The sequence below is a fragment of the Hyperolius riggenbachi genome, chromosome 1 (genome assembly GCF_040937935.1).
Source record: "Hyperolius riggenbachi isolate aHypRig1 chromosome 1, aHypRig1.pri, whole genome shotgun sequence".
Lineage (NCBI taxonomy): Eukaryota > Metazoa > Chordata > Amphibia > Anura > Hyperoliidae > Hyperolius > Hyperolius riggenbachi.
In genome coordinates this window covers 229,121,229-229,182,176 of record NC_090646.1, presented here as the reverse complement: position 1 = coordinate 229,182,176, position 60,948 = coordinate 229,121,229, and the positions used below count along the sequence as shown (strand labels likewise).

The following is a 60,948-nucleotide window of genomic DNA, read 5'->3' as shown; positions in this document are numbered from 1 at the left end:
TGTCTCTTATTATGTGCATTTACTGGTGAAAAGCGGTCTCTTATTATGTGCATTTACTGGTAAAAAGCGGTCTCTTATTATGTGCATTTACTGGTGAAAAGCGGTCTCTTATTATGTGCATTTACTGGTGAAAAGCTGTCTCTTATTATGTGCATTTACTGGTGAAACGCTGTGTCTCTTATGTGCATTTAGTGGGGAAACGCTGTCTCTCATTTCATGCATTTACTGGGGAAACGCTGTCTGTCATGTGCATTAACTTCATATTTTATTTATGTAACTACATTAGCTGGTATAACTACATTACAGTTAGCCCCACCCACAGGCAGGGTATATGAGGGATATATTTATTAAAAAATATAAGGGCATCAATATTAAAAAAAAAAAAAAACTTTATGGTAGGTGTGACTTGGGGGTGTGACTAGGGGTGTGGCCTGTGTCCCGATTTCTAATTTTAAAATGTTGGGAGGTATGATATAGGTGAAATATATATAAAGCATATGATTGCAACATGTGGGTAATGTGTGCAAAAAACATTTCTGCTCTCTGCTCACCCCTCTTCGTCCACCTCCTCCCTTCTCTGTCCACTACCTGCCCTTCTCTGTCCACCAGATTTTCTGTCTGTCCACTGCAGGGAAAGTCGTGACCTGCTAGTCATTTCACCCCCGAATGCTTCCCTAGTAAAATGATTCGAGATTCGGATCAAAGATCCGGATCTTTTCAATAATCCGATTCGAATCATCCGAATCATTGAAAAGATCCGGACTTCCCATAATGGGCTCTATTCTCAAAGACTTCCCGCATGCGGTAAAGTACATGCGGGAAGTTTGAACCCAAAATACCGTCAAGTTGGAATTCTCAAAATGTTCCGCATGTTTTTTCCGCATGCGGAAAAAGTGTGATAAAAGTGCGGGATTCATGCGAAAAAATTTCCGCAAAAGTCGGTATTTTCCGCAATAAAAGATCAATTCTCAAAAATGTTCAGGCGCATCATTTCGTCGTTAATTAACGATTTTTTTATCACCTACAAGTAGTAGGTGATATATTCCGCATCCCATTGACTTTAATGAAGTGTGGAGGCTTAAAGGGGTTCTGTGGGGGTTGTGCAAGAGAAAAACGGACACTTACCTTGGGCTTCTATCAGCCCCGTGCAGCGGTAGGTAACCCATAGGGCTCTATTCATAAAAAAGTTGTGGCGAAAAAACTCCTGGAGGGAAAATACCGCAGCGGTATTTTACACTTCTGGGTGGTCATTCAAAAAAATCTTGCCAGCTGCGATGCAAGAGCGGAGATCTCCCGCTGAAAGCTGGCGGTAAGCTGTCGGAAGGCATGCGGAAACACTTCAGCCGGCAGAGTACCTCCGTGCACTGCTCTCTCTGGGAGGTCTGTCCCATTCACTTGTATGTAATCCGCAAAATCAGAGGAAGCGGTATTTCCCGTCCACATACCGCTTCCTCTAAACTTCATGAATGGCCATTTTGTTACTTTTTTCTAGATAAATCTAGAAAAACACTGGAGAGGGCGGAAATTTCTCGCTCTGCTGGGGGATCGTAGATTTTCATGCGGGAACAGCTTTTATGAATGCCCACTTTGCTAAATAGACGGGAAAATCCGCTGTTTTGAGCGGAAAACTTGCGGTAAGGTTTTATGAATAGAGCCCCCAGAAGTCTAAAATACCGCTGCGGTATTTTCCCTCCAGGAGTTTTTTCGCCAAACATTTTTTATGAATAGAGCCCAAAGCAGGGAACTCTCCTAGCCATAGAGGGCTCTATTCATAAAACCTTACCGCAAGTTTTCGGCTCAAAACAGCGGATTTTCCCGTCCATTTAGCAAAGTGGGCATTCATAAAAGCTGTTCCCGCATGAAAATCTACAATCCCCCAGCAGAGCGAGAAATTTCCGCCTTCTCCAGTGTTTTTCTAGATTTATCTAGAAAAAAGTAACAAAATGGCCATTCATAAAGATTAGAGGAAGCGGTATGTGGACGGGAAATACCGCTTCCTCTGATTTTGCGGATTACATACAAGTGAATGGGACAGACCTCCCAGACAGAGCAGTGCACGGAGGGACTCTGCCGGCTGAAGGGTTTCCGCATGCCTTCCGACAGCTTTCAGCGGGAGATCTCCGCTCTTGCATCGCAGCTTTCAAGATTTCTTTGAATGACCACCCAGAAGTGTAAAATACCGCTGCGGTATTTTCCCTCCAGGAGTTTTCTCGCAACAACTTTTTTATGAATAGAGCCCAGAGGGCTCTATTCATAAAAAAGTTGTTGCGAGAAAACTCCTGGAGGGAAAATACCGCAGCGGTATTTTACACTTCTGGGGGCTCTATTCATAAAACCTTCCCGCAAGTTTTCCGCTCAAAACAGCGGATTTTCCCGTCCATTTAGCAAAGTGGGCATTCAAAAAAGCTGTTCCCGCATGAAAATCTACAATCCCCCAGCAGAGCGAGACATTTCCGCCTTCTCCAGTGTTTTTCTAGATTTATCTAGAAAAAAGTAACAAAATGGCCATTCATAAAGATTAGAGGAAGCGGTATGTGGACGGGAAATACCGCTTCCTCTGATTTTGCGGATTACATACAAGTGAATGGGACAGACCTCCCAGAGAGAGCAGTGCACGGAGGGACTCTGCCGGCTGAAGTGTTTCCGCATGCCTTCCGACAGCTTACCGCCAGCTTTCAGCGGGAGATCTCCGCTCTTGCATCGCAGCTTTCAAGATTTCTTTGAATGACCACCCAGAAGTGTAAAATACCGCTGCGGTATTTTCCCTCCAGGAGTTTTTTCGCCACATCTTTTTTATGAATAGAGCCCTCGGTGGTCATTCAAAGAAATCTTGAAAGCTGCGATGCAAGAGCGGAGATCTCCCGCTGAAAGCTGTCGGAAGGCATGCGGAAACACTTCAGCCGGCAGAGTCCCTCCGTGCACTGCTCTGTCTGGGAGGTCTGTCCCATTCACTTGTATGTAATCCGCAAAATCAGAGGAAGCGGTATTTCCCGTCCACATACCGCTTCCTCTAATCTTTATGAATGGCCATTTTGTTACTTTTTTCTAGATAAATCTAGAAAAACACTGGAGAAGGCGGAAATTTCTCGCTCTGCTGGGGGATTGTAGATTTTCATGCGGGAACAGCTTTTATGAATGCCCACTTTGCTAAATGGACGGGAAAATCCGCTGTTTTGAGCCGAAAACTTGCGGTAAGGTTTTATGAATAGAGCCCTCAGGGCTCTATTCATAAAACCTTCCCGCAAGTTTTCCGCTCAAAACAGTGGATTTTCCCGTCCATTTAGCAAAGTCGGCATTCATAAAAGCTGTTCCCGCATGAAAATCTACAATCCCCCAGCAGAGCGAAAAATTTCCGCCTTCTCCAGTGTTTTTCTAGATTTATCTAGAAAAAAGTAACAAAATGGCCATTCATAAAGATTAGAGGAAGCGGTATGTGGACGGAAAATACCGCTTCCTCTGATTTTGCGGATTACATACAAGTGAATGGGACAGACCTCCCAGAGAGAGCAGTGCACGGAGGGACTCTGCCGGCTGAAATGTTTCCGCATGCCTTCCGACAGCTTACCGCCAGCCTTCAGCGGGAGATCTCCGCACTTGCATCGCAGCTTTCAAGATTTCTTTGAATGACCACCCAAAAGTGTGAAATACCGCTGCGGTATTTTCCCTCCAGGAGTTTTCTCGCAACAACTTTTTTATGAATAGAGCCCCTAGTGTCCTAGAGTCAAACTCAGCTCTTGAGCTCTAGTCGATTAACTCGCGTTCCATTTAATGATGGACTCCGCCCTGCATGGCCTGCTCCTGGGCGCAGCCTGGTGACGTCACTCGCTGTCATCCTTACTCGTGTGCCCTTCAGGTTTGAGCGTCCACAGCCATGGCCTCTGCTAGTCGGCAGCTCCTTGCACGGTGCATGTCCAGCAGTGCTGCAGCCGCCGCCAAGAAACTCGCCATCAAGCATGTGACTGTGATCGGCGGCGGCCTGATGGGCTCCGGGATAGCTCAGGTGAGGAGGAGGGAGACTGGCTGCGCTGCTCACATCTGACTGACAGCCTGCAGAGATCCTGGAGGGCTGCAAGCACTGCTATCTACTGTCTATACTCTATAACAAATGATCAGCAGATGTGGCAATTGTATTGTCATTTTGTAGGTGTAAAGGTAAAAATCAAGCTTGTGCATGGTGGTGCAGGAGATGTGATTGATGTAATTGATTTACAAAGTTAGGTGCAGCAGAAAACTGGAGCAGATGCTTTAATGCTTATCTCTGGCGTAATCGTCAGCATGGAAAAAGTACTCACTCTTTAGGAGGGCTCCCAGAGGGTTCCCTGTTGAACATTAGTATTAAACCCACGATAAATGTACGTGACCCAGAAGCCTGTAGCACTCACTGCAGCTATAGGAGGTCTGGCTGAGGCTCCAGCACAGATCTGCTCAAAGAAGTCAGTGGGGTGGTGGTAGTGCCATCCTGATAATTTTGACCTTAGTAGTTTGATCCACACTCCTGCAGCAAATCAGGAGCCAATGCAGTTTCTGGATTTGAGAGGGGAAAATAATCAGAATCAGCACCACAGCTAGTCCTATACAACTCACACTGCCCCACCCAGCACTTTGTGTGAGTGACTGTGATGCATTGATGCATATTGTTTTTCAAAGAGCTAGATTAGTTTCTTTCCATAATTCTAATGTATGTGAAGCCCCTCTTAGTCACAGACACTGGTAGAACATGCAACTCCTTGCAGATGTTCACCTAGCTGGTATTTGAACCAGGGACCCAGCGCTGCAAGGCGAGATCGCTAACCATTACGCCACCATGCTGCCCAACTTATAAATAAGTTTTAAGAAGGACCATGCCATTTTTTTTCTTAAACGGAACTGTAAATTCACCCTACACAAACTGTTTCACTTACCTTGGGCTTTCCTAAGCCCCGAGCAGCTGTCCTGTCCCATGTGGGTCCTGCTCAATCCTCTGTTCTCCCGCCGTAGCAACGTTTCGTTACGGCAACTGTGTGCACTGGTGCTACGCGTAGCTCTGTTTGCGGCCCTGCCCGCTATAGCGTCCTGCACTATTGCAGGCTGGAATGCGAACAAAGCTTTGCGTAGCCTGCGGCGTTCAGGCACAGTTGCCGTCGACTTAGAAGTCGACGGCAACGAAACTTAGCCATGGCAGGAGAACGGAGGATTGAGCAGGAACCGCATGGGACAGGACAGCTGCTGGGGGCTTGGGGAAGCCCCAGGTAAGTGAAACAGTTTGTTTAGGGCGAATTTACAGTTCAGCTTTAAGTGCCCCCCTCTTTTCCAAAACTTGCATTAACTCCATGTCATCCATGCAGGATGATATAACCTGGACGGCCGAGTTAACCTGCGTGGGGCTCGGCTATACTAGTTATACCAGTCCACATGGTACATGTTATGGAGGGGCTCTGTAAGAGAGGCGCGACAAAGCCTCCCCCTCTTGTAAGGGGCCTTGGCCGTATCATGGACAACTTCATTTAGATTTGCAGCTCTCTTGTGCACTTTTACAGTCCCAGCAAGCATGCACCCTCACATAGTTCAGTGGAAGAGTATTCTATGTGTATTTAACAGTTTAGCAGTTTGAGTTACTGTTGAGGTAGTGAACAGCATTGAATAACTTACAGCTAAATCTAATTCTCCTGCAACCGTGTGTGTGTGTGTGTGTGTGGTGTTTTATTTTTTTATTCTGTTTGTGTATTATGTAATAAAGGTAAAATAGGACTGGTATAAGCTCAAATAAATGAGCCCTTAGGCCTTTAGCAAAGACAGGTCACCAGGCCAGCAAGAAGTTAATGTTTAGTTTAATCTGTGCTAACTTGCAGATTTTTTGGCCATGCAGATCACCTTTGGACAGCATTAATTGCTGTTTAGGCTAAAGTTGTTAAATATGTTTTATTATTTTTGTAGAATAAACTGTTTGCAAATATTCTTTTATGCAGCACTGAGGCATGGAGAGGACTTGCCGTTGAAGTGTGTGCCTGTATATGGGACAATTAATATAGCTTACTTACAGCATAAGTAACTGTGGATACTGGCCAGCCAATTTATGCAGGAAACTATTTTTACAGCCGGATGAGACTAGTTTAGATACCATATATGCCTGAGTGTAAGTTGACTCAAGTAAAATCCAAGGGTAAATATTTTTTTGTGCAACAGGAGAAAATGGCAGCGCTGTCAAATGCAGGCTGCACCTGAGTTGACTAGCTGCATAGATGTACAGAGCCCAAAACACGGGCAAATTACACAACTTGCAATCAAAACAGATGCAGCAAATGGATGACATTAGCTTCCAAAACAGTTTGTGTGCAGATTGTTCAGTGCTAGACTCTTCCACGACGATGATGTGCCCTCACGGAAGTGACCTAACCACTAGCTAACCATGAGGCTGCTAGCCATAAGTGGTCTACGCATTTTCTAAAGAACAGCAAAAAATTGACAATTGTTTAAAGAATACAGCTGACTTGGAGGTGGTGGAGGGACATATGCAGTCGTTCTTTTGTTGCCTGCAGGAAATTTCAAATGCAATTCCTGCATGGTGTAGCTGCTCAGCGTACATGGCTTTCTGAAGCCCAGGGTGAGCCTTGTGACTGCTCACTCTGCTGCCGCACAAATTCGGAGGGTTGTTAAATACTATTCCCCCTCCGAGTCATCGCAACTCGGAAGGAGAAGTAATTCAGGGTCTGGCAATCACCGGATCCCTAAATTACCTTTTGCGCGGACTATAGCACTCAGCTATAGCCACCAGGGCTGTGGAGTCGGGACAATTTTGGGCACCCGGAGTTGGAGTCGTGGATTTTATAAACTGAGGAGTTGGAGTCGGAGGATTTTTGTACAAAATCCACAGCCCTGTTAACTATTAGACTAAGGAGTCAGAGTCGGGCCAATTTGGGGTACCTGGAGTCGGAGTTGGAGTCAGAGTCGTGGTTTCATAAACCTAGGAGTTGGAATCGGAGTATTTTTGTACCGACTCCACAGCCCTGATAGCCACACCAAGCTTTGGCGCTTCACGGCAGTGCCTGAAAAAGCCCTGCTTTGGCTGCTTATGCCCTTCCCCTACAGCATGCATGCTGCTTCACCAGAAGCAGAACATTCTGTACAGTGATCATTCCAAAACTGCTGTCCAGCGCAATCTGTAACAAGCTGCAGAATTGGACAAATTTCCTTGATACTGTATGGGGAGAAGTCAGGATTTCCCTGTCCTGCAAACCTGCTTGAATAACCCAGTGAAAACCTCCACTTCTTCATGTAAACTGTTCTATTTATGATTGTTCCTATTCTTTCAAAGGTGTGCTGCAGGTCCATTGTGGGGGCTGTGCTAACCTCCGCCTGTCAGAGCATTTGTGGCAGACTTCTGTTCCGCCTCCTACTAGTGCCCAAGTGTCCCTCGGCATATGCAGTGTCCCACAGAGTGCAATTTGTTGCAGACTTATGTGTCCTGTCCGTGCATATGCAGCATTGGTGCTAGTCTCACTCACTGGTCGTAGCCTGCAGTGGTGTACAGCAGTGTTTCTCAACTTTTTTGACTCAGGTACCCCCTATTGCAATTCAGTTCCAGCCGAGTACCCCTGGTAACTTACGCTCCCTCCTCTCCTTGTAACTAACAGCCACTCCACTCGTCCCGCACTGAGTCCCTTTGAGTCCAGTGGCTGTATGTATAGGAGGTGATCTTCGCACGTTGATTGGCCCAATCTGCTGCCTATCAAGTGAAAGTGTATTGCGCCAATCAAAACGCCGGGATCACGTACTAGAAAGCCACTGGATCTGCCGGGGCTCAGGGTGGGAGGAGTGGAGCAGCCGTTGATTACAAGGAGAGGAGGCAGTGTAAGTAACCAGCGCACACTAAGCTGCACTACCGCAGCACAGCGTGCTGAGCTTGTGCTCCTCTGTGGAGGGGGTAAAAAACCCCAAAACTGACACCTGGGGCTCTATCAGCCGACTGCAGCTGAAATGTCCCACGCTGTCCTCCTACCATCCTCCGTTCCCCGCCGACGGTCTCGGTCTAATTATGCGTTTAACTAGGCTGCGGCTGTGTGGGTGCTCGCTCCCTCACGTGTTGTCGAGAGCTTACTGCGCAGGCGCAGTACAAGAAAACTTTGTACTGCACCTGAGCAGTAAGGTCCCGATGACGTGCGTGGGAGCGAGCACTATTCGTCTGGTTAGACGAATGGTAGACCGGGACCAGCGGCGGGGAATCGAGGATTGTAGGACAGAGCGGGACATGACAGCTGCAGGGGGCCGATAGAAGCCGTAGGTAAGTGCTGGTTTGTGTTTATTTAACCCCACCACAGAACCCCTTTAAGCTTCCCCCTAATACTGTGCATGCTGCAGCCATTTCCTATACAGTGCTTAGAGCGCAGGTGCTGCAGTAATGAATGAAACTGTGCGTGGTGAGATACATGCTCTGCCCAGTGGCTGAATCCTGGGCTTGTTCCTCCTTCACACGGAGTTCACCCCCAGCATGAATCCTTCCTCTTATCTCTTAAGGTGGCCATACACTGGCCCGATTCGCGGCCGTTTCGACAGTAGATTCGATCCTGGGATCGAATCTGCTGCCAATCGTTCGCGGTAAACGCACCCGCCGATCCGATTTCCTCCCGAAATCGGACCGGTCCGTCAATCGCGCCGTGCGGGAAATTACCCTCGATCGCCCGCGGCTAGGGAGCGCGTCGCTAGCGGCGGCCGATCCGATCAGGTATACATTACCTGATGCTGGCTCCCGGGCATCTTTGCCGCGCTGCACGGCTCTGTTCCAGCTCCATCCCGGCGCTTCCTGTGTCACTGGCGCTCTATTTGAACTTCCTGGTCACGGAGTGACAAAGGAAGCGCCGGGATGGAGCCGGAACAGAGCCGTGCAGCGCGGAGAAGATGCTCGGGAGCCAGCGTCAGGTAATGTATGCGCGGGGGGAGGGGGGGGGGGCAGGCGGCAGGAGTAGCTCAACAGATTGTGATCGGTTTCAGGCTGAAATCGATTCACAATCTGTTTGCAGTAAAGGCAGCCATACGATCCCTCTCTGATCAGATTCGATCAGATAGGGATCTGTCAGCTGGTCGATCTAATGGCAAATCGACCAGTGTATGGCTACCTCTATTGTAGAGACAGATCTGTGGGCTGTGACATGCCTCTCTGCCTCCCCCTCTCAGGCTGCTCGCTCCTCGGCTCTTCGCATTCCAATGAGAAAGTCTATAGCTAGGATGGCTGCAGTAGCCCAGCTACGACACAAAAAGAAACTCCTTGTGCAGCAACATGCTGGAGACTGATTCACAGAACTCCGTTACTACTGCGGAACGACCTGAACTTACTCTGTGCTGGGGGAGCAGCTCCACAGAAGCACAGTCTGACTGAGCTGTGCTGTCTGATTGTGCTGCCGCTTGAGGAAGTGATAATTTATACGCATGTCTGCTACGGAGGGCAGCATTGAGACAACACATTACATCAGCGTGGTTTGCATGCCGAGTGCGGCTGGCAGACCACACAAGTGGATATTAGTAAGCCAGCGCATCTATGCTGCGTACCCCTGACTGTGGTCTCGCGTACCTCCTGGGGTACGCGAACCACACGTTGAGAGCCCCTGGTGTACAGGATAGAGGCGCCGCCAGAGGGCCCCATACCAATGAGACTGCAGCTGTCAGGCAGAGTGAATTTGGGCAGCACAGATTGATGTGAGAGAAGCCCCATCGCTGTATATGTTGGGACACTCAGGCACTTAGGGGACGGGGGAACATGGCACAGAAGTCTGCAACAAATTCCGCTCTCGCGGATGCTGCATATGCCAGGGGCACTCATGGGGGAAGGGGGGTTAACACAGCCACACCACAATGACCCTGTAACAAACTGCACATGGCAAGGAGGGGGACACAGGAGTGTGCCTTCATTTTATTATTGTGGGTGGGCACTCTGTGCTTATGACTTTAGTATAAGCCTAGACCCCCATCTTTGGGTCTCTTTTTTTTTTTTTTTTTTTTTTTTTTTTTTTTTTTTGCTGCCTCAAAGTCTCAGCTTATACTCTATTATATGTGGTTTGTATAAATTCTTATAACAAGCATATGATGCCAGCTTTATGCAGATTGTAAACATTTTGGTGACACCCCTGTCTGTCTAACTTCCTGTTGTGCCTTTGGGGCAGGAAGTTGGTGAACCTTTCCAAGACAGAAAATGACAGTCAAAACATTCTGATAGCCATAAACCCCCTTGCCCACCCCAAGCAAAAATAATTGTAGAAATGTCTGGAGCTTATTTTTAAAGCTCTTGAGATGTCTGCTTGACTTTGTGAAACTGTGCATTTCTAGGATACTTGGCAATTTCTTTGATACAGCTCTGTACATGTATAATTTGGTTTCTGTCTGGATTTCTACATGCATTTCATTCAGTGCTGCTTTTTTCTAGGTGGCTGCATCTACAGGACACACAGTTGTATTGGTAGATCAGACGGAAGACATCTTGAAAAAATCTACCAAAAATATACAAGAGAGCTTGAAAAGGCTCTCCAAGAAGATGTTTGCAGACAAGCCAGAGGTGACATTTCGCTACACCAATTTTATGCCATTTAGAGTATTCATAATGCATTTTTGGATAGTCCTATACACTAGTTGGCACAACGGGTACAATATGTAATTGCATTGAAAGTGATATCTGTGCAACTTTAAAGAGGAACTTTAGCCTAAACAAACATACTGTCATTAAGTTACATTAGTTATGTTAATTAGATAGGTAATATAATCTCTCACCCACCCTGTTTTAAAAGAACAGGCAAATGTTTGATTTCATGGGGGCAGCCATCTTTTTGGTTGAAAGGAGGTGACAGGGAGCATGTTCCAACTGTCCTGTGTGCTGATCACCCCTCCCAGTTGCTAGGCAACGTGAATAACATAGGAAATCCCATCATGCTTTGCACAGCATCAGGGAAAGAAAGCCCGGGCAGTTTTCTTTGATGGGTGGAGCTTAGCTAAAAATGCAGCTAAAAATTATGCTTTGGTAAGAAAAACAAAGTTCTGATGCCGTGAAACTGTTAAAGAAACACTGAGCCTTTTCAGTTCTGCTGAGTAGATTTTTAGTCCGGAGGTTCACTTTAACATTAAGTGTCCACGTATGTTGTATCGCTGCTTCATTGTTCTTTACTTGTAACCTTATCCCCATTCAAATTTTCCGCCTCCGGGACTCCTCAGAATGCTTTGGAAGCACTCGTGCTTCGGAAGATAATTAGCTCCCTACTGTGTGCTCGTGCATGCGCAGTACAGAGCCGCCTGTTTTTGGAAGCACATGGTGACATGAGTACTTCCAATGATCCCCAAAGGCATTATTAACCAGTTGGTCAAATAGCTGAGTGGCAGTTGGGTTAAAGAGAACCCGAGGCGGGTATTTGAAATCTTAAGAGACCACAGAGGCATGTCCTGCGTAATGACATGACTCTGGGTCTCGCTATTGCTGCCTCTAGTCTCTTCCCCCCCCCCCCCCCTCGGGGTCTCCTGTGCCCCCCTGTAAAAAGCAACCTGCTAGTGACAGTCTCCTTGTTGCTAGCTGTCTATTTACCTTCTGTATGTCATTCAATGCGTGCCGGTGCCCACCTCCTGTGAGCTTCCTCCAATCGGAAGCTAAGCCGTGACCTGGGAAGTACTTCCTGGGTCGCGACTCAGCTTCCGATCGGAGTAAGCTCACAGGAGGTGGGCACCGGCGGGGGAGCACGCATTGAATGACATACAGAAGGTAAATAGACAGCTAGCAACAAGGAGACTATCGCTAGCCGGGTGCTTTTTACAGGTGGGCACAGGAGACCCCGAGGGGGGGGGGGGGACTAAGTGCCGCAATAGCGAGTCCCAGAGGCATGTCATTATGCAAAGGACATGCCTCTGTGGTCTCTTAAGATTTCAAATACCCACCTCGGGTTCTCTTTAAGGGTCAGCTGTGGATGCCCTGAGGACATGGAAGAGAGGACCAGGAAGGAACTATGAGAATTGGATCCTTTCCATAGGTGAGAGAGTAACTTTTTGTTTTTTTTCAGAATGCTTCAGTTTAACCACTCAACCACCCAAATTAAAAATTACAAGATTTTTAGAAATGAAATCTATTTTCTAACTTCTAATAAATAGCAGCCTTTTTTTCAGCTGCATGATGACAAACATAAAATATTTTACATTTATTGGAGGAAGGCCCCCTTTCCCTTCCTTTCATATTGCAGGGACAGATTATGGCAAACTGGTGGAGTAGGTGGTGTCCGGCAATGGAGTAATTGCTAATGACTGCCACCTGTATAACCCTAGTTATGCAAAGAGAAGGGTGAAAAGCCTTTACTGAAATGCTTATAGGCTTGAAGGAGGGTTTATTTATCTTTGTACGTGTCAGAGTGGTGCAACTAAATATTTTGAATTAAAAAAAAAAAAAAAGTTTGGTTTGGGTCTGCTTTAAAGAGACACTGAAGCGGAAAAAAAAAATGATATAATGAATTGGTTGTGTACTATGAATAATTACTAGAAGATTAGCAGCAAAGAAAATATTCTCATATTTTTATTATCAGGTATATAGTGTTTTTTTCTAACATTGAACAATTCTATAATCTGTGCAGATTACACAACACTCAGCATTCAAAATGATTCTTTCAGAGCAGTCTGTGAACTAATGACCTCTCCTCTGGCAGAAGAAAAGTAATTAGTTCAATAACACTTGAGATAATAAAAGTCAGATAACAGCCCTCTCCAGGAAGTAGAGCTTAAAGAGAACCCGAGGTGGGTTTGAAGAATATTATCTGCATACAGAGGCTGGATCTGCCTATACAACCCAGCCTCTGTTGCTATCCCAAACCCCCCTAAGGTCCCCCTGCACTCTGCAATCCCTCATAAATCACAGCCACGCTGCTGACAAACAGCTTGTCAGAGCTGGATGTGTTTATCTCTGTAGTGTCAGTCTGCTGCTCTCCCCGCCTCCTGCAGAACTCCAGTCCCCGCCTGCATCCCTTCCCTCCTTGCTGATTGGAGGGAAGGGACGGGGGCAGGGACCAGAGCTATGCAGGAGGCGGGGGAGCAGCTGAGACTGACACTACAGATGTAAACAGAGCCTCACAGCACGACTGTGATTTATGAGGGATTGCAGAGTGCAGGGGGACCTTAGTGGGGTTTGGGATAGCAACAGAGGCTGGGCTGTATAGGCAGATCCAGCCACTGTATGCAGATAACATTCTTTAAACACACCTCGGGTTCTCTTTAATTGCTTTTTTGCATAGAGATAACAACTGGAGTTTCTTAACTCTTCCTGTACTGGAAACAATTAGACTGATGTATCTGATCTTAATGTTTTATTTCTTAGCTTTACTACACAAACAAATTATAATATCATTATTTTTTTTTTTCGCTTCAGTGTCTCTTTAAGGACCACAGGCTTTACATCCCCCCCCAATTGAAATGCCAATAAATATAATCTGTGACTCTAAATGATGGTAAAATGCCCCTTCCTTTGAATAAAAAGTATTATCCCTGAAGGCCGATGAATAATGGAGTAAAGGCTGTTTTCCACTACAAAATGCAGTCTTGATTTTGTTGCAGTTTTACAATGCTATTTTTCACTGGATGTTGGGAACACAAGGAGAAAACGCTAAAGCATGCTGGACATTAGTGATAGGCAAATTGCATTGCACTAGTATTAAAGGGTTCCTATGACTTACATTGTTTTGCTGATGTCGTTGCGATTTGTATGTGATTGAAAAAGGCAGCAAAATCGGGTGTAGGGGAAAAAAAGCCCTCAGGTTGCTTGGCCTGCTTGTGTGTAACCAGTTGTCCTTTCTGGCTTCGTTTTGCAGGCAGCTTCTCAGTACATTGACAAAACACTATCAAACTTGAGCACAAGCACAGACCCTGCAGCGGTGGTACACAGCACAGACCTGGTTGTGGAAGCCATTGTAGAGAACTTGGAAGTGAAACATGAACTCTTCAAGAGACTGGATAAATTTGCCCCAGAGTAAGTAAGTTGTTACAACAAAACATAAAATTGAGTTTTAAAAGGAATCCATGCACCAAGGTTGTTGTACATCCCCACACCTCCTAGATTAACCTCTTCCATACTCATATATTGTAGTAGAGGTTCTAGAATGTAAAGTACAGCATAGCTCAAGGAAGCAATGTTGAATACCTATCAGTGTAATTGTACATGAAGGGACATTTCTGTGATCCATATGTTAATTGTTTTGTCTAAGAGGTACCGCTAAATGTATTTAATGCAATTCATCCTCTGTTAAAAACTTGGTAGAAATTTTGAAAATAAGACAAAGTACAGCATCTTTAGTGTTCACTGTCAGATTTTGGAGAATGTGATATTAATAAAAGAACATTTCTGCTTATTTTCATGTTAGTATTTCTGTGATCCCAAAAGTGACATCAGGTCTGCTTTTTTTATTTATTTATTTTTTCCCAACCCAGCTCAGTGTTTTCCTTCCCTACTGCAACAGCTTAGGCCCCATTCACACTTGCGTTTTGGCAAGTAAACGGACCGGATCCTGATCGGATCCTGACCTGATCAGAACCGTACGGTTCCGATCCGGATCCGGTCCGTTTGTATCAGGCATGTATCAGGCTGCCATCCAGATCTGTGGGCAAAAAATAGTTAAATATAAATAAAAAAATGTTCGGGTCAGCAGAAGGTGCACCTGGTGCCCATGTACAATCAGGTTCCTCCGCTGTAGGCCTCACCTCCACCTCCGACATTCTGCCAAACAGCTCCAGCATGTCTGTCACTGCTGCTCCGCTCCAGACATGCTTGGCCCATGTGTCCCCATCCGAAATGGCCGCTTGCATACGCATAGGAAGTGGGGTAGAACGTCAGGTTTTTGTAGGCAGTGTGTTCTGTGCCTTCCGTTCCCCATTGGTTTCTGTGTTCCTGATGGTGCTGTCAGGCTCAGGTCAGGATGCGTGGGCCGGAGATCCGGACACAAAAAATAGCGCATGTTGAAAAAAGAGTCCGGATCCGGTCCGGCTCCGTACTGTACGGAACGTACGTATGTGAATGTCCGCATAGCCTTTGCATTGCTATGCGGAACGTACGTTCCGTTTGTACAGTATGCGGTCCGGATCAGATCCGGAAAATCCGGATAGCGAATGCTAATGTGAACCGGGCCTTACTGTCCCTCCAACAGCAAGCATCACCTAGATGACAGGCTTGCATTACTGTGTAAACTATTTAGAGGGAGGCTGTGATTCAATTACCTTCTGGGTATAGTGTCCTTATCTTACCTGAAGTGGGAAGCTTTGTTATTTACATGGTGAGATGGCAAGTCATTCTGGACAAGCGTCAAGAAACCGAGTCAAACTGGTATTATGCCATCAGGTTCATAACCTGGAATGTAGAGTTTGCCTATCACAAAACAAATTGTACTTTTGTCATTTGTACACTTTATTAACATTGTCTTATCCTTGTCCAAGAACGCTGTTGTAAGCGCTCTCTGCCTACCAACCGGTCTCTCTCTTTTTTTCCTTCCAAACTGATTGATGTTTGTACTCAAACTTGTAAAGGAAAACTCTGGGCATAAACAAAGACAGCATTCCTGTTTGTAAAATAAAGCATACATATGTTTTAATTGAGAAGTAAAACAATTTGTTTTCCCAGTGAAATTGTCCTTGCTAAAACAACCAGTGATTTATTAGTTATTGCTGAATCTAAAGCCTCTAATTCTGTACTTGTTTGCATTTGAAGCCATCCCTATTGGAGTACCACAAGGCTCAGCCCTCTGACCTCTTTTTTTCAATCTACACCTATTTCCTTGGCAAGGTTATTCCCTCATTTGGCCACTCAAATGTTCTATGTATTCAATGTTTTTGTATCCCTGGCTATTTAATTGTCCTCTTACTTTGTTCAACTTGGTATGTACAAAGCATTTTTTTTTTTTTTATACACCTTGTGATTCAGCTTTGTATTTGACATAAGAAATAAAGCCCTAGTTCGGGCTCATGTTTTTCTCCATATTGCATGAAATACATCTTAATTGGCACACTTTTTTTTTTTTTGCATTTCACACACAGAATTTTTTGCATATACCACTAAATTACTAGTGCATGCTTTCATCATATGGAGACTGGACTGGCAGTGATTCAGCGGACTCCTCTCCAGCCCTTCCCTAATTCTGCTGCTCAACGCCTCCATCTCGCTAGTCCCTCCTGAAATTCTGCTCCTCTATCAGTTTTTTTTCTACCGCTTGCCCATGAAATGAAGGATCCAGTTAAAGCTTCTAACTCTTACCTAAAAGCTCATATTGGAAATGTACCGTAATCCTCCTCTCACCTGACATTTGAAAGTAAAGAACCAAAAAAATCTTTTTTCCTTTGGGTAATTGATACAGAAAAAGGCATAAAAAGATAACTAAGAATTGATCTAAATGATCTAGAATCAATGTGAAATTCTCATTTTGGTGGGGAGGAGGAGCATTGCATGTAGTAATTTGTTGGTGCACCCAGCAATCTATGATTTTACTCTTTTGTCGTTTTTTTTTTTTTTTTTTTCTCCCGGTGTTGACATGCTCACATTGATTATAGTCTTTTCACTGAAAATATGCAAAGCTGATACTATAATCTTGGTAGTTGTTCTTAAAAGGTGTCCTTACTGTCTGACCATACATACACAAAATGTTGATGACATAAAATGTGCAGCTAAACTGCACTCACAGCACTGAAATATGTAACCGTTAAAGATTTAATGTAGTTTCCCTCTGACCTTTTTTCCTGAAATCTTTCAACAGACATACCATATTTGCCAGCAACACCTCTTCCTTGCCAATAACAGATATTGCCAACTCCACAACTAGGCAGGACCGGTTTGGAGGCTTGCACTTCTTCAATCCTGTTCCTATGATGAAGCTTGTAGAGGTAAGTTGAAACATTTGGCACCTTGAAACGCTTGTATGATTTGTAGCTCCGTATAGAATGAGGTGCATAAAGGTGTGGCTGCCTTCGGATTTCTGAAGAATTTGGATGTGATATTTGAACGCTCTTCATATTTGTATAGACTCCTTGTGCTGCCAAGTCTTGCATATCACACCCATATATAGGGGAAAAAAAACACTTGGCATCAGCACAGAAGCTGATGTGGGCCAATCAATCCAGGTTTTATCATATGCAAATAATTTACTGTACACATCCACAGTATTTTATTTGCGTGTGATAAAATCTGGATTTTTTTTTTTCTCTACCCGACCAATCCATGGGACAGCTGGAAAAAGAATGGCTTTGCCTTCCTAAATACACAATCGAGAAACTTTTCCCACCTACCCTACCTACTAAGACATGCACCCATTTGTTAATTTCTTTGTTCCCGCTAGGATGCAGATTGTTTCTCTGTATTGCTAAAGCCTGGCCTGGACTTAGGTGGTCCTCCCTGCTGTTTTCCTATCTACATACAGTAAGCTCAAAGGACACTTGTACACTCCTCAACAAATTCTTATTAACAAATTCTTGGCTGAGGCGGCCATGATAATCCGTGTGGCCAAGTTCCATCCAGTATGCATACCTGTCTTGCATGCTCCTGCCCTGGATACTTTGTTGATCTTTTACCTGTAAAACCTGTATCCGAAAGCTGGTAGCAGCAGATGCATTGCTTTTCAAAAATGATTGAAGATGCTCATGCAAAACTTTTTTTATTTTTGTTTTTTTTGGTTTGAAAGAAAATGTGAAAAGGCAAAGTATTGCATAAAGTCCTGTCTGTCTTGTCATTGCGGTCTGTATCCCTTATGACCTTTCCCCCTCTGGGATTTACCTGGATTTACCTAAAGAGAGGAGAAAACTTTCTAATGGAGACACAAACCAAACAAAAAGGCTCCATTGTTCCTCCTGTCCAAAGCTAGAAAAATGTTTGTTGCTTTATCAATTCCTTGACATTTCTGAATGAAGCAGTTTTGTGGGTTACAGGTCTTGTTTCTTCATTAAGGTTGTTAAGCACCTATGACAAGCCAAACAACGTTTGACTCTCTGATGGATTTCAGCAGAGCGCTTGGGAAGACTGCAGTGGTGTGTAAGGTAAGAATCAGAGTGACTGAGAGAGCACCACCTCACTGATGATGAGAGCACCACCTCACTGGCGATTAATGTTTCAGAGTCTAGTAACCTGACATGAAAAACTGCAGCTGCAGTGTGGGGAGCACACATGTATAAAGGACGCAGGCGTGCCAGTGCCCAGAGTCACTGTACCAAGTGACTATTCCATGCAATAGTCCAGTCAGGCAGGCACTACCTTGTAAAATGTAGCTCTTAGAAAATCATTAAAATAACATTCTGTTAATAAAGGAGTGGCGACAGCCCGCTGGTTTAAGCCTCTTGGCTCTTTTACCTTTTAAGGCTTTTACACACGCCATACTTCCGCAAACGACGGGTCCGCCAGACCCTTCGCTGAGCGGATCGTTTGGAAACAGCCTTATCAGTCTGCCGACAGCACGTACACACGTGCTACTGTCTGCAGAACGTCCGCGCAGCAGAGGGTCTGGGGGACCCGTCGTTTGCGGAAGTATGGCGTGTGTACGCACCTTTAGGCCATGTTTCAAGATGTAGGGTAAACAGCCCCTCCTTAACCAGCTGAGCGGTCTGGACGAGCTCAGCTCGTCCAACACCGCCAGCGGCTGCCGCTCAGGCCCTGCTGGGCCGATTTTAATGAAATAAAAAGCAGCACACGCAGCCGGCACTTTGCCAGCCGCGTGTGCTGCCTGATCGCCGCTGCAGCGCGGCGATCCGCCGCGTGCAGCGGCGAAAGAGGGTCCCCCCAGCCGCCCGAGCCCAGCGTAGCCGGAACAAACAGTTCCGGCCAGCGCTAAGGGCTGGATCGGAGGCGGCTGACGTCAGGACGTCGGCTGACGTCCATGACGTCACTCCGCTCGTCGCTATGGCGACGATATAAGCAAAACAAGGAAGGCCGCTCATTGCGGCCTTCCTTGTTTATTATGGGCGCCGGAGGCGATCGGAAGAACGCCTCCGGAGCGCCCTCTAGTGGGCTTTCATGCAGCCAACTTTCAGTTGGCTGCATGAAATAGTTTTTTTTTTATTTAAAAAAAACCCTCCCGCAGCCACCCTGGCGATTTAATCAGAACGCCAGGGTGGTTAAAGGACAACTGAAGTGTGAAAAATATGGAGGCTGCCATATTTATTTATTTTCTTTTAAACAATACCAGTTGCCTGGCAGCCCTGTTGATCTATTTGTCTACAATTGTGTGAATTACACACCAGAAACAAGCATGCAGCCAATCCCGTCAGATCTGACAATGTCATAAACACCTGATCTGCTGCATGCTTGTTCAGGGTCTATGGCTAAAAGTATTAGAGGCAAAGGATCAGCAAAACTGCCAGGCAGCTGGTATTGCGTAAAAGGAAATAAATATGGCAGCCTCCATATTCCTCTCACTTCAGTTGCCCTTTAAGTAGTCATATACATCATGATTAGCCATTCAATGCAAAAGTATCTTTGGCTCATACCAGTGCAATAGCAACAATGCAGACCTGATGGGGGAACTAGATCAGGTTCTCTATTTTGTTATAGAGGCTTGAGACGGTGGGCTGTTGCTGGGGTCACTCTTTTATTGAAGAAATGTCATTTTTAAAGGGATACTGTAGGGGGGTCGGGGGAAAATGAGCTGAACTTACCCACGGCTTCTAATGGTCCCCCACATCCAATCAGGCAGTCACCACCTTGTAAAAATTTAGCCCTTTACTAGAAAATCCTTAAAGGGATACTGTAGGGGGGTCAGGTGAAAATGAGTTGAACTTACCCGGGGCTTCTAACGGTCCCCCGCAGACATCCTGTGTTGGCGCAGCCACTCACCGATGCTCCGGCCCCGCCTCCAGTTCACTTCTGGAATTTCTGACTTTAAAGTCAGAAAACCACTGCGCCTGCACGCCCGTGTCCTCGCTCCCACTGATGTCACCAGGAGTGTACTGCGCAGACACAGACCATACTGGGCCTGCGCTGTGCGCGCTTGATGACATCAGCGGGATCGAGGACACGGCAATGCAGGCACAGTGGTTTTCAGACTTTAAAGTCTGAAATTCCAGAAGTGAACCGGAGGAGGGGCCGGAGCATCGGTGAGTGGCTGCGCCAACACAGGATGTCTGCGGGGGACCGTTAGAAGCCCCGGGTAAGTTCAACTCATTTTCACCTGACCCCCCTACAGTATCCCTTTAAGGATTTTCTAGTAAAGGGCTAAATTTTTACAAGGTGGTGACTGCCTGATTGGATTATAGCTTGAGAAACTGCATGACCTAATGCTGTTGCCCCCTTTCTTATGTGCAAATCCCAAGAGTGACTGAATAGACTTGTATACTTGTATTTCATCTGTGTACTATATTAACCTGTTTAACTGGAGTACATTCTTACAGTGGTATGAAACTAAAATTTTATCTCTGGCCTAAAATACTGTTTTAAAGTTACTGAAGGGTTAATAATCAAACTTCTACTTCACTCAAAAGCTAAATAAAAGTGCCATAGACAAAATGTATCGAATGTGGAAGAAAGGCTGGTAGCACACTTGCATCGGCACATTTCACGGGTGTTCCCGTGGCTCTGAGTTCGTTCTGCTTTTCACAATTGCGGTCTCATTTTTTACGCACACAATTTTCATTATTGTTTGCATTTTTCTGATTGTCCCAAAATTAATTTCAAATGGGGCCGTGTGTGTCATGGGGGGGGGGGGAGCAAAATGCTGCCCAATTATTTATTTTTTCTTTTGCTCTGGCTTGAAGTTGGTCGGATTTATCGATCGGACATGCTGCAAGATGTCAGGCCCAACATGCTCAGTCAGGTGCACAGCAGTAGCAGGCGTGTGTCATTGAAGAACAACGCCTATAGGAAACCCCCTGGTTACCGCCCCCACCATTGCACCTGCATTAATACTTCATCACTCCACTGCCCGCTATAGCCGGACTCCCCTTCTGGGTTCGTACCCCACATGGTGTGCTGGTTCCCTGGAAGAGGAGTTTGGACACAGTGGTGGAAAGGTAAAGTATTGATGCAGGAGGGTACATGTACACTAGGGAGACGGGATGGGGAGGAGGCGGATATGGCATGGCAAGGCTGATTCCTGAGAGATTTAATGCTGGGATCTCTTGGGATTTGACCTGTGGTGTATGGGCAGGCAACAGATCTCTCTCCAGTCAGACTCTAACAGAGAGAGATCTGCCTCTTGGTCAGTCTGCCCTGATGTATGGGCACTTGGTCAATTGTCTGTAGGGGCAGCTTAACTATTGCACAGTGAGGAGGATGACAGACTTGAGCACTCTTGTATCAGCTGAATGTGCATGCTTGTGCTCTGATCGCTTTTAATCTCCTCTTGCAGGAAAAACCGTGCATGTCCAGGCAAACTTGCTACGTGCCAGACTATTGTTTAGTCCCATTCCATTGCCCAACTTACGGTACTTTCTTTTTGCCCCCTGATCTTTAACAGGACACACCTGGGTTTGTTGTTAACCGGCTTCTGGTGCCATATTTGATGGAAGCAGTGCGGCTTTATGAACGAGGTACTTGTCTACTTTTTTTGTAATTATAAAAGTAGGTCAAAATTCTTACCAGTTTTAAGCTCCTTGGCAAAGAGGATCCATTTAAAAAAAAAATGCAACCTTCCTGGTCCAGTATTAACTTCTGGAATGTTATTGTACTTATGACTACCTCAAACTCTTATATGGTAGTCTTTGAACCATATGTAATTGTGCTATGTGTTTGACGTAGCTCTGGGTATAAGGAATCGCCTCATATAAGCTGTAAAGTGCTGCAGAAGATGTCGGCGCTAGATAAATACTAAATACATTTTAAACTTTAAGGGCTTGTTCACGTTAGGGGCTCGTTTTTTTGACTGGCGATTAAAAAAAAAAAAAAGCCTCAAAAGCGCTTGTGCAATGTTAGCTTATGTGAGTGTTCTCACATAAGCGATGAGCTTTCTATCCAATCGCAAAAGCAGCTCCTGCATCGTTTTCAGAGTGTTTGCGATTCAATAGAAAGGATAGGGAAATCGCTAAGCGCATTGAAATGCGATTTCCCGAGAGCTTTTAATGAATACATTGTAGGCAAAGAGTTCACTCTCTGGCTAACGTCATGAAGTTAAAAAAAAAAAAAATCCCTCTACACAAGCGTTTAAAAAAGCGATTTGTCTAAGCGAAAATGGCTCTGAAAGCTTTCAAAGTCTCTCCATAAATCGATCCGCACTTGCAATTCAGCTGGTGATTGTGAACAAGGCCATAAAGCTTGTATTCTCAATAAATTACTTGTTTCATTTGTAAATCTATGCTGCCATCTTCTGGTGATCTTACAGAGCATTTTTTTTATTTTATTTCTATTTTCTGTTGCGTTGTGATGTTTCAGGGCTTGTTTAACCCAGAAATGTATGCATTCAGTTGAATTATGTTGAAGACATTGACTGAAAATAGGCTGGTTAATGTACCAAAATCAGTAGTGCAGATGTGGCAGCACTCTTACAGTGCTGGTTCCCCAGTTCGTATTCCAACCCCAGAACCATCTGCACAGAGTTTGTGTATATACTCCCCCCGGTGGCGGGAGCGTGAGCGAGGACCCGTGTGGCCAGGGCTGCGCAGGCGCAGTGGCCATCGACTGACCCAGTCACTGAAATTGAAACTGAGCAGCTGTGGGGAACTGGAGGATCGTTCCAGGACGGCGCGGGGAAAGGGCGGCTGCATCAGAGATTTGGGCACAGCTAGCGCCGCCATAGACTGTAATAGGAATTACAGCTAGAGCAGCGATCAGTGACTGATTTGGGTGCCATCAGTAGACAGAGCACAAATCGCTCCAAGAACACTGTAATTCGTCCGCCATCAATAACTGGAAGCCGAATTACGTCTTTCCCCTACTATCCATGGCGGCCTGGAGGGGGAATAGTAATGAACGCTGCCGGGACTTGTGTAGAAGTAGGGTAAGCCGTTTATTGACTTTCCCCTGTGCCAAAATCTTCTGGCGGCTATGTTATAGGCATGCAGTAGAAGTCACATGTAAGTGAAACTTTTTTTTTTTTTTTTTTTTTTAATCTTTGGTTTAGGTTCTCTTTAACCATTATTTACATATTTTTTGTTTATATTGTTGGCTGTATTTGCAATAGTCTTCCTGATCCCGTGGCAGTTCTGCTTGGTTAGACTGAACAGCGGACTGTCAGCTGTCCAAACCCCTCCCCATCTCATTATCATATGGAGGAGGTGAGAGGGACCAAACATACTTTCAGCTGATCACCTCACTCTGTCCACCACCTCCCTTTGCTGCTGACAGATTAACCTCCCTTGTGGTAGCCCCAAGCGTGACTCTGGGTAGCCGCTGGGAGCTTAATGCAGAGTATAGCTCGCAGTGGGCTTTTTAACTCTCCTCCCAGGGGATCCAGACGCCTGCAGCCATTCTCCTTCCTGACCTTGGAGGCTCTGAATCCCCCTGGTGAGATCTTCACTACAGGGTTACAGCCACCCGGAGGAAGGAGGGAAAATTGCAACGCTAGATCCCAGGGAGGTGAGTAAGTTGAGGGGCTGCTGCTGGCTTTCTGGCAGCACGATTATTTCCTGTTTTTTCGGGTCTGAAACGTGTTGAAAAGACCCTAAAATCCAGAAATGATCATACCGCCAGGGAAGTTAAAGTGAAATTCCACCGTTGGGAAATATGCCATCCCATAAATTCAGCTGTACATGTTGTTAGGGCTAATGGCACACAAGTGCTTACCTTGTGTCAGAGCTTCCTGCCAGTCACTCACTTTGTGCAGGTGTGGAAAACTGACGCTGGTTGTTCCTGATCTGTACAGCTAATTACTGTTGCATAAAGGGGTAGCCATACGGAGCCATCTGTAGTAACAGTACAGGCTTTGTATAAGAAAATGAATTCATCTTGGTCGTCAGTGCTGGCTGCAGACTGAAATGAAAGGATGATTTTTAATAATAGTGCTTAAATTTCAAAATGCTTGTACAGCTTTGATTCATGTATATCCTCCGATGGTGCTACAGCCCAATTTGAACCTTGGCCTCCTTCTGAAGTATTCTTAACAATTTTTTACGGGAACAGGTTGGTATCCCATTGCCAAACCCCAGACTTGGAGGAGCAGGGTATCCAATTTAGTCTGGAATATCATCTTAGACCTGTCCAGCTAAGGAGGCCCTACCAGTAGCTAAGCTACCACCAGCATAGCTCTCAGGATCACTTATTCACGCAAGCCAACCACTACGACAAAGTAAGGATGCCTTCGGTGGGGGATACATGTATATAGCCAGGTTTTTGCCAAGTGGAATTTCTGTTTAACTTTGTGACCAGCACTGCAACTACATATTTGTACAGTTTCATTAGGCACTAATTTCTGTGGATGTTAGAAAAAAAAAACAGGGCCAGTTTACACTGGCATCCTGCTCCAGTGTTTTTGCATTTGGCACCCTTCGGCAATGCTTCCCGCCTTTTGCCGTTTTTGAGATGGGGAAAATTGGGATCCGGCAAGATGTTTGTGCAAATGACAGTACATGATGGTACCAGCAATGTCAATTTATTTGAATGGACACCACTAAAGTCACAAGCCCTTGTATAAAGGTGCACAGAAGCCTGGGTGATCCTGCCCTTACTCTTCTAACACCCTCCACAGTTTGTTTATCTAAAAAAAAAAAAGCAGTGTTACGGTGCATACACACATGCAATATGGTTTGGCCAGTTACCATTTTTACTACCTCCATGTAGCGTGAAGGCCAACAGATATTTAATACTATGAACAGATTGTTTTGGTAAGCTCTCATACATCATGTAAATGGTAAAATTGGCCAATCAGAATTGGATGTGTGCGCTAGGCTTTATTGTAGGCAGGTTGAAGTAGTGAGAGGTACACATGGCTTTTATAAACCTACTGGGGAAGATGTGGGGATGGTTAAATGCTTCACTACGCACCCAGCAGGCAACAAATCCAGTCAAACATCTCATCTGCATGCTTGTTCAGGGTCTATTGATAAAAGTATTAGAGGCAGAGGATCAGTAGGGCTGCCAGGCAACTGGTATTGCATAAAAGGAAATAAATATGGCATCCTCTGTATACCTCTCACTTCAGGTTTCCTTTTTAATTCATATTTACTATCATATGCATAAATCAGCAGCCGAACTAGGGCTTCAATAAAGGTATTTGTGACTTATTGTAGTATTGCTCCTACATTTCAATAAAACATATATAGTGCTAATTTTGTACACACGAATGCATGTAAACTTACTGGGTGCAGAAGTAACCATTCAAGAAATATGTACTGTATATTCCTGCGTATAAGACTACTTTTTAACCCTTGAAAATCTTCTGAAAAGTTGGGGGTCGTCTTATACGCTGGGTGTCATTGATGCCGGGTGATACGCCCTATCCTGTTACCGCCTCTCAGATCTCCATGCTGAGGGAGCGCAATCTATTCTTCCATACCGCTCTGAACAGGTAGACAAGGAGACAAGGAGAGCTGACCAGTCTACTTAAGGAGAGTTGACCAATGCAACAAGTCAACTGACAACTGACTATATACTATATACTGTTATATACTGGGTAACACATACAGTACAGCACCAGTATCTGTTCATACATAGCACCAGTATATGATGTTTTTTATTTTAATTTGGTGTGCGTTGGAAGAGGGGTAGTCTTATAGAGTATATCCCAAACTCTATATTTTAACTGGAAAAGTTGGGGGGTCGTCTTATACGCCGGAATATAAGGTAATACAATCATTATGAAGACAGCCCACATCACTGTGGTTTTCATATGCTTTCTTGTTGGCAATATAATGTCATATATTACATTCCATGCGAGACCATGTAACCTATATGTGGCCTCTATTTTAGGAGATGCATCTAAAGAAGATATCGACGTTGCAATGAAGTTAGGGGCTGGGTACCCAATGGGTCCAATGGAGCTCTTGGATTATGTCGGTCTGGACACTTCTAAATTCATCATGGATGGTATGTAGAATAGCTGGCTGTAAATCTCATTTTAGTTATAATAAATACTTTTAAAGTAATCCTATCTACACTGAATATATTTGCTTTTTACTACATGCAAACTCTCCTAATTTAGTCCTGAACTTGGGGTGTACAATGTCTCCTTTGTTAGAGTGGCCACCCAAAAAACTCAGCCAATTGGGCTCCAGTTGCCTGGTCCCAATTCCACCTTCTCCTATAATCCCCAACTCTACATGTAAACACCCACCCTGACCTGCTATAACTGTATCCAAACCCCCTACTGTGCTTTACACTTGGCCATGCCATCCACCATACTAGGAGAAGTTGGGGACTGTTGCAGCCACCCTTACTCCTTCGGTGGGAAGTGAAGGGAGGTGGTTGGTGCTATGAGTATTCCCTCCCTGAAGTGGACCATATGATGCTCTGCAGCTGCAATGTGGCAGGCTTCCACCATATGCCAATGAAAACCTGAATGAAAGCTTCAAGCCTCAGATGGTCATGTGCTTACAATGGTGGGATTTAGGGAAGGAGAAGGTCTTCTATAATGTTATGGGGGCAGAGGGGAGCAGGTAAAAAGTATAAATGGACTATAAGGCACAAAAATGAAGCTCAAAAGTAACCTTACAGCGAGTCTCATTTATGTGGTGGGAGGATGCCTCTTCCTTTTTGTGTAGCAACTTTAGGGATGTGCACATTGCTATAGGACTGCTGAGTAAATGTGCTGAGAACCGTCTTATGGGTAGAGGGAGGGGAGGCCATTAGGAAGTCCAGTAGTCTACTACACTAGCTGTCACTTTTTTCACAGGTTGCTCATTAGAAGGTTAGATCGAAAACCATTTATCCTGCTAGTCATCCCTTGTGTGGCATTTTGACATGTGAATTGTTATATTTTCTGGCCAGTTATGAAGGAAATGTATAGTGTATTTAGGATATAAATATTTCACATTTTTAGTGTGCGTTTTGTCAAAAGCAGCAAATACAGTATAATCTCATTATAACAAACTCTGGTATAGTAAACATTTGGGTATAGTAAACTACCTCTCCAGGTCCCGGCCAATCTCCATTATAAGTCTATGGGAGCAACGCCTGGTATAGTAAACCCAGATATAATAAAACTTCTGTTATAGTAAACATTTTACATCTTTTGGCCCCTACGTGATGCTGACTCTGGAAATAGTAAACGGTGGGCGGTGCATGCACTATATGTCAGTGTGAAACCCATGGTCGGCTCCTCTCTTCAGACTGGTTGCAAGTGAGTTGATGCCTGATAACACTTGTATACACACCAACCCAGAGAAAGTATGTACTAGGGAATAATAAATATGCACACTAAAAGTCCACAAGGACAAGCCCTATGCATACTATATGTCTAGTGGACAACAATTTACAATAGCAAAGTGTATTCAGTGGGTGCTCGTAGTTGCGAGCATTCCCCAGTGTGGGCCTGTGTACATACACAGCTTGTAGACGAACCCTAGGGGGTCTTTGCTGATCCCCCTCGGCCCCTTAGTATGGTAGGGGGCGAGGTGTAGCTATCCCCGGGTCAGGTCTCACAGTCCCCACGACACAGTTTAGGAGGAACCAGATACGCTGTGTGGCAGTTGAGGGCCAATGCACAGAGCCATTCACAGTGTTCACGGTAGTTGCCTCCAAAAACTTGTCAACAATCAAAGGAAGGACATATAGGGTGCTCCTATCTATGTACAGTGCTATCACCTAAACATGTTTCACCAAACTGCTTCCTCAGTAAGTGCTTTACATATATACTATACAAATATACACAGTCCCACCACCCTAGTGTAGCATGTCCCCCACAGATTAGCCCCTGTCAGAGCTGGAGATGCCGCATCTGGCGTGGGTTTAAATAAATGAAGAGATTACCGTGTGCCGCCCCCTGGGTGTGGTGGGTGTATGTTTATAATATGATTTATGCTCGGTCCTGTCACCACTGTAAAGGTAGGTGTATCAATGCAAACACTGCAATCAGCAAATTCATGCTGTTCGTTTCCTCCATTGCGCAGTGTCAAAGGTGTGCGTGGAGGGGGCGTGTTAAGACGATGTGGGTGGCCAACCAATGTCCAAAGGCCGCAGCATCTCCAGAGTCACGGAGAGGGAGGGCGTGGCTGAGTGAAGGGGCGGGTCGTATGCGCGTCATATGCGCGAACGTCGCCCCTCCTGCTCTCCCTTCTCCAATTGCGTCCTGGATGGCGGCGGGGAATTAGGAGCCGGCTCATAGACGTCACATCCGCCGGGGTTAGGGGGAGTGACTACAGTTGCGTGCAGGTTGTCCTAGCAACCACTATGTACACATCAATGCGTATCCGCTCTTATTGCCAGCCCCTTATATTTACACACTGTGACCATGGCAACAGTGCCATCCCTGCCTCAATTTAAAAGTGCCCACACCGCCGCCGCTAGTTGCTGTGGGGCTCATTGCCCTATAAATTGCACGTGCCGCAATACACCTGCCTAGAACATGAAAAACTATCAGTGACACAAAGCTAACCAGCTAAAAGAGAAATGCAGATGAAAAATCACCGGCAGTGTTGTGCATGGATCTATAAAGCGCAATGTCTCTAGAGGTCACTAGAGATAGGGGATAGCTACACCTCACCCCCTACCATACTTAAGGGGTCGAGGGGGATCAGCAAAGACCCCCTAGGGTTCGTCTACAAGCTGTGTATGGACACAGGCTCCCAGTGGGGAATGCTCACAACTACGAGCACCCACTGAATACCCTTTGCTATTGTAAATTGTTGTCAACTAGACATATAGTACTCATAGGGCTTGTCCTTGTGGACTTTTAGTGTGCCTGATAACACTTGTAAGACGAGAAGAATGGCCCGTCACTGGATATACTGTACTCTACAAATAAGGAGCATGGGGAAAATGAGAATAATGTAAATGTAAACAAGTGGATGCAGTGTTACTACTTCTACTTTGCAATTACTGATAAAAGTAATGTCACATTCCTTCCACGGGATTGTATGCACTCCTGGTATTTCTTCCCTGGTCAATCCTGGTAGCATGTGGAGCACAGTACAGGTTACTTTTACTTGTAGTGCAGAGCGGGCCTACTGGCTGCAAAATTTAGGAGAGTAGAGTGCTAAGTCCCATCCGTGGAGGTATCAGAGCCGCTCACATTAAAGATGCGAGTGGCTTATCATGATTGGCTGCATTTTGAACAGCGGCTTCATGATTGGCTCAAGTGTGAGCAGAAAGTTTTGCAGTACACTTGCTGCAAGTCTCACCCTCAAAGGTATCGGAGCCACTCACAGGAAGTGAGTGGCTGCCTCTATTCAGTGACTGCTGCAATTTTTAATGGGCCCTGGATACTGTACCAGCAATTTGTCCAGCCTGGCTTTGCATTCCTAAGGTATAGTTAACCTTGGAGCCCATCAAATGTGCAAGCGCTTGTACTGTACCTTCAATTGCAGGACAGAGTTGCTCCTTTGCAGCAGAGAATGTACCAGGGCATGCTGTGACAATTTTAGGACTTTTCTGATATAGTAAACCACTTGTCCTGGTCCCTTGGAGTTTACTATGATGAGATTATACTGTACTTCACTTTAGTTTGAGGCTCCAGCAGCTTGTTGCACTGGTGAGCTTTGTGGCTAGAGTAGAATGTCTGCTTACTGTTCTGATGAGATGTCTGCAGATTTGGTGATGGATAACCAATGCTATGTACACACATGCGACAACTATCGTTCGTTGTCAACAACAAACGAACTTTTAATTGATGAAAGAACGACCTAAGTAAAGTTAGTTTTAAAAGGTGTGTAACGATCAGGTCGTTAGAACGAACGTTACATCACGTAAAAGCAACTATTGCGCCTGCGCATAAAAATCAAAAGTTCCATGGAGAAATAGTGAAATGCGCATGTCAAGTCTAGTACGAACGACCGTTTCCAACGATGTACTACTTTTGCAATCGTCGTTGGAAAAAATCCGCCAAGCTAGATCGTTCGTTTTTAACGATCTAGCTCGTCCGTCGTTAGACTTAATAGTCGATGGCTGCTTTTTTTTAAACGATCGTCATTTGAAACTATCAGGGAACGATCGTTTCAAACGACTATAGTCGCATGTGTGTACGCACCTCAAGACCTGTCATCCACTATGGAGCCATCTTATGTTTACTACATTGCAGCAGAACTTCACTTTGATAGAGCCTGGCTTGAAATATATTTTCATTTTCCTGATTAAAAACTACTTAAAATCCATCTTTAAAACTAAGTTTAATGAATTTTCAAACTGAAAAAACCCTGTACTCTCTGTAATGTCTGTTTTGCTCTTCAGGTTGGCATAAAATGGACCCAGAGAACCCCCTCTTTGCTCCCAGTGAGTTGCTGGACAAACTGGTGGCAGAAAATAAGCTGGGAAAGAAGACTGGAGAAGGTTTTTATAAGTACAGATAATTGCAGGTGTCCTGTGTGATGACCTTTCCGCCCTCCTCCTGATGACCATCACAGTGGGTTGTTCCTGACTGACAGTGTATTATATCATGGTAGTTTTTTTACACTCTTCATGTCTACACACTAGTGCCTTCGAGCAATGGTCGTGTCTGTTCAGGATCATATCATTTTGTACAGCTGCTTTCCAGAATTGAAATGTCCTAACAAAGCCAGACTCAATAAAGACAAACTGATTGTTTATTTCTGTGTGGAATCATTCAGTTGGTTTAAAGTGCAACTCCAGCTTATTTTGTGTAAGGAAAGTGCCTGTCATTCTTCCTGCTTCTGCAGCTTTCTGTTTGCTCTTCCTTAGGGAGTTTTTCCATTCAGCACAGATTGTACCCTGGTGAAAAGGGTAAGACTGATAGGGAAGTAACTAAAGAGAAATGTGAATACAGCTGTAATGGTGCCCATACATGATACAATAAAAACGTTCAATTTTTTTCCCCGTGTATTTGATCTAAATGATCAAATTGAGTGAAAGTTGAAAATATTTTCGAGAAAAATCTGATTGGACATGCTGGAAAAATCTTTATATTCGATCTAATGGAGTAATCGAACTAAATTATCTAATCGGAAAAAAAAAAAATGAAAAACTGTACCATGTAGGGGCACCTTGAAGAGTAGGTAGCAGTTTCTAAACTCTCTTCCCTTAAAGTATTATCTCCTGTATATTTAATTGGATCTAAAACCTCTGTGCTCTAAAATATGAGGAACAGCATTCAATTCATTACAATTTATGGAAATTTTCAGGAATTTGAAATGGGTCTTCCAAATCAGCCATTTTATTTGACAGTTGGTCAATAATATGCAAATAATTTCTAATTGCATTCATGTAAATTGTGTGTAGCTTGAACTAGGGACAATCAAAATTGACAGGAAGTTATAGTTGGTCCAGATTCAAGCTGCATACAATTTACATGAAATTTGAATGCAAGTAGAACTTATTTGCATCTCACTGACCATCTCTGGATTAAAATAACACAAATCAGGCAACTGTATTGAGGATGCCAGAGAGTGGGGAGATAAGGTAAAAATATCGGTCATAGAACTCCAGTGCTTGGCTATATTTGACCACTTATGTGGTTAGAGACGGTATAACTACATCCTGCAGGACTTCGGTTTCTGCTCAGGGAAGTAGATATTCGTCTATAGCAGCAGATGGCCGCCACACACTCCCATGCACGTTCTCACCGCTGGCCATTAGCGAGATCATCAGTGACTAGGAACACTGTTTCCATTCATTGATCTAAGTCCCCATGTCGATGGTCGCTGCATCAATGAGATGCCTGCAGTCAATGTAACTAACAAGGTAACTCATACACACATTACTTTCTGTTCGGGTACTAATAGTACACCCAGGAAAATAATGCACAAGGACCTCCTGTGGCCAAATAGTAAAATTACACGTTTATACTTTTTTAAAATACACATACCTTTAAAATTAACCCCTTACCTCACACACCATTAATAAAATACATAAATGGCTACCGTGGGGACTGAACTTTTTTAATATGTATGCCAAGAATGTATATTAATGTCATTTTTTTTTTTTTTTTTTATGGGCTTGTAATTAGCGATGGATGGAAAACTGACAAAATGTAGCTTTAATTCCAAATACAATATTGGCGCCATACATTGTACTAGGAAAAAATTTTAAACATTTTAACCTCCTTGAAGTTATGATTATTTAGGGAGTTGGGGTTTAACCGCTTGCCGACCGCGTCACGCCAATGGGTGTGGCCGCGGCGGCAGCCCCAGGACCAGCTGACGCCGATTGGCGTAAAGTCCTGGGGCAGCAGTTTGCAGGAGATCGCGCACAGGCTGCGCATGCATCTCCTGCTTGGTGGGCAGAGTGGAGCTCCGCCTTCAGGAAGACTGTTACACGGCGAAACCGCTGTGTATTTACATGTACAGCGCTGCGATCAGCAGCAGCGCTGTACTGGGGACAGCCGTGTGACATGGCTGTCCCCCTGGGGGACAAGAGAGCGATCGGCTCTCATAGGCAGAAGCCTATGACAGCCGATTGCCGTAATTGGCCGGCTGGGGGGATGGAGGGGATTTGGAAATAAAAATAGAAAGAAAATAGCAAAAAATATTGAAAAAAAAACCCAAATATTTATAAAAAATAAATAAATAAATAAACACAGTGGGGGCTATCAGACCTCACCAACAGAGAGCTCTGTTGGTGGGGAGAAAAAGGGGGGGGATCACTTGTGTACAGAGTTGTACGGCCCTGCAGCTTGGCCTTAAAGCTGCAGTGGCCAATTAAGCTTAAATTAGCCTGGTCACTAGTGGGTTTTAACACCATGGTCCTCGAGGTTAAAAGCCATGCAATGTTTTTGCAAGTTTTTTTTTTTTTTTTTGGGAGGGTTCTTGTTTATAAACCCAATCCAGACACATTCCTAGAACAGTGCAGGTACTCAAGCATATAGTGTGTTTTCTCCACACTGCTCCATTTCTCCACTGTCTCCCTCCAAACACTGCATGCACGGCCCCATGCCTCTTCCATCACAGTCCTGTAGCATTCTGCACTTGCGCAGTAAGTAAAATTGCTATTGCACATGTGCAGACTACTCCTGACTACAGGAGCGAGATTAAGGAGGTTCTGCACATGTGCTTTGGTGAGCGACTGGCTGAATTGTCCAGCAGAAGAATGGTGAAGCACCAGGACGACTTCAGGGCACTGGAAGAAGCTGCAAGTAAGTAACTGGCCACATTACAATTCACCCAAAAATGCTAACCGTTCGCCAGTATGACCAGTAAGATATTAACTGGCATTAATTCTGGACATTGCCTCTAAATTATGGAAACTTTGGATTAAACTCCTCTCCATAAAATGCAACCTTGGCTTTAAATGACAGTAATTTGTAACAGTAAAATAATGGGGGAAAAAAAAGATGTTATCATTTTGTGGGTTACTTCCTCCACCTAGTGAGATTTCCTCTCCTCAAAGAGAAATGGTAAACAGGATCTTCTCAAAAAATTAGCATATTGTGATAAAGTTCATTATTTTCTGTAATGTACTGATAAACATTAGACTTTCATATATTTTAGATTAATTACACTAGAACTGAAGTAGTTCAAGCCTTTTATTGTTTTAATATTGATGATTTTGGCATACAGCTCATGAAAACTCAAAATTCCTATCTCAAAAAATTAGCATATTTCATCTGACCAATAAAAGAAAAGTGTTTTTAAAGCAAAAAAAGTCAACCTTCAAATAATTATGTTCAGTTATGCACTCAATACTTGGTCGGGAATCCTTTTGCAGAAATGACTGCTTCAATGCGGCGTGGCATGGAGGCAATCAGTCTGTGGCACTGATCAGGTGTTATGGAGGCCCAGGATGCTTCGATAGCGGCCTTAAGCTCATCCAGATTGTTGGGTCTTGCATCTCTCAACTTTCTTTTCACAATATCCCACATATTATCTATGGGGTTCAGGTCAGGAGAGTTGGCAGGCCAATTGAGCACAGTAATACCATGGTCAGTAAACCATTTACCAGTGGTTTTGGCACTGTGAGCAGGAGCCAGGTCGTGTTGAAAAATGAAATAGTCATCTCCATAAAACTTTTCAGCAGATGGAAGCATGAAGTGCTCCAAAATCTCCTGATAGCTAGCTGCATTGACCCTGCCCATGATAAAACACAGTGGACCAACACCAGCAGCTGACATGGCACCCCAGACCATCACTGACTGTGGGTACTTGACACTGGACTTCAGGCATTTTGGCATTTCCCTCTCCCCAGTCTTCCTCCAGACTCTGGCACCTTGATTTCCGAATGACATATATAAGTTGCTTTCATCCGAAAAAAGTACTTTGGACCACTGAGCAACAGTCCAGTGTTGCTTCTCTGTAGCCCAGGTCAGGTGCCTCTGCCGCTGTTTCTGGTTCAAAAGTGGGTTCATGCTGAAAAGTTTTATGGAGATGATTTCATTTTTCAGCACGACCTGGCAGCTGCTCACAGTGCCAAAACCACTGGTAAATGGTTTACTGACCATGGTATTACTGTGCCCAATTGGCCTGCCAACTCTCCTGACCTGAACCCCATAGAGAATCTGTGGGATATTGTGAAGAGAAAGTTGAGAAACGCAAGACCCAACACTCTGGATGAATTTAAGGCCACTATTGAAGCATCCTGGGCCTCCATAACACCTGAGCAGTGCCACAGGCTAATTGCCTCCATGCCACGCCGCATTGAAGCAGTCATTTCTGCAAAAGGATTCCCAACCAAGTATTGAGTGCATAACTGAACATAATTGATTGAAGGTTGACTTTTTTTTTGTTTCAAAAAACTTCTTTTGTTGGTCGGATGAAATATGCTAATTTTTTGAGATAGGAATTTTGAGTTTTCATGAGCTGTATGCTAAAATCATCAACATTAAAACAATAAAAGGCTTGAACTACTTCAGTTGTAGTGTAATTAATCTAAAATATATGAAAGTCTAATGTTTATCAGTACATTACAGAAAATAATGAACTTTATCACAATATGTTAATTTTTTGAGAAGATCCTGTACAATTATGCTGCAGCCATGAAGCTGGGTGAGGGGGCTACACAGCTGGAGCCTGGGCAGTGGAGGAGGTAACCCAGCTTCCAGAAAAAAATGCCATGGCTTTATTGCATAAAGAGCTTTTAGGGCCTATTTCCACTACACACAGATTGGATGCAGAAACACTGACTCCTGTGAATGCTTATGGGAAAAATCTGCATCAGAAAAATTGTTTAGTGGAAACAGGCCCATAGACATTCATTGGAGTCAGTTTTTCTGCATCCAATCTGCGTGTAGTGGAAACAGGCCCTTAAACTAGTGAGAACCATGAAAAAGTCACCCTGATGCGGATATACAATTTTATTAATACACCTCAAAGAAGATTAAAACCAATAAAAAAAAAAAAAATCCCCATACACTGACAGTAATCAGATCTCGTAATCCATTATAAATAACACAATATGCAAACATACAAGTAAATCACCTACACTGTTAAAGCCCAAAACTGATGCTGTGGCGCAAAATCATCCCACAGCAATTAAAAGTGGTAGTGAAAAATAATCACATTAACTGCTCAGTAATGTGCAATATAAACATATACAGTGGCTTGCAAAAGTATTCAGCCCCCTTGAAGTTTTCCACATTTTGTCATATTACTGCCACAAACATGAATCAATTTAATTGGAATTCCACGTGAAAGACCAGTGCAAAGTGGTGTACACGTGAGAAGTGGAACGAAAATCATACAACATTCCAAACATTTTTTTTTTTTTACAAATAAATAACTGTAAAGTGAGGTGTGCGTAATTATTAAGCCCCCTGAGTCAATACTTTGTAGATCAGGTGTCAGGAACCTTTTTGGCTGAGAGCCATAAATGCCATATATTTTAAAATGTAATTCCATGAGAGCCATACAATATGTTTCAAACTGGGACAGTGCGCATGCGCAGCAGAGAGCTCACGTCCCTGTTGCCATGGTGATGTGTATACAGTTGATCCGCAGGGCAGCGGAAGTGTCAGACACGTCTTCAGCTTCTCTTGGGTTTCAGCAACATCACCAATTTCACTGAGAGCCAGACAGGAGAAATACCGACTAACAGCTTGTACAATTAGCTAGCTGACTTGGGGGTTGATTTATTTTGTAGGATGAGATCCCTACACTTTGGCCCAATAGGCTGCCTGTCAAGTTACAGGCAGCCTATTGGGCCAATCCAAGTGCGGGGATCTCGTCCTACAAAGTTACTGGACCTGACAGGATCCAGAGTGGTACAATTGGAGCAGCCATTCGTTTTGGGGTAGCGCGAGTAAGTTAGTAGTGCAGGCTACAGCAGTAGCATGCCTACTTTGAAAATGTTATTTGCGCTGCCACACTAAGTTGCCCTGGTTTAGCAGTGTAGCTTAGTGAATCAACCTCTACTGATTTGTATGTGAGTCAGATGCATACATCCTGAGCCATAGGTTCCCTACCCCTGTTGTAGAACCACCTTTTGCTGCAATTACAGCTGCCAGTCTATTAGAGTATGTCACTACCAGCTTTGCACATCTACAGATTGAAATCCTTGCCCATTCTTTGCAACACAACTCCAGCTCAGTCAGATTAGATGGACAGCGTTTGTGATCAGCAGTTTTCAGATCTTGCCACAGATTCTCGATTGGATTTAGATCTGGACTTTGGCTGGGCCATTCTAACACATGGATATGTTCTGTTTTAAACCATTCCATTGGTGCCCTGGCTTTATGTTTAGGGTCGTTGGCCTGCTGGAAGGTGAACCTCCACCCCAGTCTCAAGTCTATTGCAGACTCCAAGAGGTTTTCTTCCAAGATTGCCCTGTATTTGGCTCCATCCATCTTCCCTTGAACTCTTGACCAGCTTCCCTGTCCCTGCTGAAGAGAAGCACTCCCACAACATGATGGTGCCGCCACCATATTTGACAGTGGGGATGGTGTGTTCAGAGTAATGCGCAGCGTTAGTTTTCTGCCACACATACCGTTTTGCATTTTGGCCAAAATGTTCCATTTTGGTCTCATCTGACCAGAGCACCTTCTTCCACATGTTTGCTGTGTCCCCCACATGGCTTGTGGCAAACTGCAAACGAGACTTCTTATGCTTTTCTGTTAACAATGGCTTTCTTCTTGCCACTCTTCCATAAAGGCCAACTTTGTGCAGTGCACGACTAATAGTTGTCCTATGGACAGAGTCTCCCACCTGAGCTGCACTATGGGCCTCTTGACTGCATTTCTGATCAGCGCTCTCCTTGTTCGGCCTGTGAGTTTAGGTGGACGTCCTTGTCTTGGTAGGTTTACAGTTGTGCCATACTCCTTCCATTTCTGAATGATCGCTTGAACAGTGCTCCGTGGGATGTTCAAGGCTTTGGAAATCTTTTTGTAGCCTAAGCCTGCTTTAAATTTCTCAATAACCTTATCCCTGACTTGTCTGGTGTGTTCTCTGGACTTCATGGTGTTATTGCTCCCAAAATTCTCTTAGATAACCTCTGAGGCCGTCACAGAGGAGCTGTATTTGTACTGACATTAGATTACACACAGGCGCACTCTATTTAGTCATTAGCACTCATCAGGCAACGTCTATGGGCAACTGACTGCACACAGACCAAAAGGGGCTGAATAATTATGCACACCCCACTTTGCAGTTATTTATTTGTAAAAAATGTTTGGAATCCTGTATGATTTTCAATCCACTTCTCACGTGTACAGCACTTTGTATTGGACTTTTATGTGAAATTCCAATAAAATTGATTTATGTTTGTGGCAGTTATGTAACAAAATGTGGAAAACCTCAAGGGGGCAGAATACTTTTGCAAGTCACTGTATCTACACAACAAAAAAACCTGTGCTGTCTAGCATTAGAACAGGGCAATGATATACCTAGTGTGATCCCATCAAAAAAACAAATTCAGTGTGCAATCCAAAGTATTTAATCTTCACCTCCCAACCAGCTCCTCCTCCACCCTATCCTCCCCTCACCACCTCCACTCCTACTACCACTGAAGAAGTCAACCACCTACTGCAGACTTCCCATACCACTACCTCCCCCCTTGACACCATCCCTTCTGATTTACTCCAGCCTCACTTCACGGATTTGGCCCCAGTCCTCACTACCCTTTTTAACCTCTCCCTATCCACAGGCACCTTCCCATCAGACTTCAAGCAGGCCGCTGTACTACCCCTGCCTAAGAAATACTCCCTTGATCCCTCACTACCCTTCAACTACTGCCCTATCTCCCTCCTCCCCTTTGCCTCAAAACTCCTTGAGCGACTGGTTCACAAACTCCTTACCCAGTAACTCTATGCCAACTCACTGCTAGACCCACTGTAATCTGTATTTCAGCCTGCCCACTCAACCGAAACAGCTCTCGCCAAAGTGGTCAATGACATTGCCTTAGCTAAAGCTGAAGGTAAATACTCCATTCTCCTCCTCGACCTTTCAGCAGCTTTTGACACAGTAGATCCCCCTACTCATCCAGTCCCTTCAGTCCATGGGCAATCACGACCTCGCCCTGACCTTGCTTTCATCCTACCTCTCCAACCGCTCCTTCACAACCTCCTTCAATGAGTCCTCATCCACCCCCAACCACCTCTCGGTGGGAGTCCCCCAAGGCTCGGTCCTTGGCCCCCTACTGTTCTCCCTATACACATCCTCCATTGGCAAGGTTATCTCCTCCATGGGTTTTAACTATAATCTGTATGCTGATGACACCCAGATCTACCTCCACACCCCTGACATATCCCCACTACCATGGACAAGGCCTCCTCCTGCCTATCAGCCATCTCCTCCTTGATGTCCGCTAGGTTCCTGAAACTAAATCTAGACAAAACGGAATTTATGATCTTCCCACCCTGGCCATCCCTGAACCTCCCAGATGTGCATGTCACTGTTAACCACACTACCATTCTCCCTACCTCTCAAGCCCGCTGTCTGGGTGTCACCCTGGACTCTGCATTCTCCTTCACTCCCCAGTCCTGCAACTTCCACCTTCGTTACAGCTGCAAGATCCGCCCTTTCCTGACCTCTGCCACCACCAAACTCCTCATCCATGCCCTCATAATTTACCGCCTTGACTACTGCAATGCCCTTCTGTCTGGTCTCCCTATGACCCGAACAGCCCCGCTGCAGTCCATCATGAATGCAGCAGCCAGAATTATCCACTCCTCCCATCGCTCCACCATGGCGGCTCCCCTCCGTGAATCCCTCCACTGGCTTCCTATCCAGTCCAGAATCAGATTCAAGATACTGTGTCTGACCTACAAATCTGTCCACAAAACATTTCCGATCTTACTCAGAGGTACACACCTAGCCGCTCACTCTGCTCCTCCAATGAACTCCGCCTGACCCCCTGCATCACCCAGTCCTATGCACGCCTCCAGGACTTCTCAACAGCTGCTCCAACACTATGGAACTCCCTACCTCCACCCATTAGGGCAGCCCCCTCCTTCAACGTCTTCAAAAAGGCCCTAAAAACTCACCTTTTCACTCAGGCTTACCACCCCTCACAAGTGCTCTAAACCCGCAGCTGAACTCTGGTCCCCTACCTTTCGTGTCCCTACCTCTCCCTCTAGATTGTAAGCTTTTGGGCAGGGTCCTCCTCCTTTTGTGTCTTACCCGATCATGCACCTCCATTACTGTGCACCCATGCTATGCATCTGAGTGAACCTAACTTGCCTAATCTCCATGCTCCCCTCCAGTGACTGACTAAGCATTACCTTGTACTCATACTGTGCTGTGTGATCTGTTTTTTCTTGTATTCCTGTATTGTCATATTGCTGTATGTCACCCCTAAATATTGTCTGCAACCTTAAATAATGTCCAGTGCTGCGTAATATGTTTGCGTTTTTTAAATACAATAAATAAATAAAATATAAAGTAAAAAAAAACACCAAGCAAAGCTGTGGAGTATTAACTAATCAATATCTGTAAAGGAATTTAACCTGCGCTGTGAGCGAAAAATATATACTGTACATATGAAAAATATTTGTGCCAAAAGATGAATCAGAGGGCTTACCAAAGTGTTAATGGATCCAGGAGCAGGGACTGTGCCTTACGCGCTCTCAGACGGCGTCTGCTTCAATGGAGGCTACTTGGCTACGTTCTGTGAGTGTTTAAGAGGGGGCGGAGACGCTGCGAAATTATTACGTGGCCAATTACGTGGCCACGTATTAGACGGCTACAGAGGAGCGCTGACGTCAGCCAGCCACCCACATACTGTCTCCCGCAGGGACATTCTATGAGGTAAATTACCCCTTTCGTTTGGCAGTTGATGAAATCTCTGATTTCATATATATCTTACCTGTGTTATTGCTCTGAAAGTCCTTCCTTGATTTCATCCACGGGCATATTGAACAGGTTCCATAATTGTGGCTGCCTTTTTATATTTGGTCTTTTGTTCTCTCTAGAAAAGCGGCTTCTGCTTAAGATGTTTTTAAGCGTTGGGGCGCGTTTCACTGTCACACTAGGATGGTTGGTGATACATTTTTTTGATTAGAGGATCATTCCGAAGGACTTACGTTGGATTTTTTATTTTTATTATTAGAAGACCAATTTTTTTATAGTGAATATCTATGGATATACAGTGGGATGCGAAAGTTTGGGCAACCTTGTTAATTGTCATGATTTCCTGTATAAATCGTTGGTTGTTACAATAAAAAAAAGTCAGTTAAATATATCATATAGGAGACACACACAGTGATATTTGAGAAGTGAAATGAAGTTTATTGATTTTACAGAAAGTGTGCAATAATTGTTTAAACAAAATTAGGCAGGTGCATAAATTTGGTCACTGTTGTCATGTTATTGATTCCAAAACCTTTAGAACTAATTGTTGGAACTCAAATTGGCTTGGTAAGCTCAGTGACTCCTGACCTACATGCACAGGTGAATCCAATTATGAGAGAGTGTTTAATTGTCAATTGTAAGTTTCTCTCCTCTTTTAAATTTCTCTGAACAGTAGCAACATGGGGGTCTCAAAACAACTCTCAAATGACCTGAAGATAAAGATTGTTCACGATCATGGTTTAGGGGAAGGATACAGAAAGCTGTCTCAGAGATTTCAGCTGTCTGTTTCCACAGTTAGGAACATATTGAAGAAATGGAAGTCCACAGGTTCAGTTCAAGTTAAGGCTCAAAGTGGCAGGCCAAGAAAAATCTCCTGCTGTGCCAGTTACACCACCCACCCGTTGCGCTGAAGATGAGACTCCTGCAATGTCAAATACACCACCAGCAAGTTGTGCTGCAGATGAGTCTCCTGCTGCGCCAGGTACACCACCCGCCAGTTGTGCTACAGATGAGACTCCTGCAATGCTAGCTACACCACCAGCAAGTTGTGCTACAGATGAGACTCCTGCAATGTCAGCTACACCACCAGCAAGTTGTGCTGCAGATGAGTCTCCTGCTGTGCCAGTTACACCACATGCCAGTTGTGCTGCAGATGAGTCTCCTGCTGTGCCAGCTTCACCATCCACCAGTTGCACTGAAGATGAGACTCCTGCAATGCTAGCTACACCACCAGCAAGTTGTGCTGCAGATGAGACTCCTGCAATGCCAGCTACACCACATGCCAGTTGTGCTGCAGATGAGTCTCCTGCTGTGCCAGCTTCACCATCCACCAGTTGCACTGAAGATGAGACTCCTGCAATGCTAGCTACACCACCAGCAAGTTGTGCTGCAGATGAGACTCCTGCAATGCCAGCTACACCACCAGCAAGTTGAGCTGCAGATGAGTCTCTGCTGTGCCAGTTACACCACATGCCAGTTGTGCTGCAGATGAGATTCCTGCTGTGCCAGCTTCACCACCCACCAGTTGCACTAAAGATGAGACTCCTGCAACTCAACTGCGACCTTGTACTCAATACATTTTGGAGATCCTTCATGTATTTTACAAGTTTTAGTTTTGTAGGTGCTGCATATGGCTGCAGTCACTCAACCACAAATTATCTAACCTTACCCCAATCTCTGCTATATTCTGATACAAAACCAGGAAACAATTGTAAACCTCTTCCTGCTATTAGCAGAATACTCTTAATATAACCATGCCATTTTTGCTACTTCACTTATTTTCTCTACTGTTCTCCAACCTTAGTAAATCTAGCTGTACATGCAAGTAATAAATGCCTCTCATTCTGTATATCTTTCTTTGGATGTTGCCATATGTGTTTCCCAGCATGTGTTGCCATGTAGATAAACATATGTATAACTTCTCTCTACAGGAGTGAGGAGGGTGAGGTAATAACCATACTGACAGACAGGCAGTGGAGTCAGGGGTCTTCCCATCAGCTGGTTACCATCACAGCACAGATGAAGAGAGGCTTCTACTGGCTCCTTGGGGAGATATTTGGTCTCTTCACTATGATAAAAATCCATGAGGCTGATTTATCAAGACAGGGCAAGGACAACTGGAACAAATGCAGAGCTGTTAGCCAGAGAAATCAATTCATTCTTAACTGTTAATAAAACAAAAATTGTGATTAGTTGCTCTGGGTAACTGCAGTTTTATTTGCATCTGTGTTACCATAGTAAATCTGCCCCTTTGGCTTTGCAGGAATATATTTATTCGGAGTACAGACCCTCTTTTGTAATTTTTATCAGTTGAGAATAGATTGGGAAGGTTAAAATGTTTATTGTGAAATAACTTAGTAAAGGTGGCCACACACGATACAATAAAATGATCCGATTTTATGTTAATTCGATAAATATGATCGGATCTCCCGAAAAAATCAAAAACTTTTTTCATTCGACTGAAAAATTCACTCGGATTTCGACGATTTTTAGATTTTTATCGACCCGGAATGTTGGAAAATTTTCTTCAATGTTTTAAAGATTGTATGGTGTGTGTTAGATTGTCAGTTTATTAATATACACACCCTAGCAATTTTTTTTAGAGTTTCCAATCATTTTTATCATAATTGGGGAAAAATGTAAGACGTGTGTGGTACATTGATCATGTTTTTGAAATGTTACAATCAGTCAGAAAAATTGACTGCAATTCTTGAATTGAACAGATATCTAAAAAATTGTTTGGTGTGTGGCCACCGTAAGTGTGTATACCAAATATCATAGCTTCAATCTGTTTATTTGTGTTCATTACAGATGATGCTAACATCAAGGCATTTCTGGAGCATGACCAGTGCAGGAGAGTTTCCGACAAGTACCTGTTCTCCATGGTCCTGATTTACTTTGCCAGAGCAGGCCTCTCCTTTGCAGAGTACAATGGGAAGAACTTCTATGCTGCACTGTAAGTATTTCCTTCCTCTTATTCATATTTCATATGGCTGCAGAGGGGTAACTACAAATCATGGAGACTCATCAGGGTGTAACAAGACCCCTCACGACTGCAGGGGAGCCCACCTCTCTTCCCCATCTGTAATATGCAGAGTAGAGCAGGGAGCACTGTATGTTACCTGCATTCATTGTCTCGTCAGGTCCACTGTCCTCTCCTCTAATAGAAGGCACAGGGTGTCCTGCATACCTCTGTATGGCTATGGGGAAAGGGGTGTTATATTAGCTACACTTACTATTGGGGAGAGGGTTGTTATAGTAACCACACTTGCTATAGGGGAGAGGGAGTATTTATAGAGATTACGCTTACTGTTAGGGAGAGGGGTGTTATAGTAACCACACTTGCTATGGGGGAAAGGGGTGTTATATTGGCTACACTTACTATTGGGGGCAGGCAGTGTCGGACTGGGAGCTGGTAAAGCTGAGGAAATCCACTTGCTGGCCAAGCAGCTGTAATCAGGTGTTGCTGCTCACAGTGAAGGCTTGCTGCAGGTTACCATTGGGAGTGATAACACAGGGTTACTGCTGCTTGGCCAGCAGGTGGATTTTCCCAGTTTTTCCACCTCCCAGTCCGACACTGGGGGCAGGGGTGTTATAGTGACCACACTTACTATGGGAGGAGGGGTGCTATACCTGCCACACATATTATCTGTTATGGAGCCATGCTTTTTGTGTGGTAAAGGAAGGTATGTTGGCCACACTTATTATCAGAGGTTGGAAAAAGTGTAGGGAAATTGTGGCTGCACTTGTGAGATTTTGCCCCACTTTGTATCAGGTCTTCGGCCGTCAGTGGGCACGGCCGATTGATTAGCACAGTGATTGGAAACTGTTGATCATCCAAAGGCAATCCTTGTTAATGTCCACCTTTATGCTTTATACACAGCATATCATTTTTAATGGTCCATGCTTTTACTTGGGGGGTTTGGGCCATTTAAAATACAAATCTGATCGAAAGATCCTATCAGCAGCCAATTCCCTGCACTTGTCCTGGTTTATGTGATGCCAGTGAGCTAGGAAGTATCACATTGCTCTAGCTCAGATCTGAAATTGATGCCATATTTAACAAGTGCACTAGTTACCGTATTGTTCGGAATATTAGACACTTCTGACCATAAGACGCACCTAGGTTTAGAGGATAAAAACCAGGGTTAAAAAATTTACCAAACCTGGTGCGTCCATGGTGCAGGGGCGTCTTGTGGATGTTCTCCCCCAATTATTATGTTCCCTTTGTTTCTTTTTTGTCTCCCTGTGTCCTCTGCACCCCTTGTGTCCCCCATGTGTCCGCCTCTGTGCCCTTTTGTATCTTCCATGTGTCCACCTCTGTGTCCTCCTATGTCAACCATGTGTCCACCTCGGCGCCTCTTTGTGTCCTTATGCGTCCCCATGTTTCCACCTCTGTGTCCCTTTGTGTCCTCCTGTGTCCCCCATGTGTCCGCCTCTGTGCCCTTTTGTATCTTCCATGTGTCCACCTCTGTGTCCTCCTATGTCAACCATGTGTCTTCCTGTGTCCACCTCTGCGCCTCTTTGTGTCCTTATGCGTCCCCATGTTTCCACCTCTGTGTCCCTTTGTGTCCTCCTGTGTCCCCCATGTTTCTGCCTTTGTGCCCATTTGTGTCCACCTCTGTGCCCCTTTATGTCCTTCTGCGTTCTTTATGGTCCCACTTGTAAGTCGGGAACTCCCTGTATTTGGACTATAAGACATAGGGACTTTTTCTCCCCCACTTTTGGTGCAGAAAAAGTGTGTTTTATAGTCCGAAAATATGGTATTTTGAAGAGGGTTCATAGGGGTGGTTTATGGGTTTCTAAAAATTGATAATCCTTTTGTTCATGTATTTTTAGCTGTGACTTTAGCTCTGAATTTAGAGCATTGCCACACCCCCACCCATTGCATAAACCAATGAGAGACATCAGCAGCTTATTGCATTTGCTCTTACTGATTTATGTGATACAGGTAGTTCCCGACTTACGAACGCCCACCGCCCCGCCGTGATGACGTCACGCAGCCGGGGATTACCTCTTGTGCCCCCTTTTCTAAAGCAGAGTATGCGCAGCAGAAGCGACTACAAGTCTCACCTCATCCATGGTGGCTCCTGACCAATCAGCGGCGTCCTCTCTCCCCTCAAGGTTCCTCCCAGCGTCTTCCCTAGCGTCGCGTAATGATACAATCAAAAAGAGCCCCCGTGGCTCCTTCTGATTGCGTCATTACGCAACACTACTAGTAAAGCCGCTGGGAGGAATGGTGAAGGGAGAGAGGACGTTGCTGATTGGCCCGGAGCCACCATGGATGAGGTGAGACTAGTAGTCGCTTCTGCTGTGCATACTCTGCTTTAGGGGGCACGAGAGGCACAATAAAGATACAAGGAGACACAGAAGGGGGCAGAGATGACACAGAGGGGGACACTGAAAGCACAGGGGACAGAGAAGGCACAGCATCCCAAATTAAGAACGGATTCAGGTTAAGAACGAACCTACAGTCCCTATCTTGTTCGTTAACCGGGGACTACTTGTACTGGGAAGGGTGGAGGTCATGGTGATGATCCAACTCATCACCATGACTCCCTCTCTGAACTTAGAGCTCTATGATGCCTCCCGCCCATCACATAAACCTGTGAAATCCTATCAGCAGCCAATTCCCTGCACTTACATAGATTTGAAATTGATTTCACGTTTAACAAGTGTGTTAGGTATTTGGAAGAGCTTTAACTTGTTGGCGACCACGTCACGCCCGATGGGCGTGGCCGCGGCGGTAGCCCCAGGACCGCCTAACGCCGACCGGTGTACAGTCCTTGGGGTCCGTTTTGCAGAAGATCGCACGCGCTAATGTGCGCACATCTCCGATTGGTAGGCTCCGCCTTTAGCCTCCCAGCTAGGTTGAAGTCGCTGTCTAATTAGCTTGTACAGCGCTGCGATCGACGGCAGCGCTGTACTGGGGACAGCCGTGCACCTACAGGGTACTTTCCTTGGGAGGGAGGAAACCTCTGGATCCTAAAGAGGCTTCCACCGTCCCCCCTCTGTCCATCCGTTCTAGCGGTGGGACCCCTGAAAATTTGCCAACAAGAGCTCGTCAGTAGTTCACACAGGCACAGTAGCAGCTTTCCTTCAAGCTCCACTGCTTAGGTGGCTCACGTTTGCACAGTGAAGCGAACCTGATCAGGCTCGGCTATTTCCACCAGAACCCAAGCTGAAGCCACTATGGTGCCTGTGCAGGCAGGCCACTGTGGCATCATTGGGATCCAGAGGCTTCCCCTTCCGAGGTAATTATCTGTATTTTCTTTAACCACGCTGCAGAGTCATGCCAGGTGGCGTGATCTTGCTAGTAGTGAGATTTGCGAGCGCGCGTTCCCTGCTTTAAACAAAGCGGGGCTCCGTGATCAGTCTGCCAGCCATGATCGGAGCTGGCAGGCTGTAATTTAAACAAACAAACAAACAAATAAAATATGTGTACAGCGCTGCGAAATGGTGCAGCACTGTACTCCCCTTTTTTTTATCTTGGATGTTTCCTTTAAGTGACAAGGCTGTCCCCTCAGCCTTGTCACTTAAAGGAAACATCCAAGATAAAAAAAAAACTCCACTTACCTGGGGCCTTCTCCAGCCCCTGGCAATCATTCTGTGCCCTCGCCGCAGCTCCGGTGACCTTCGCTGCAGAAGCCAGGTCGGCTTCCGGGTCGGCTACTTGTGTGCTCCACGGCACAGGTCACGTGGTCCGGCCGACGTCATCAGGATTAGTTCTGCGCCTGCGCAGTATAATCTTGATGACGTCGGCCAGACCATGTGACCCGCGCGGTGGAGCACAGAAGAAGCCAACCCGGAACCCAACCTGGCGAGGTCGGCCTCTGCAGCGGGGAAGACCGGGAGCCACCAGAGCTGCAGTGAAGGCACAGAACGACTGCCACGGGCTGGAGGAAGCCCCAGATAAGTGGAGTTTTTTTGTTGTTTTTTTTGCTTGGACCTTCACTTTAACTGTCCCTCCTAACGGCTCACAATCTAATTCCTATCATAGGCTTATGCCTATGTATGTGTAGTATAGTGTATGTATCGCAGTCTAGGGCTAATTTAGAGGGGGGGGCAAAATAAATATTTTTTTTTAATAATTATTAATTAAATAATTATCTTTTTTTATTAATAAACAAAAAAAAAGTGCCAATCGCAGCAGCAATCAGAGACCACCAAAAGAAAACTCTGTTAGTGTGAAGAAAAAGAGGTAACATTCATTTGGGTGCTAAGTTGTATGACTCAGCAATAAACCATTAAAGCTGTGAAGTTCTGAATTATAAAAAATGGCCTGTTCATTAGGGGGGTATAAATCTGTGGTCCCCAAGTGGTTAAAGTGGACCTGAACTCTTCCACAGAACAGTAGGAAAACATAGAGAAATGCACCATGTATTTAGAGATTTTAGCCCGTCTAATTCCCCCTCATCTGTGACTAATCACAAGCATAATTTACTAATTTGATCTTTCAGCTGTGTCAGCTCAGGAATCTCCTCTGCCACAGCAGAGCAGCTAATTTTTACACAAGATGTTAACAATATGTCTGCTTCCATGAAAGCAGGAAGTAGAAATATTGCAGATGTATTGCAGGATTTGTATCAGCTGTAACAAATAAATGTTTTTTTCTGTTTAGGTATGTTGTTGCTTATATTTTAGAGCAGAAGTTCTGAGTTCAGTTCCGCTTTAAAGTGAAGTTACAGGTGTCTTTATCCTGATTATTTTCGGATTTTAGGGTCTAATACACTGTGCGTTTCCGCGACTCGATCGAGCCATTAGATGGCTCGATTGATCATTTCCAACGTGTCCGATCACCCGCCAGATCGATTCCGCACTCGATACCGTGGGCGGGACAATAGAAAAAGATAAGGAAAACGAGCAGAAGATAAAAGACTCGCCTGCGGGGACGAGCGGGAATCGATCTGGCGGCATAATCGAGCCGCGGAAACGTCCCGTGTATTCCCGGCATAAAAGCAGTGCATTTTTTTCATTTGCTTTTAGATTCTAAAAGCAGGACAAAGTCATACTGCAGTGAGATCTGCATTAGCCCCTACACAGACTCACCTCCCTAGGACCCAGTGCTGCAATTCTCCCTCTGTCCTCTGGGTGGCATTTTACCCCTATAGTGAGATTGTTGTCTGTCATCATGATGAACAGCAATCTCACCTGAGGGATCCAGAGCCTTATTGGAGCAGAAGAAGAATGGCTGCCTGTGTCTGGATCCTACGGGAGGTGAGATAGCTAGCATGTTTTTTTAACAGAACTTTCTCTTTAAAGCGGACCCAAACCAAACATTTTTTTTAATTCAAAATATTTAGTTGCACCACTCTGACATCTACAAAGATAAATAAACACTCCTTCAAGCCTATGAGCATTTCAGTGCATGCTTTTCACCCTTCTCTTTCCATAACTAGGGTTATACAGGTGGCAGCCATTAGCAATTCCACCTTTGCTGGACACCACCTACTCCACCAGTTTGCCGGATTCTTTCCCGGCAATATGAAAGGAAGGGAGGGGTTCCTCCAATAAATGTAAAATATTTTATATTTGTCATCATGCAGCTGAAAAAAGGCTGCTATTTATTATTATAATTTAGAAAATAGATTTTATTTCTGAAATCTTGTATTTTTAATTTGGGTCCACTTTAAGTGAATATAAAGTTATAAATAATTGCCTTTTTTTTTTACAACATTTTATAATAATTATTTAGTGAATGTTTGCCCATTTTTAAATCTTTCCTCACCCTGATTTACATTATGAAATTTACAACAGGTGGTAACATCTTTACTGCTGGCCATCTAGGACATTTAGCCTGCAGTCACCCAGTGCTCAACAATAGGGATGGGTGACCACCACCACGGGTATATAAAAGTACAGTCAGGCTGCATGACTGCGTCACACAGAGGGGTACAATTTATTTAAAAAAACTCATATATATAAAAACAATATATTTAAAACAAACTTACATTGTGGGTCCATGCACAATAATGCCTTAAAGGATACCACAACTGAAATGTGACATAATGAGATAGACATGTGTATGTACAGTGCCTAGCACACAAATAACTAGGCTGTGTTCCTTTTTTTCTTTCTCTGCCTGAAAGAGTTAAATATCAGGTATGTAAGTGGCTGACTCAGTCCTGACTCAAACAGGAAGTGACTACAGTGTGACCCTCACTGATAAGAAATTCCAACTATAAAACAATTTCCTAGCAGAAAATGGCTTCTGAGAGCAAGAAAGAGGTAAAAAAGGGGAATTTCTTATCAGTGAGGGTCACACTGTAGTCACTTCCTGTCTGAGTCAGGACTGAGTCAGCCACTTACATACCTGATATTTAACTCTTTCAGGCAGACAAAGAAAAAAAGAAACACAGCATAGTTATCTGTGTGCTAGGCACTGTACATACACATGTCTATCTCATTATGTCACATTTCAGTTGGGGTATCCTTTAAAGTGAGCCTTAAGTCTGCTAAAAAAAAAATGAGTTTTGCTCACCTGGGGCTTCCCTCAGTCCCCCTGTAGCCGATCGGTGCCCTCGCTGTGTCTCTGCGATGCTCCCGTCCCCGCTGGCGACCACTTCCGGTTTCGCCTCCAGGACCCGACAGGCATGGGAACGCGAGTGATTATTCGCGTTCCCAGCCACAATATCACCCCCTATGCTGCTATTGCGGGAACGCGAATAATCACTCGCGTTCCCATGCCTGTCGGGTCCTGACGGCGAAACCGGAAGTGGTCGCCAGCGGGAACGGGAGCATCGCAGAGACACGTAGAGGGCACCGATTGGCTGCAGGGGGCTGAGGGAAGCCCCAGGTGAGTAAAACTCATTTTGTTTAGGAGAATTAAGTGCCTCTTTAACAAAATTGCAGTTATATATGACGACAGACGGCGATCTCACTATAGGGTTACAGCGCCACCTGGAGTACAGAGGTATGACTGCAGCGCTAGATTCCACGGAGGTGAGTAAGTGCAGTGGCTGCCGCAGATCTCTCTGTGGTATAAATATTTCTGCATTTTAGGGTCTGAAAGCGTGCTAAAAAATTCCATGGTTTTTGGACCCTAAAATCTGGAAATAATCTTGCCGCCAAGTAAGTTAAGGTAAATGTTGTCAAACACACTCAACAATGTAGCGCTGGTCCTCATAGACTGTAAGTTTAAAAAAAAGAAAAAAACATGCCCAGACTTCCTATGTGTATTAGAGAATTGACTACCTTTTATTAGTTGACCAAATTAAGTATATCACGCAACAAATACTTTACAGATATACAATCCATGGTGTCATCCTTTCTCTGAGGTAACAAGAAACTCAGGGTGGCACTCTTAATCCCAACAAATGGGGTAGTGTGGGAGTTCCTTGCTTCAAAGCTCTGCATAGCCAGCAACTTGGAAATCTCTAAGTCCTGGTGAGTAGAATTAATAGGCCACTTTGGGCCTCTGTAGAAGCCAATAGGAGGATACCCTAAACATTTTCTCATGGGCTTCTGCTTAGACAAAAAAGAAACAAATCCTCCGTATCATACTATACAAGCTACGGTTAAGGCATGGCAACACTTAATATCCCAAACTCCTTGCTAGAGATGGCCCGAACGGTTCGGCCGCGAACTTATTCGCACGAACTTCAGTGGTTCGCGTTCGCGGTGAACCTCGAACTATATGCTAGTTCGAACCAACCCCTATACTACATCATTAGGGTCAACTTTGACCCTCTACATCACAGTCAGCAGACACAGGGTAGCCAATCAGGCTACACTCCCTCCTGGAGCCCCCCCCCCCCCCTTATAAAACGCAGGCAGAGTCAGCCTTTTCACTCACTCGTGTGGCTGCAGTCATTAGAGAAGGGAGAGAACTTGCTGACATAGGGAAAGCTTAGTTAGGCTCTTGTGTTAGGCTTGTTAGGTTTCTCCTTCTTGCTGATACTCAGGGCCGGCCCGCTCATGAGGCGGGGTGAAACTTTTGCCTCAGGCGGCAAATTTCCAGGGGCGGCATCCGCCCGTCCGTGCGGGGAGCTGGCCGCCGAGCTGGAGGGGTAGCTGGCAGGACGGGGGTATTGGGTCTAGCGGCGGGGAGGGGGTCGTACCCCCCCTCCCTCGCCTGGGTCCCCCGTCCTCCGCTCCCCTCCAGCCTTACATAGAAGCAGCCGCTATTTGTAAGAGGCACGGGCGGGGAGGACTCACCTCTTCCTCGATCCAGCGTGCGCTCCACTGACGTCACTTCCTGCAACGCTGCAGGAAGTGATGTCAGTGGAGCGCACGCTGGGAAGAGGTGAGTCCTCCCCGCCCGTGCGTCTTACAAATAGCGGCTGCTTCTTCTATGTAAGGCTGGAGGGGAGCGCAGTTCGGGGGACCCAGGCGAGGGAGGGGGGGGTACGACCCCCTCCCCGCTGCTAGGCCTAATACCCCTGTCCTGCCAGCTACCCCTCCAGCTCGGCGGCCCCCCAGAGCGCGGGGGGGGGGGGGTGGCGGCGGAAAATTTTGTTTTGCCTCAGGCGGCAAAAAGTCTAGGGCCGGCCCTGCTGATACTTATTGCTAAAAAGCACTTCTCATCCTCAACAGCTCTTTTGAGAGCTAATGTTGTGCTTGTGATCTATTTTTTTGTGTGTGTGTGTGTTTCCCACAGACACTTGTATTGCGTATACAGCCCTGTCAGTCAGTTGCAGCTGCTGGACCTTGGCCCCTGGGTAATTCCTACTGTGCCACTGCCAAGCCCAGCACATTCAGTGACTACCTGTGTGTGACAGCTGCACATTTGTAATACCAATCACTGCATACCCACCTGTTCAGTGCACCTACCTACCTACGTGAGCGCACGCAGTGTTCTATACCTTCATCCCCCCAATATGGGCAAAACAGGCAGAGGCAGGCCACCCAGCAGGTCTGTTCAAGGTCGTGCTGTTGTGATTTTGTGCGGCCCTGGACCAAAGTACAGTGTTCAGAGGACGCGTGCCATCAACCCCCAAGATTGTCAGGACGTAGTTGACACAGAACACCTCATCTTCCTCAGCTTTCGCACGGAAGCATGACATATCTTCCTCCTCCTGCTCTGATTCTGGCACCCCACTTAACACTCAGTCGCCCGCCATCATCAAAGTGCCATCACCCCAGGGCTCAGCTATGTGGACATTTTTTTGTGCGTCAGCCTCAGATGAGAGCAATGCCATCTGTACTCTCTGCCACCAAAAATTGAGCCGTGAAAAGACCAAGACCCGCGTAGGGACAACCTACTTACAAAGGCACATGATGACAAAGCACAAACTGCAATGGGATGGACCTGACGACCTGAGGAAAAGCAGCACACAAAAGCAAAGCCACACACCGCAGTGGAAGATACTAGGCCACAATTATTTCTCAAAAAAGGTGATACCCAAACTGTACCGTAATGTTGAAAAGCAGGTGGTGTCATCTCTGGCACACAGCGGTGGGTCAAGGGTCCATCTAACCACATCGTCTGCAAAGCACAGTAAGGCCTGCCTGAAGACTAAGTCAGTCCCCACACACAGCATCTCTACCTGCACGCCGTGTGACTGCCGGCCCCAAGACTAAGTCGCTCCCCACACAGCATCTCTGCCTGCAGGCCGCTTGACTGCCTTCTCCGCCACCACCAACAGAGTCCAGGCCTCCAGGCGGATTCCTGAATTGTGGCCTCTATAATAATTTTTCTGGTGCGTGTACATGCCTGCCTAATTTTTCTGGCTGCACTGCAGCTGCAACAACAAAACAAAAAAGGCATGTACAAGTGTCAACTGCCCATTGTGACCATTATCTTGCCACGGTGAAGGGGCTTGCGTATCACAATGAAGCAATGACCGCCGGCTATATGAGTGTCTCGGGGGGGGGGGGGTGTCACACCCAAGATAATAAGGTTGTTGCTTCGTTGTGGACAGACCAAATTTGATCAGCTGGACAGTCACTGCTCTGTCAGCAGTTGGCTGATGGTGTAATGGTTAAGGGCTCTGCCTCTGACACAGGAGACCAGGGTTCGAATCTCGCCTCTGCCTGTTCAGTAAGCCAGCACTAATTCAGTAGGAGACCTTTGGCAAGTCTCCCTTACACTGCTACTGCCAATAGAGCGCGCTGCTCTGCTCTGGCGCTTTGAGTCCGCAAGGAGAAAAGCGCAATATAAATGTTATTTGTCTTGTCTTGTCATTGAGCTACCTCAGCCCGGTGACCATATGGGCTGGAAAGCCGCCATCACCTGCACTCTCGTCAAGGTGCGCACTAGTCCAGCACGGCCGTCACTAAACAAACTGCTGTGTGCGGTGCGTTACACAGTGAGTTTGGTCTGTCAGTGTGAAGCAGTACACTAATTACACTCCATGATTGATGTATGCACATGCAAGATGTTTTAAAGCACTTTAGGCCTCCAATTTAGCATGCAATGTGATTTCTGCCCTTAAAGCGCTGCTGTGCGTCAAATTAAGATTTTTCCCGGGGACTTTTGGCGTGTATCCCACTCCACCATGCAATAATTCAGATGTTAGACCCCTTGAAACATCTTTTCCATCACTTTTGTGGCCAGAATAAATGTTTAAATGTTTCTAGTTTTCAAAGTTCGCCTCCCCATTGAAGTCTGTTGCGGTTTGAAAAGTTTGCGCAAACCAAACTTTTTGCAGAGGTTCGCGTTCGAGGTTCGTGAAAGGTTCAAGCAGGGGTGCCTCTAGTCATTTTGTCACTCCAGGCGAGAAAACCTGCGGCGCCCCTCCCCCCCAGGAAAATAATCATAATGCAGCATCGTTTCACCAGAAAATAATCATAATGCGGCAGTGTTTCATCAGAAAATAATAGTAATTATCGTAATTCAGAATCGTAATTCACCAGAAAATAATCGTAATGTGGCAGTGTTTCACCAGAAAATACACTTATTGCAGCAGCAGTTCACCGGAAAATATTCGTAAGGTGGCAGCGTTTCACCAGAAAATACACTTATTGCAGCAGCATTTCACCAGAAATTAATCATAGGGCAGCAGCGTTTCACCAGAAAATAATCGTAATGGGGCAGCATTGTCAGAAAATAATCGTAATGCGGAAGCGTTTCACCAGAAAATACACGTAATCCGAGCAGAGGGAAAGAGTAGAGAGGGAGAGGCAGCATAAGATGTAAGAGGGGGGTACAGGAACAGAGAGGGGGAGGGATAGACAGCATAAGATGGAAGAGGGTGCAGAGAAACAGAGGGGAGAGGGAGAGACAGCATAAGATGGAAGAGAGCACAGAGGAACAGAGAGGGGTAGAGACAACATAAGATGGAAGAGGGGGCAGAGGAACAGAGAGGGGAGAGGGAGAGACAGCACAGCACTAAAGCACAGGTTTACAGCTTTACCAGCCTACAGCCTAACCAGCTTTCAAAAAAAATGTTTGTATCAAAAGAGCAGGGCACATTCTAGCAGTTATAACAATACTGGGAGTCTGCACACAGGACAGGAAGTGTTCTTAGCAGCCTGCCTGCATACCTTCTCTTCTGCCTGTGCATGCAGCTTATTATAGCTGGAGTAGTGATGGGTCGTTCGCGAACGAGCCAGCTCTAAGAGCCGGCTCTTTGCTGCGAACGACAAGAGCCGGTTCTCAGTTTTGAAAGAGCCGATGCCTCAGCCGCCCCACAGAGCTCTGCTTTGCTCTGCAATAAAGGGCGCTGAGGCATGTTGGGAGATGTAGTCCTCCTCTTGCAGCTTGTAGGAGTGTATGGGGCGGAGCAGAGCAGTAGAAGGAGGGATTGCCCCAGTCAGAGAAGCAGTCTGGAATTGTCATGGAGACGGGGGCGGGGCTTTTACTCCGATTCTGAGTAGTGTTTAGTGATATTTAATGAAGAGCCGATTCAGAGCCGTAAGAGCCGGCTCTTTAATGGGAGCCGATTCAGAAGAGCCGATTCTCTGAAAAGAGCCGGAATTCCCATCACTACTCTGGAGCAGAAACTTCCCTTCTCCCAGGCTGTGTTGCTGTCTTGTGCGGGGGCGGGGCTCCAACACGGACACATCACATTCTTCTCTCTGTGACTGCATCTGTCCCCTGGCTGTCTCGCTCCAGTGTCTGTGTGCAGCCAGTGACACAGGTGGGGGGTCAGACTGTCGGGGGCATAAGCTGGCTGGCCGCTGCCTCCTGGTTTGACTGGCGTGGGGCGGAGTTAAAGACTGGGCCACATGAGGTAAACACTTTACCTTTGTGGCTACTGAGAAGGGGCACGGCTTTAAAGAAGGAGCCTGGCACAGAAGAGCAGTATTGATTGCTTTATTGGCTGGGGAGAAGTGGAGGTGGAGGCACTGCTGAGCACATGGTAGCGTGCCGAGCACCGGGGACTGAGTCGGGAGGTAATATAATATAAAAAAAACAAAAAAAACATGGTCACGGTAGCAGAGGCGGGGGAATGCGCCTCACCACCTCATGGCGCCTCACCACCTCATGACGCCCCAGGCAACCGCCTATACTTGCCTGGTGGGTGAGACGCCCCTGGGTTCAAGCCATCTCTACTCCTTGCAATATGCACACACTGCAACCCTCAATTTCACTATTAAGGGTTACTTTTTAATAGAGAACATACATATAAAGGAGTGGATAAAAGCTGGAATACATTTTATCCAACATATACCGTATTTTTCGCCGTATAAGACGCACTTTTTCTCCAAAAAAATGGGGTGAAAAAGTCCCTGCGTCTTATACGGCAAAGGCAGGGAATCCCGACTTCCGATCGCCCGCTGATACGAACTGCCGCTACGTCGGGGATTCCCTGCCTGTTTCCCCCCTGTACCTGGCTCCCCACTGTGTGTTTATCCTACCTCCCTCCGCTTACGTGTCTAAGCCCCCCGGTTATATCGATAGGTCCCCCCTGTGTAAGAAGCGGCAGCGGGCAACAGCTTGAATCCTCCATCTTGTGGAGGTAAGCTGCTGCCCGCTGCCGCTTCTTACACAGGGGGGACCCAGCGACATAAGCGCGGGGGGGGCTTAGACACGCCGGGGGGTAGGATAAATACACAGCGGGGAGCCAGGCCCAGCAGGGAAACATGGGGGGGCACACGGGGGCGACCACAAGGCACAGAGGGGACCAGAGGACAACTGTGGGCAGACCAGAGGACACAGGGGGGTGACCACAAGGCACAGAGGGGACCAGAGGGCACAGGGGGGTGACCTCAGGGTACAGGGGGGGGACAAGAGGACACAGGGGGGAGATCACAGGACAAAGGGGGAGACCAGAGGACACAGAGGGAAGACCAGAGGACACAGGGGGAACATCACAGGACACAGGGGGGAGGCCAGAGGACACAGTGGGGAGACCAGAGGACACAGGGGGCAGACCAGAGGACACAGGGGGAACATCACAGGACACAGGGGGGCAGACCAGAGGGCACAGGGGGCAGACCAGAGGGCACAGGGGGGCAGACCAGAGGGCACAGGGGGCAGACCAGAGGGCACAGGGGGGCAGACCAGAGGACACAGTATCCAAAATATCCAAACACTTTGTGGGGGATCCTGAGTTATGCTGGAGGCCTTGCGGAGTCTTTTTATTTAATATATAAGCCCAGTATGGGATTGAATGTTTGGGGAAATATCCAATACTATTGGCAATAAATCCTTCTCCTCAATTACCAATTGCAACAAAGCAAGCGATATGCTCACATTGGAAAGAAAGCACGCCAGCCATGGTAGAATACATCTTGAAACAAGCCTACTTAACCACTTGCCGACCGCGCACTCATACCGCGCGTCGGCAAAGTGGCAGCTGCAGGACCAGCGACGCAGTATTGCGTCGCCAGCTGCAGGCTGATTAATCAGGAAGCAGCCGCTCGCGCGAGCGGCTGCTTCCTGTCAATTCACGGCGGGGGGCTCCGTGAATAGCCTGCGGGCCGCCGATGGCGGCTCGCAGGCTAAATGTAAACACAAGCGGAAATAATCCGCTTTGTTTACATTGTACGGCGCAGCAGCGCCGTAAGGCAGATCGGCGATCCCCGGCCAATCAGCGGCCGGGGATCGCCGCCATGTGACAGGGGACGTCCTGTCACTGGCTGCACAGGACGGATAGCGTCCTGTGCAGCCCGGAACACCAGGGGGGCCAGGTAGGAGAGGGAGGGGGGGGGGATTTCGCCGCAGAGGGGGGCTTTGAGGTGCCCCCCCGCAACACCGGCAGGCAGGAGCGATCAGACCCCCCCAGCACATCATCCCCATAGTGGGGGAAAAAGGGGGGCGATCTGATCGCTCTGGATGCACCCTGATCTGTGCTGGGGGCTGTAGAGCCCACCCAGCACAGATCACAAATAACAGCGCTGGTCCTTAAGGGGGGGTAAAGGGTGGGTCCTCAAGTGGTTAAACTTAAATATGGCGAAGACACTCAGAAGTCCTAATAAAGGAGGATTCGTATAAGAGATTAGTTTTTCTACTATCTACTCCTTCTTTTTTGAACATCTGAGGCCTTTATGATGTGAAGATAATGAACTTTATTAGCCTGTATATGTGTCATACGCTATAGTTGGTTTGGTACAAGAGTCTAAGAGATTATGTTATCTTTTATGTGTGAATTATAAATGTACAAGAGTTCTTGTTCCTCTCTGGTTAGGTTAATAATGGTTATACCTTCAAAACCTTGTCATTTCTCATTTATGAATGGTGTCATGAGACATTAACTCAAAGTAAACACAAAGTATGTTGTTATGCCTAAGCATTGTTCATATTCTACTACAGGCTTCAATGTTTGTAATTCTTTAAAGGATACCTGAGGTGACATGTGACATGATGAGATAGACATGTGTATGTACAGTGCCTAGCACACAAATAACTATGCTGTGTTCCTTTTTTTCTTTCTCTGTCTGAAAGAGTTAAATATCAGGTATGTAAGTGGCTGACTCAGTCCTGACTCAGTCCTGACAGGAAGTGACTACAGTGTGACCCTCACTGATAAGAAATTTTACTTTTTATCTCTTTCTTGCTCTCAGAAGCCATTTTCTGCTAGGAAAGTGTTTTATAGTTGGAATTTCTTATCACCTTGCCCTGAAGGATTGTTCAAAACATCGTTAGCAGGTGCTAACTCTGTTTTTTTCTTATGTTCTGCCTGTCTGCAAACATCTACAAGTTGCATTGCAATATGCATCCTCCCAATGTACCACACTCCATATTCATTTCACCTGCTCTGCTTTCCTCACCTTACTCAGCTTCTCATGAGCTGTTAGCTCTCCTGAAATCTCTCTCTCCCTCCAGCAGCTCAAAAACCTCACAAACATTTAAATCCCATTCACATTTGCTTACTCTCTCCCTCCTACTCTTACTTGCAGCTGGTGATATATCACCCAATCCTGGGCCACAGCCTGCTGCCAGACAAGCATCCCCTGCTGACCTGCTTAATACACTTCACAGCCCTCTGTCCACAAATAACCTCAACACCCATCCTCGCTCCAACCTTATTCTCATCCATCCCACCCACAAACACATACTCCCCCTACCCTGCGGTCTCTGGAATGCCGTCCGCAACAAACTTACAGCAGTCCACGACCTCTTCCTCTCCAAATCCCTCACCATCCTCGCACTCACTGAGACATGGCTCACCCCCTCTGACTCTGCCGCAGAGGCTGCCGTCTCCTACGGGGGGCTTCACCTCAGTCACACCCCCAGACCAGACAACAGGACCGGGGGAGGGGTGGGTCTGCTCCTCTCCCCATCCTGCACCTTCAGTGTCCTCACCCCACATACATCTCTACAATTCACATCATTTGAGGCCCACACCATCCGCCTCTAACACCCCCTCCCTGCCATTGTTGCGGTCTTATACCGCCCTCCGGGCTCCACCCCACAATTTCTCGATGACCTTGCCTCCTGGCTCCCTCACAACCTCTCCTCTGACCTCCCCACCATCATCCTTGGGGATTTCAATATTCCCATCGATGAAGCCCAGAGCTCCGCTGTGACCCGGCTACTCACCATTGCCAACTCACTTGGACTAGTACAACACGCCAACACCCCCACTCACACTGCAGGTCACACTCTCGACCTTATATTCACTAAATCCACCACCATTGCAGACCTTGACATCGCACTCTTTCCACCCTCAGACCATCACCTTCTCACCTTCAACCTCCTCACGGAAGGCACCTCCAAATTAGCCACCCACCCACCTGGTCGATGGCAGCGAGACCTACGCAAGCTCAACCCTAGTGTCCTTGCTGACCCCCTCCATGCCCTCTCCTCCACTCTCCCCACCCTAACCTGTCCTAATCTTGCTGCAGCTCAGTATCGCCAAACTCTCTCATCAGCCCTAGAGAAAGCTGCTCCACCAATATTTCGCCGCAACCGACCCCCTAACCCCCAGCCTTGGTGCACTACCCATACTCGCATCCTCCAGAGGAAAACACGCGCCACTGAACGGAAATGGAGAAAAACTAGACTTAACCAGTATTTCCTACAGTACAAGACCAACCTGCTGCAGTTCCACACTGCCCTTGCTTATGCGAAGCAGGAATACTTTACCAAGCTCATCGGAGCACAAGCTTCCAACCCCCGGCGTCTTTTTGCCACCTTCAACTCCCTGCTTAAACCCTCCCTCCGTTTCCTCCCTCTCTGCCACAGATTTAGCCACCCACTTCACCAACAAAATTGTCTCCATCCGCCAGGAAATATCCAATCTCCAATCTTCACCTCCCACCCCCTCCCAACCAGCTCCTCCTCCACCCTATCCTCCCCTCACATCCTTCACTCCTACTACCACCGAGGAAGTCAACCACCTACTGCAGACTTCCCATACCACTACTTCCCCCCTTGACCCCATCCCTTCTGATTTACTCCAGTCTCACTTCACGGAATTGGCCCCTGTCCTCACTACCCTGTTCACCCTCTCCCTATCCACAGGCACCTTCCCCTCAGACTTCAAGCAGGCCACTGTACTGCCCCTGCTCAAGAAACCCTCACTCGACCCCTCGCTACCCTCCAACTACCGTCCTATCTCCCTCCTCCCCTTTGCCTCAAAACTCCTTGAGCGTCTGGTTCACAAACGCCTGACCCAGTACCTCAATGCCAACTCACTGCTAGACCCACTCCAATCTGGATTTCGGCCTGCCCACTCAACCGAAACTGCTCTCACCAAAGTGGTCAATGACCTTGCCTTAGCTAAAGCTGAAGGTAAATACTCCATTCTCCTCCTCCTTGACCTGTCAGCAGCTTTTGACACACTAGATCATCCCCTACTCCTCCAGTCCCTCCAGTCCTTGGGCATTCACGATCCCGCCCTGTCCTGGCTTTCATCCTACCTCTCCAACCGCTCCTTCACGACCGCCTTCAATGAGTCCTCGTCCACCCCCAACCACCTCTCGGTGGGAGTCCCCCAAGGTTCGGTCCTTGGCCCCCTACTGTTCACCCTATACAATCCTCCATTGGCAAGGTTATCTCCTCCATGGGCTTTAACTATCATCTGTATGCAGATGACACCCAGATCTACCTCCACACCCCTGACATATCCACCACTACCATGGACAAGGTCTCCTCCTGCCTATCAGCCATCTCCTCCTGATTGTCCGTTAGGTTCCTGAAACTAAATCTAGACAAAACAGAATTTATGATCTTCCCACCCTGGCCATCCCTGAACCTCCCAGATGTGCATGTCACTGTTAACCACACTACCATTCGCCCTACCTCTCAAGCCCGCTGTCTGGGTGTCACCCTGGACTCCGCACTCTCCTTCACTTCCCACATCCAAAACCTCACAAAGTCCTGCAACTTCCACCTTCGTAACATCTGTAAGATTCGCCCTTTCCTGACCTCTGCCACCACCAAACTCCTCATCCATGCCCTCATAATTTCCAGCCTTGACTACTGCAATACCCTGCTGTCTGGTCTCCCTATGACCCGAACAGCCCCACTGCAGTCCATCATGAATG

At 46.0% G+C, this 60,948-nt stretch overlaps 1 protein-coding gene across 1 annotated transcript; it reads left to right on the top strand.

Moving 5' to 3' along the window:
• Positions 1-3,815: 3,815 nt before the first annotated feature.
• HADH (hydroxyacyl-CoA dehydrogenase) lies at positions 3,816-30,546 on the top strand. The gene is made up of 8 exons (XM_068270571.1): positions 3,816-4,000; positions 10,391-10,519; positions 13,791-13,948; positions 16,716-16,846; positions 17,909-17,988; positions 21,396-21,468; positions 25,778-25,894; positions 30,191-30,546. Exons 1-8 carry the CDS (start codon positions 3,872-3,874, stop codon positions 30,307-30,309), a joined length of 936 nt encoding a protein of 311 aa, XP_068126672.1. The 5' UTR covers positions 3,816-3,871; the 3' UTR covers positions 30,310-30,546.
• The last annotated feature ends 30,402 nt before the right edge of the window (positions 30,547-60,948 follow it).

Coding starts and splice junctions, on each gene's coding strand:
- HADH (XM_068270571.1), top strand. CDS start 3,872: ATGGCCTCTGCTAGTCGGCAGCTCCTTGCACGGTGCATGTCCAGCAGT. Junction 10,520..13,790: donor TGTTTGCAGACAAGCCAGAG/GTGACATTTCGC, acceptor TTCGTTTTGCAG/GCAGCTTCTCAGTACATTGA. Junction 17,989..21,395: donor AGACTGCAGTGGTGTGTAAG/GTAAGAATCAGA, acceptor GATCTTTAACAG/GACACACCTGGGTTTGTTGT.